This window comes from Benincasa hispida, chromosome 3 (genome assembly GCF_027475165.1).
Source record: "Benincasa hispida cultivar pf3 chromosome 3, pf3_genome.v1.1, whole genome shotgun sequence".
NCBI lineage: Eukaryota > Viridiplantae > Streptophyta > Magnoliopsida > Cucurbitales > Cucurbitaceae > Benincasa > Benincasa hispida.
Window position 1 is genome coordinate 33,122,648 of NC_143480.1, and position 72,089 is coordinate 33,194,736.

The window sequence follows — 72,089 nt, forward strand, 5'->3', positions numbered from 1 at the left end:
GATGGAATATTTGCTCATCAGTCAACTTATACAGGAAAAATTTTGAAAAAATTTTATATGGACAAAACACATCCATTAAATATTCCAATGGAAGTCCGTTCATTAGATATAAAGAAAAATATGTTTAAACATCGAGAAGATAATGAAGTACTTATTGATCCTAAAGTATCATATCTTAGTGAAATTGGTGTATTTATGTATTTTGCTAATAATACAATACCATATATTATTCCAATAGTTTCCTTGGCTCTGTAACTTTTTCCAGTAAAAGTTCGTTTGGTCATCTTGCTTTCGAGACATGATTCACACCCTCGGAAGGAGTTTGCTTATAAACTTCTTACAAATCCACATTTCACCAACTACTCAATCTTATTGAAGTTAATGTGACCTAACCTTAGATGCCAAAGATTGGCGTTTTCCTTAGGAGAAACCTTTGGTCTTTTAGCTGTTGTTGTCATACTTAACATTTCAGTATTAAACAAGGCTTTTATGACTGACGGCCTTAGTACATACAAGTTATTTTCCATTGAACCAAAATCAATATCCATTCAATTCTTGAAAATAAACATTTTACTCTCAGAAAAGAAGACAATATAGCTTTGTTCAATGAGACAAAACCGAGATTAAGTTCCTCTTGATATGAAGAACTATAAAAACATTATCTAGTAACAGATGACGTTTCTTATCCAAAAATAACTTCAGCCTACCTATAGGAACAGTTGAAACAACCTCACCAGTACTGACTGGAAGAGTCAACTCTTTCTATGGCAACGTTTGCCAGGAACTAAATCCTTGGTAAGAGGAACTGACGCGGTTAGTAACACCCAAATCAAGAATCTAGATAGAATCATTATTCTCTACCAAACACGTTTTCAAGACCAATAAATCATATTTACTGTCTTTAGACTTCCTCCTATTTTGGAGAGTAATGGAATTAGTATTAGAACCTAAATAAGCTCCAAGTTCCATTTTAGAGAACATTTCTCGTCTATAAATTTTAACAGAGTCAACAACACTTGCTTTCTCTTCATGGAGTTTAACTTGGGAACTAACACTACTGGTGTCTTTGTCATCCATCTCTCTGTGCTTGAAAAGTAAGAATTGACGTTCAAACAAATCTTGCAACGAGTCCATGATCTTGTGTGCAATGACCATGTTCTTAACCCTTTTGGTCAAAGCATCAGGTATGCTAACCAATATGTGAAATCGGGTCAATGAATTAGCCTTCATCCACATCTCATATGCATTATGAACACTTCGTGGTGCATCAAGGATCGAGACTCGAGGACATTCCTCAACCATGACAAACTCAAAGTCGTTTACCATGAAATACGTTTTACAAGACTTTTTCCACTATATGAAATCGGTCAAACTATAGGCATTTAACGAAAAATCAAACATGTTGCTGAAAACAAAAATACATTGACCTACGTGAAGTTTTAAGCAAATACTCGTTGAAAAAAACATACAACATCCAACATGGTTTAGTAAAACTAACATGAACCCCGTGTAACATCTAGTTTTGCAATGACGCTCCAAAGGTTTAGGACAAAAGTCGTCGAAAGGTGGTCAATTTATCCCTCCTCTAAATTGAGACATTCTCAACCAGCCATTAATACTAGAACAACTCTTGCTCTTATAACGATTAGTCATCATTGATTTGGTCAAGAAATCATTAACTTACTTAACAATTTATTGTAAGTGTGACCCGTCATTTTATACCTTATAGTTCCACCCAAGCAGCCAAATGGGGCAAAAACTAAAGTGACCATATCTATTTCTGGAGTTCATCTTGATATATACTGACTGCACAAAACCCATCCGAAGGGGAATGTTTCCAGAGCGCCACGAGGGAGTGCAAAAATGATCTCACGGTGCAAATCAATGAAGGAGACCGTAAGACGGTTGACACACACTCTTCACTCACTTACTATCAATACTCTCTTCGTCCACCTTGATATTGACTAATGGAAACACCATTCGAAGGGGGATGCTTACAGGGCACCACGAGGCCAAGCATGAATCTCACGGCGTGAACATTCAGGGAGAAACGTGAGTGAAATCATTGACATATCATATACATCTCTTCCTCCCACTGAGTATTTTATAACCTAGGGTTTAGTTTACTTAGAAAAAACACGGCTAAGAATTTTAACTAAGTGACTTTTTAGGTTTGTCCAGGAGTAACTTTTACCTTGGATAGTTGAACAACTTGTGATCATCATCCATTAAACTCTTTAACGGAGTCTTTCACCAACTGTCGCATGCTTGCAGAAAATCTATCTAATTCACCTTTCCAAGTAGGTTCCCAGGTAGGGGTATTCCGTTTCCGTCAGCTTAAGTACCCCAACCTAGATGAACCCGCCTTAGACAAAAGGTCCCTTATAGATAGATTTAATACAATTTTAATCTTTTATGCCAATCAATTTAATCATATTAAACCGATTTAAAAATATTAAACTAGGTTGCCAATCCCATTAGAACCTTGAACTTAGGTCTATCTCAATCCAATTTTAAAACCTTTTAAAACATGAGTTCACCCTAAGTTCGCATGCAACTTTTTTTTTTTTTTTTTTTTTTTTTTTTTTTCGATTTTAGTTCTAATTTCTATTATAACGCTTATAACATAAACAACCAAAACCATCCACAAAGAAAGGCAAACACATACAAGACATTCATAACGCTTACAAACAGCCTAAGTATCATGTTCTATGCATTGTTCATTCATTGCTACTTTTATATAACACTTATACAATCAAGCAACGAACGAAGCAAACATGTTTCCATTCACCCTTATACTATAACGCTTATAATATAAAGATGATGCATGAATATGCTTATTGCATGTATAAATATAACTCTTATATTTCATGATGCATGTATTGGGGTTGATACCCTAAAGTCTCGTGTCCTGTAGTTTGTAAACAGTTTGTACGAACACTTATGTTGTTAAAATATGATATTTACTTCACATATTGTATTTTTGCTTAGTTGCTTGTTTTATCAGCTTTCACATACCAATAAACATAAAATCCTTGGTTATCTGTATGTGACTCAAGTATATATGTGGTGACATACAATGGATCATGTCTTGAGTGATAACTAAAATGGTTTGTAGTATATGGATATAGGAAGGAAACTTTATCCTGGTAATGCTACAGATGTGGCCCGCTTTGTGGAATGGTCATAAGTGTCGTGACTTGTCACAGATGGTCTGATCCTGATCATTCGTGTTGGGGACATGCGAGCGGGGGCGTCCTATACAAAGAGTTTGTATAAGACTTGACCACGAAGTGTTAACGTCTCGTTATATAATACCGTTCATGACAAACTTCACTTCACTAAGATGACTATAGGTAACATGACCTCAATCCTGAGTGAGTTGGGAACTCCTACCATTGAGGACAGTCCTTTGATTTGTATGGGTGCGAGTGGCCAGGTCGCCGATTCAAACCTACCATTTTGGGATTTATCTGATTTGGGAGCTGGGAACTTAGCTACACAAGATGGAATTCACTCATTCCCCGAGGCAGGGGTAAGTAGATAAATAGCTCTTTTAAGGGCTGATTCCGGGGCTTGAACGATATGGCGCCACACATCTTCTCTTGGCCCGAGAGATGTTCACACATAGTTGGACTATGTTGTATTGTTCATTAGAGGAATCAGTGGTACTTAAGAAGCGAGATGTAACTATAGGGCAAAATGGTAATTTGGTCCAGTTGTACTTTGTACTTATGAGCATTTGTGAAGGGTCATCGTACTCATTATTAGTTATATCCGATGGACACAGAAATATATTTGTGGTAAGAAGAGTTCAGCTGTTGGTCTTTAGTGGAATGCCTGACAGTTAACGGATGGTGGATCTCGTGGCTAAAGAGTTTAGTCAGTTATTCACGGACCATTAGAGCTTCGAGCCACAGGTCCATCAGGTCTCTTGGGTAGCTTGGATAAAGTTTTAATGATGGACAAAAGATGACAGATAGAAGTCAAACCTTATATGTCAACTCTTTCTTCAACCTACAACCAGAAATTTTCCAGATTTCGACCAACTTTTCTGGCGATCCTCCGACGACCAAATTTTCTTAATTCAGTCATACCCACTCTAATTAATCAATACAATTCCCTTACCCATCATCTAAACTATCTTACCTTAAAGTTTGAACGTCTAATTTTCCCCAAAACGCCTGAAATCGACCAAACTTCCCACAGGTACTTATTTTTCAGTGAGAAATTTTCGAATTTAATTTCTTCAATTATAGCTTAAAATAATCGAACTAAAAGCCACAGAATTCTCAAGGAACCCTATAAGTATCTTACCTTTGAGTTTGAAACCTCAAATCACTCTTTAAGTCCACAAATTTACTCAAAAGTTGCACAACACCTTGAACTTCGCGTGACCTTTGACCAGTAGCATTTTCCTCCATTTTCTTGCTCGTTCTGCCACAATTTCTTAACAAAACTCTCCCAATTTATTTCCTACTAACTCCTCAGAGGTTTAACTTACTTTTCCCTCAAGGAATTGCTCCAATTGAGCCTGTTTAAACTAATTTCCCCTTTTCCCCTTTTATAGGCTGAGAACCTCAACTCTTACCATTCCACCTTCAATTTCTAGCTGACAACTCCTAATTTTGATCAGTCCCAACACCTTGCCGATGCATCTCCCACATTTTCCCCCTCAAATCACAATTAACTACCCAATTTCTTGGATTTCTCAAGTTTTATAAAAAACTTAATTTTATTTTATCCTTCTTGAATTTCCGCATTTCCCCCTAATTTCATTTAAATCCCTCAATTTCTCAAAATTTTAAAAAAATAACCGAGTGCTTCCTCGCTCGTGCCTAGCCCTTACTCTATGCACGATGGCCTTTACTCGATGCACGATGGCTTTTACTCAATGTACGATGGCTTTTACTCTTTACTCGATGAATGATGGTAAACTCAACATCTGATCCCTTCCTTGCTCAAGCATACTCAATGCACGATCCTTTCCTCGATCAAGCATACTCGATGCACGATCCTTTCATCAATCATGCATGGCTTTTACTCGATGCTTACCTAGTGTTTACTCGATGTATGCCTAGTGTTTTCTCGATGTTTAGCCACCCTTTTTATGGCCAATACTTAGCCAAAATTTCTTCTTGCTAGGCTAACTTATAAACATTCGAGAGTCATGTTTCCAATACTTAAGCCTTTTCCTTCTTCATTTCGTTATCCTTTACCCATTTCCATACAATTGTGCTTTACTTAAATATTAAATCCCTCGTTTTAGTAATCTCAACAATTAAATAGGGCAAGTAGGGTTCGGGTTTCACACCCCTGGTGTGTGTAAGATCTTATGGGCTGACTCTTGACTGGAGCATAATTTCGAACAGTAAGAGTTCGAGAATGGTGATTGATGGGTAGATGCTTCCTTAGGTCTGAATTGTTCACCCACCTGTTATTCCTTCCCAATATCAGCTTTTCCAATGTCTTTGGTCTAGGAACTGCAGATTCACCTACCCCTTCAATAGCAGAACCTTTAACCTTGGTCGGGTCTCGGACAATTGAAGTGGTGCTCTGATTCAATGGAATGTGCTTAGGCTTTCCATCACGCTTATTTTCCTCAGGTGGATCCACCACATTTTATCTGATGGCCTTAATAATTGGGTTTGGGCGTCTGAGCATCTCCATGATCTGGTTCAAGTTTTGATCTAAGTCATCAACTTTGGCAGCTAAAGCCACATACACATCAACGGGCTCATTCACAAATTGATGGTTCTTACTCACTTGAGTTTCTAGAACATGAGTGGGTTATCGCCTTGGGTGACGTTCACGGTCCAAAACATCCCTATCAGTTGGGTGATTCTTTCTATTCACGTTGTTGCTCGTGGTTCAAATACAAGATATAGTGATAGGGTTAAAAGAGTTTGTTTTTTCTCTCCCCACAGACGGCGCCAACTGTTGGTGCCGAAAATCACATCAACGGTGAATTTGTATTTCTTAAGGAAGAGTAACCCGATATCCTGCAAATGAGCAAAGTTAAACACCGGTATGGTGTTGAGCTAATTTCACTCCAATGCTCGAGTTAGAATCAAGTTTGAATATGACTCAGTTGGTAGAAAATTAGTATGAGTTTGAAAGCATACCTCTTTTTGGCTGCAACTTAAAGATTATATAGGTTGACCCTTTGACAATCGAAGTTGGCATGACCTTTCCGCTTCCAAGCCATTACTGATTTTAGTTCATCCATTACCCATCCGAGGCATCTTATGAGCCGTTACACACCCCGACCTTCAATATGCTCGGCTCTTGGGTAGGACTTTGACGCTTGGTTAACTAATTACTCTTTGCAACACAATTATTGTTGTTATAATTTTGGAGAAGATGAAGAGTTTAAATAGATAAGAAAATTTGTTGAAAACCACATTTAATTTAGACCACTGGATGTTGGTAAAAGAAAAATGAATGGTGGTGATTTAAACTCAACTAGTCGTTAGACACAAATAAAAAATAATATGATAATTTATATCTTTTTAAATCATTTTTTAAATCACAATAAAAAGTAATTTCCACCGTGTGTCCAAAAATAGCCGTAGACACAAATATAAAATAATATATATATATATATATTTTTGTTTAACAAAATCATTTTTTTACAAAATCAATTTATTTTAATTCTCTTTTCTTTCAATAAAAACTAAAATCCACCAATCGCAAATTTAAAGCCCCATGTGTCACTCACCCTATACCTCTAAGTAGCAATCTATAATTGGTCTAATTTGATGAGAAAACTTATGCCACGTCATCAGCTCGGGATTTTTTCGTTAAGCTTGTTTCGGTCATATCTTTTTCAATTAAACTCCGATTTGAGTAATTCAATTTTCATTGGAATTATTGTTTCGAGCTCTACGCAATAGACACTTCAAAATACTAAAAAATGTTAATAAATAAAAGTAGGTTTGTTATCATCAAAATATTAATTAATTAATTAATTTTAGATTAAAGACCAAAAAGACAACAATATATATATTCTAGTATGTTATCTAATTAGAGGTTGTTACATTTTGGTATTAAATCATGTATCTTTCTTTCCTCAAAATGTTTATTTTTCTAGATATTTGATTTAATATGCTAGAAACTATAAAATAAAGGTAGTCACGAACGTTTTTGCCTGCATTTAATTATAGAAATGTATTAAAAGGAAAAAAGAAAAAAAAAAAAAAAAGATTTAGCTGTTTCAACGAAAAAAACTAATAGATTTAATTATTTTTTTTATCCATCAATATCTAGTATTTTTATTGTTGCGTTTTCTTTTTTCTCACTCTTACCTTTGTTCGCAACTCGCTTTCAACTTATGAAAAATACATTCAATAAGTTAGAAACTCGAAACATGTCTTCATTTACCTATCATACAAATATAAATGCAGCACCCATCTTAGTGCAGACCAATACGCTAACAAAACTCTCCCATGTGATAAACTTAAAAAAATTGATTTGATTTGATTTGATTTGTTTTACCTTGCATTTGAATGAGCTGTGTTATAGCTTAACCTAGGTTACACCTAATCATTTTTTTATATAATATATACAGATATCATTTTTCCTTGGTTATATATTTGAACACTTACCACAATAATGCTGTACTAAAAGGTTAGAGGTTCGAAGGTTCCACCTGCATGTTATGGACTAAAAAACATGATTAAATTAAACTAAAAACATGTCTACCTACTTTCAACCTTTTATCACAAAGGTGATTGGACTTTAGAAACGTATGTCATTTTAACTTACAATTTTGTGCATAATATACCTCAACTTTTAGAAATGTCCAATATCTTCTTCTACTTTCAATTTATGTTGATAGCTAGCTCGACATATTCGAAACATTTAAAGACTCATTGATATATTAGATTTAAAATTGAACTTCATTATCATGTCTAATAGACTTAGAACCATACGTTTCAAATTTTAGGTATATAGTTTTATGAAATTTTTAAAAAAATATAGAATTAGATCAATATCCATATAAGATTCAAAATTCAATAACATAACAAGACAAACTTGAAAATTAAAAATTAAAAATCTATTAGTCATTTTTTAAATTTAGAGAAAAAATAAACATAAATACAAAATTTTAAGTATTTAAATTTGAAATTCAACAGCTGAATATTTTTTCTTAGTTCAAGAATTACATGGATTTCAAAGATAATAATTAATGCTTTATTGTTACGCTTGGCTATCCTTGTTAAAAAGAATGATGTTGAATAGAATTTGATAAAATTACCTCGTATGAGTATTTAAGTGAAAATAACCAAAGAAATTCTTGCATAGGAGTTGCACGGGTCCGGACAACGACGGGAAGAATATGAATGTAAATTGACCAAAAAGCCCATACTATCTGCAATTTTGGTCGGTAAGACAAAGACTGTAACGATTCCCTTGTGAAATCCTGTTGTCTTCTCCGTTGCCATCGATTGCATAATTCCGATAACTCAGCTCAACAGATTGAGAGGCAGAGAATCATGATTGTGAAAATGGCTTCCTCCGTCGATTAGGTTACCCCTTCGAGCTCCAGGTTTCACTTCTGGACAGCTTTTTTTCGATTTTCTTTAATCCTGATTTTGCTGGTTATTGATTGTCTCCCTTCTCTAATCCTTTTGGAATACAATTGTTATGGCTATAGTTTTATTTAATCTACCATGTTGTATAATGATGCCGTTTGATAGGACTTGATTGGTAGCTATTAGAGTGGTGAGTGCTTGCGTTTTTTCTTTTGTTTGGCATGTTTTTATTCAACTTCGTTATGCTAATTTGAAAATAAGGTTTTCTTTAGCTCGAATTTGTGTTAATTCTGTTATGAAACTCGTGTATTCCTTCTAGGAACCGAATGATTCAATTATTTGGTTTGAGCTGGACTTTCTAACCATTGTTTCTGAATATATGAGATTTAACTTTTTGAAAGTATCCTAATCACGATGTCAATTATTTGTGATAGTGAAAATTTCGTGAAATGGAGTTGTTCTAAAACTATAATTGTTCATGCAAATTATGTTTGGAGATTCCACTATTGATGTGAGTTTGTGTGTCGGCCTTTAATTATCAATTATTGTTTACCAAGCGTTTGTTGTATAGGGAGAGGTTCAATCTCGTCCGACGGTCTTATAATCATTATACTGTTGCTCTCTTCCTGTTACTCTCACCATCACCGTGCTGTTTTTCTCTGTCCTCTCTTTATCTCATAGTCAGCATTTGGTTTGTTCACTTTCTAACATTTGGCTGTGCCCTGTTCTCTGTATTGGGAAACAGGATGGACTCGGTTTCAGGTTGTGAAGGTCCTGTCATTCTGCAGCTGCAGAAGTGGAGTCCTTCACAGTCTCAACTTAACCTCTCAGAGTATCGCGAAGCTTTTATTTCTCCTACAAGGCAAAATTTGTTATTACATTCATACAAATATGAAGCTTTGCTTCTTCCTCTAAATACAGGTAAGTCACCTATCCCTTTCTCCTAGGATTTCCTCACTCGTTTTGATGTTTAATTCTACACGCACAATTAAAAAGGCATCTTAAAAGTATCATTGAAAGCGTCAATTTTTGTGTTTACTTATGGTATTATCTTATGTGTCTTGACCCCAAATATAACTGTGTTAAACAACCATCTGGTAGGATTGGGGAATGTACAATGGCCTAGACACCTGATATTACTAAATTTCAAACATTATGTCACTGTACAAAGAATCAGGAGGCTTAGTATCCTTCAATGTAATTCTTTCACAGATGCTAGAATTTTAATTCTTCACATATTTAGCTTTCCAACCACATTGTTCTTGTCTTGCTTCTCCACAAGTTTAATATTAAGTTGTTTTCGTTTTGTTTATGCAGGGGACATTCGGTGTAGTAATAACTTCCCAAATGAATATGATATCAACTTAAAAGATTTGGGATCATTAGCTTTCTCAGAAGAAGTGTCAACTGCATCTAGGTCGGAAGATGCAGAAGGTGATGTACAATGCTCTAACAGATCAGTTATTGATATTGATAAGGAGTCTCCTACTGGAAACAAATCTTCTAGGGCTAATTGTAACAACTTCCTTGGTGATGTAAGTTCACTTGCTTGGGGGCTTTGTGGAGATAACTATAAGAAGCACGAAGATTCTTATTTTATGGAAATTTTATTTGTATCGGGAAATCATGGTGTCACTGCTCATGCTTTTTGCCAACCAAAAAACATTGTTGCTGAGGCTAAAAATATCGTCCAGTCTGAGTTCTGGAAAGGAAGGTGGGTGGAATGGGGAGCTGATCCAACATTGCCTCAAATTTTGGAGGTCCAAGAACGTTCTGGTTCTTGTGAAACCTTTGGACATGTCGATGAAAATGGGAGGAATCAGAATGGGGAAATGTTGCGTAGTTCATACTCTGAGTGTGAGAATGATGCATTGTTGTCAGGAAATAGTGCATCTAAGAGATATTTACAATCATTTCTTGCTAAAGTTAAGACTATTGAATATGAAGATGACATTTGGACTATGTACCCGGAAAAAACCTCAGTGCCTTGCTTTACAAAGGTGGTTTCATTTAATATATTTAATTATAACCTGCCGCCACCAATTTCTGTTGATGATTCTTCTGTTAATGAACAGAGCTGGCATGAAATAATCCTTGGAACACCCAGTATTATAAGGTCTACTTCATCCGACACACGTTTTCTATCTGACATTTTATCCAATGTATTTGACATTGGCACGAATAAATCATACAAATGTTCCAGAATATTTGCTAGCAACTCACATATTTTAATTGGATTTGTCTTAAAGATAGTGGAATCAGTGTCTGCTGATAAAGGCGATGAAATTGCAAGCAGAAATGATACTTTAATTCTTGTTGCTAGAGTTGGAAATTTGGGAATTAAGTGGGTTTCTTCTGTAGAATTTGAGAAAAGCCAATATGTTTCACCGACGATGGAGTGGGCAGATTTCTGCTTTTCAAATGACTTTATCGTTTGTTTAAGCGACTCCGGTTTTATTTTCATACACTCTGCCTTGTCTGGCAAGCATGTTACATGTATAGATGTTTTACAGGCTTGTGGACTCAATCCTAAGTACTTACAAGAGAAACAGGATTTGCAAATGAAACAAGTAGATCAAGTCCAGGAAGTTGTATCGTGTAGACGTGGTAGTCTCTACCACACAAGAAAGTTTAGAAAGTTGTTATTGGATTCTCTTTCCTCACGTTTTGCTGTGATCGATACATTTGGTGTAATGTATGTTGTTTCTTCTGTTGACCGTATGTTAGAGCACTGTCATGGATCTGAAAATCTGCTTCCACCTTATCACAATTTTGAACTTGGGAAGGCTCCAGTTAGTTGGGAGGGTGGTGGTTATGACATAGGTTGCCAGAGAAACTATTCAGAATCATTGGGGTCTCATTCATGTGGGAATTGTTCTATGAAAAATGAAGGTGCTTCACTTTGGGGTAATACTAAATCAATTGTACTTCAGAATATCCAGGACTCAAAGGTTTATACGGGGAAAAGATATAAGTGCTCTTGTTTAACTGCTTCTGCTCCGATTTTACAAGATCAGAAGTCCCAGGGTGGTGAATTACAGTCTTGCATGATGCGGAAGATATTTCTTTCTGGTTGGAAAACTAATGAAAATGATTGCTTCTGCTTCTCTCCTATGGGACTTACTCAATACATTAGAAGATGTAATATAAATGGCCCAAATTGCTATCAAGTTGTCCATTTTGATTTGCATCTGAAGTCTGAAGTCCATGATGATAGCTGCTTGAAATCCCAAATGATTTTTATTGATGGAAGGAAAAAAGATCTTGTTGGAGAGGCAATTGGTTGCACTTCACAGGGATCTCTTTATTTGGTGACCAACAATGGTCTTTCTGTGGTTTTGCCTTCTGTCACTGTTTCATCAAATTCTCTGCCTTATGAGTCTGTTGCCAGGTTGCAACCTGACAGTCTTCTTGGCACTGCTAACCAAGTAAAAGATTTGGACCTCAAAGAATCTGTGTGTCCATGGTCACCCTGGCAAGTTGAAGTTTTGGATAGGATTCTTCTATATGAAAGCATAGATGAGGCAGACCGCCTATGTTCCGAGAATGGTGAGATTAATGAACTATTATGTAGCTTATAGCAATATTTCAGTTCGTTTAATGAGAACCTTGTAGTTGTGAATCTTATGATATTTGAGGAAACAATTTTAAGATATTCTCAAGTTATTTGGGTTTTGTGTCAAATTGCCCTTATGAAAAGTGAGAGTTTATTTTTTCATTTTTTAGGAATCCAAATAAAAAGACTATGAAACAACGCTCATTGAATGAGTTGACGCTAATCCTACATTTGCTAGTTCTTCATTCTCTTCGTGGTTTAGCAGCCAGCTGGAAACACGGGCAAGGCCTTGTAATTAAATACCATAGCTTAGAATTTAAGTCAAACTGATATCCTGTTATCGATGGAGTGTCCGTCTGAAATATACCACCAATACTGAAGTTAATTATCTTAGTTTTAGCATTTTGATGCATGATTGTGAATAGGATGAATGAGATGTAGATGTGGTTGAGTAGGTGTGTTATTCTATGAAAAAATTTTCTTTTTCCCTCCCCACTTTATCGTTATGTGGTGATGGTCAGAAAGGGGAAGCAAGGTGCAAACACATATATTTTGATTATGACTAGTGATCTTGTCATCTAAGTTTTACAGATACTTACATAGTATGTATAAGGAAATAAATTTTTTCATTGAAATTATAAAACCTCACAAAGAAACTTGCACAACTTCCTTGATGAGCGGGTTCTTGGTGTGCTTTCTCCGAAGACTTCTGCAATTGTTATTCTTGTGATATTTTGTTAATGTCAAGAGTTATTTTTATTTTAGATCGTCAGTTGGTTTGGTCCTTCTACTTAGTGTAGCCTCCATATTGGGCTTTTGTTCTTCATTACCCTTAAGAGAGTCCTTTAAAGTCTTCTGTGTAACTTAAATATCAACGAAGAATTATATTTTTCTTTCTTTTTTTTAGAAATATATATATATATATATATATAGGAGGCTGACGCCCTATTACTTCAGAGTGTGTTGTAGGTCCCTCCCGGTTATATTCCAAGGTTTAGGAAGTTAAATTAGATTTAGAGAAGTATAACTTAGCGATACTATTCAAGTGAGAACTTAAATCTTTGTAGTACTCAGTTTCTTTAGTCGCTTTTGCTGCTGTTATGAAGTTTTAGTCCTTCCGTACAAACCAAAATGGTAGAACCTTCCGGTTTTTTTGGTCTTTCCATTTTCAAACTGTACTCAGAATTTAACTCCCTGTCTATGGATTCCGTTGTCAGGACCATGTATTACAAACAGTTATATAGAGAATACAATTACAATTTAGAAATATAACAACAGTCGTCTTTTGTACTTTCTTTTATAAATTTAAGGCATAATGAATTCCTTATGTAGTTATTAGTGGCAGTGTTAAGACATGGCAAATATTTGTATCAATGTTTATATATTTTTATTTCAGGGTGGGACTTGAAAGTTGTGCGGATGCGTCGGTTTCAAATGACGTTGCATTATTTGAGATTTGATGAACTAGAGCGGTAAGATCCAAAATTTCATGTTTCAATGCCTTTGTTGAATTAGGAAGTGTTTTGAGACAAGAAGTTCGAGTTTTTTAGTTGTGGGATCTATAGCGTAAAGAGCCCATAAGTCATGAAATTGATGTTAGTAAGTTGTAGACCCAATATTGGGTTCAAGAACTCCTTGGGCCAAAGAAGGAGTGAAGTTAGTAGCTCCACTCCAACCTACCTAACTCCTTCCCCAAACACCCATTTAATGATTGTTAAGAATGCTTGTGCAATATCATTTCGTCTGGTAGATTCAGGGGTACTTGATTGGATTATAAAATTAATTTTGAAAATCCCCAATTTATATTGTCAGAGAAGGAAATGTAATCAGGAGTCAGGACCAGGGTCTGTGATGTAATTGAAAAGCATTGAAGATCAAAGATACAAGATATTGCAATCTGTACTACCTTCATTGTTTTACATGTTGATTTAACTTTGTCTAGCTGCGTATAATTACTTATGGGTTGGGTTTTGAAGTTTGAACCCCAACCAGGAGAGATATTCTGTATAGATATCTGACACATTTATATGATTTGCTTAAGTTTTGTCGTACAAGTTTGATATAATTTTACTTTAATTTTGTGATGAACAGATCTCTAGAAATGCTTGTGGATGTTGATTTGGAAGAAGAAGGAATTCTGAGATTACTCTTTGCTGCCGTACATCTCATGTTCCAAAAAGCTCGTAATGATAATGATATTTCAGCCGCATCAAGGTAGAAATCTGTATACATTTTGTTCCTCTACCTTCCTCCTAAGCACTGTGGCTAATCTATTATTTTCCATGCAATTTTTACGTTAAATAAGAACATTTAAAGAGAAAGTCCTAATCTGAAATCGGCATATCTTCTGCTTGAAATGTGAAACTTATATATTCTGCAGAAGGGAAAGATGGGGTGGGGGTTCGGTTGAAAGTTGGAACAAAAAATGATCAACTGTCTTGAATGCAGCCTCTTTTTTCAAAAAGAACCAGAAATGTGCTGAAGCTTGTTGGGATGGAAGATATTACATAAATGGCCAAACAGGGCGGCGATTAAAAGTTGAAACCAAAATAAGATGCTGAAGCTTGTCCAGATGGAAGACATTATGGAAGTGGCCTAACTTATAGATAAAGGAAATTAGGTGGTGCAAGCAGTGTTTCTTAAAGGGGAAGGGTATTAAAGCGCTAAAAAAGGCCAGACAACTTTTCTATATATGAAAGAATATAGTATCATAAATAGTAATACCACGAAAGAGAATTAATGATGATTCTTTTTAGTCTTGAAATGGAGGAGGCTCCACCCCTTGAGGTATTATTTTCTAGTTTGTATCAACTTGAAAAGCCTAAACTTTCTCTTTGGACAAAAGTTGGTTAGCCTGGAGCATGAGAGGGGACTGACTAAGTTGTTTGGATATGACGTTGGTAGTCTTCCCTCTTCTTGCCTTAGTCTCCCTCTTGGATTGAGTACTCCAAGTTTGTTTCTTAGTGGGATCCCGTGGTGGATAGGTTCGAAGTAGGTTAACTAACTGGAAAAAAGGCGTTTCTAAAGCTAGATGGCTTACATTGATCAAATTGGTCTTGAGTGGCATTCATGTTTATTTTTTTTTCCCTTTTCAGAGGCCCGTGCGAGGTGTCTAAGAGTTTGGAGGGGTTGATGCGCGATTTTCTCGGGAAAGGTTTGAAGAAGGGAAAGGCAAGGGGTTGTTTTGGATTAGATGGGAGGTTATCGAGAGACTGGTTTCTTAGGGCGCAAAACAAAGCTCGGTTAGCCAAATGGCTGTGCATTTTTCCTCTGAGCCCAATCTTCTTTGGTGTAGGATCATTGCTAGTAAACATTGCACCCATCCTTTTGAGTGGTTGTCTAAGGGGGTTAAAGGTACACATCGGAATTTATGAAGAAAACATTGATTAGGAATCTTCCTTCGCAAAATTTCAGCTGAATTTAGGTTGCAATTGAGCATAAATTACGAGGTCCTTATTTAGCGGGATGGTTAGAAAGTTGGGAGTTATTTGGTCGGATAAATTGACAGTTCCCTATGTTCCAATTGAAGGCACGATGAAAGTTTGGGTTGGAGCTAGTGATAGAAATGCTCAGCCTCTAATATGTTTCACTTATAATCTTTCAGTTTGAGTTACAGTTGTGTACATGGGCAGTGTATTGAGTGGAGGGTATGGAGGTCAGTTGTATTAAAGTCAAGAATATAGTCTGTCCGGAAGACAGAAGTAATTAGGAAAATTGTAGGAGGGGGATTAGATTGTTAGTTGGAAATGAATTCTTGCATGGTCTCTTGGTGGAGAGGGAGAGCACCAAACCTCTTTATATTCCAGGAACATGAAACTATTCTCTTTTTCTTGCAACAGGACTCCAAGTATGCATTTGAAGTTATTTTTGCTTTGTTGCTTGCAAATTAGCTTCTAAATTGGAAGATTCATGTCTATTTTATGCCTGTACATACTTGACATATTCTCATGGAATTTCTACTTTTTGAGTTGCATATTTATTGTGTATTATTTTCTTTGTTTTTATATGGTGTAAACCATAGTTTCTATTTTGTACAAGCTAATAATAGATGGTCTACTCTACTCAATGAAATGTTTGATTTGATTTGATTTTTTAAAATAAGAAACTAGAGACTATAGTTTGAAAAAGCTAGAGAAAATAACATCCTGATGGCCACAGACTACAAAAGCCTTCTAATCGTTAATAATCGTTCAAAGACTATAATTTTGAAAGAAATTCCTGTGGTAAATGATTGATAATTTATGGCGGTTTTGTTTTCCTATCAAATAGGGATGCTAAAGATTGATTGCCTGCATGGTTGTGAGTTGTAGCTTAGTTTAGTAACCCAATTTGGGTGTAAAATAGCATATTCTCAAATATTTCCTTTATGCTTTCTACGACCATTTAATTTAGAAGGATTCTTGTCTGCTCAAAATTTTATTTTGTTTAAAGAGAAATGTCTTACTTCTGAACTGAACTTGAAATGAATTTCATTTGTAGGCTTCTTGCACTTGGCACACACTTTGCGACAAGAATGATCCATCAATATGGGTTGGCTGAGTTCAAGAGAAATGCTACTACATTCAATGACTTCAGTAGCAGCCAAGAAATTTCCATTCTCCCGCATTTTCCTTTTCGAATGCAAAATGAATTGGAGTATTCAAGAAAACTTCATGAGATGTCTCACTTTTTGGAGATAATAAGAAATCTGCATTGCCATCTTAGTTCAAAATTTAAGAGGCCATGTCAGGAATTGGTATGTTTATATTGGCATTATGTAAATTGATTCATTGAAGTAGTAACAATTTATTTGAACATTGAATTTTATAGGTAGCTGGGGAGGCATCAATATCGGACCAAACCAGTCAGGTGCTGGATGAACCTCAGTTTGTTTCTACAGATATAATTCCATCAGGGAGTACAAGTCAATATGAACTTTCACTTCCTTCAAATGATTTGAACTCTAATGTCATGGATGGTCTTGTCATGATGCCGATGATTTCTGAATCCCAAATGGATTCAGAAGATGTAGATGGAGACTCAGCTGTTGTACCACAAGGAGTCTTTGAAAAGAAAGTCGTCCCGTTGGAGAATCCTAACCAGATGATTGCACGTTGGAAGTCAGATAAGTTACCACTTAAAACTGTTGTTAAAGACGCTCTTCTCTCTGGCCGTCTTCCTTTGGCTGTTCTTCAACTACACATTAATCATGTGAGAGAATTAATTGGAGACGATGAACCTCATGATACGTTTTCTGAAATTCGTGACATTGGAAGAGCTATTGCTTATGATCTCTTCCTAAAGGTAACAGGTCAGTAATTTTTTCTGCTGATCATGTATCCATGTCTTCTGAACAGCATGTCTGTGTGTTGTACAGGGTGAGACTGGGGTTGCCATTGCTACACTGCAGAGACTTGGAGATGACATTGAAGTTAGCCTCAAACAGTTATTGTATGGTACAATTAACAGAACTTTTCGAGTGGAAATTGCTACGGAGATGAAAAAATATGGTTATCTGGGGCCATTTGACCAAAGGATGATGGATATAATATTACATATTGAGGTATTAGTCACTTTAGTTGCATTCATTTTGAGTCTACTGAAGTTAAAATCTTATTCTTTTTATCCATTTGGAACTAAAATATGTTCTTTTCTGCACTTCTTTAAAAATGGGGGAATGGATTAGAGGCTCTACCCAAGCAGTAATTTCTGGAAAACATTTCTGAGCAGGCAGAAAGCAAATATGGGATTCCCATCACGTTCTAACAGCCCAGGAGAAAATGATTTGAAGACATTACGTTTCCATTTAATCAACAATACTATCATTGATTGTGGTGAGGTTGATGGTGTTATTTTAGGTTCGTGGCCCAATGCAAATGAGAGCTCTCCTGTCCTGGAGATCAATGAAGATAATGTTCATATGGGATATTGGGCTGCAGCTGCGATTTGGACAAACACGTGGGATCAACGAACAACCGATCGTGTAAGTCACCTTTAACTTCTCTGTTCTAAGCACCTGTTTAATGTGAACCTGTTCCTTTGAAACTATGAATCTGCAATAATATTTCCTTTCTTGAAAGCTGGTTGCTAGAATGAATGGAGACACTGATCGGGTACATTGGTGCCTGTCTTTTCTGCGGCTACTGCCCTAATATAAAATTGTTTCCACATGATTCAGCTCTCAGTTATCGGTCTGGTGTATTAGAGGATATGCTGATCATCGGGTACATTGATGCCTATCGTTTTGCTACTTGTACTACCTCTGTCCAGAGGAACCTAGTCCTTCCTGTTTAGTTACAATTCTGAATAACTAGCTTCTGCAAGTTAAATGAGTTGCATTCCGCTTTTTAGCCTCCTAGATTTTGATTTTTTTTTTTTAAAATAATAATAATAATAATGAACCAACATCTTTCATTGAGAACTAATGAAAGGATAAAAGGGCATAGAAAAGAAATCAAGCCCATGAAAGAAGGGAACCCCACCAAAGAAAGGTGCTCAAGCTATTCAAAATTGTTCCTATAGAATAATTACAAAAAATTCTTCGAAATCGAAGCCTAGAGGGAAACATAGAATGTGACAAAGGACCAAACGTCACTAGAATAAACTTTGGCAAGAAACAAGCCTAAATTTACCATTTTCTCCAACCAGTTATTCCAAAGTAAAGCTTAGGTAGTGTTAATTCATGAGATCTAATTTTGGCATGAGAAGGCTGTGCAATATAGTTTAAACTGTTATCCTGCACGCCATTTGCTCCCCCCCCCCCAAAAAAAAAAAAAAAAAAAAATTGATCCACTTTGATAATATTTGGTCAATCTGCTTCTTTGTGCAGATATTACTGGATCAATCTTTGGATATTGGTACCCACGTGACATGGGAATCCCAACTTGATTACCATATATGCCATGATAACTGGGATGGAGTATCGAGACTTCTCGACATGATTCCTGTTGCTAATTTGTTGGATGGGAGTCTCCAAGTAAGCTTAGATGGTCTACAGACAGCTACAGCAGTTGGGTGCAACAGAGAGTCTTCTTTTTACAGCAATTACTTGTACCCTCTTGAAGAGTTGGATGCTATTTGCTTGTATATTCCCAACGCCAAAATTTTCAGATTCTCAACCAATATTATGTGCTCCAAATGGTTGGGTATGCTCTTGGAGGAGAAGCTTGCAACGCATTTTATATTTCTGAAGGAATATTGGGAAGGCACAATGGAGCTGGTACCTCTTCTTGCTCGTTCTGGCTTCATTACACACAGACTTGATGAGATTGCTTCTGTGGATGATCACATCAGCAGTTCAGTTGACCAAAGTTTCTCAAACAAGGGTGGAGCATTTTCTGTTGATTCTGTGCAAGCATTGTATAAAGTTTTCATACATCACTGTTCACAGTATAACTTGCCCTTTCTTCTGGACCTTTATCTGGACCATCATAAACTGGTTATTGATAATAATTCAGTTCGTTCGCTACTGGAAGCTGCAGTAAGTACCCACACATTCAGTCAGTGTGGCTTATTACTTATATATATATCCTGATTTTATTTAATAATTATCATTGATCTTTCTTCTGTTGTTTCTTACATATTTTAAGTAGCTTATTCGAGCATGTGAGTTTGTGAGATAAAGGGATGAGTTAGTAGTAACTTAGCTATGGGTTTTAAGGGAGCTTGGGTTTGATATTATAATTGGAGGAGAGTCAACGAGGCAAAGGAGGGAAATTTAAGTGGGATTTACATCGATCTTGGCTCAAGCTAACTGGCCCAATATATTTTATTTTTCATTTGCTTCATTTTATATTTTCCCAACAAGTTACTCTTTTTGCTTTAGATGCTTCTGTTTTGAGTTCTTTTTTTACAATAGAACATGGAGTATGGGGAATTGACAAAAGTAGCTGAAAATATAATACGGAATTGACTTACAACCTTTTCTTTAGAAAAAAAGAAACAAGAAGAATAACCTTCCGTTGGTATCACAAATGGGTAATTATTTTAAAATCCTGTATTTTTAATTATTTTTGTTAAAGGACACATTTGAAAGTATTTTAGATAACTATTCTATTCACTCAAATGTCCCTTTTCAATTTCTGCTTTATCTTGGAATGCTGGCATTTGAACCATTTTTGGGAGTCATGCAATGTTCGGTTGCTTCTGAGACAATGTGCCTCATGAACAGAGGCAAACTTATAATTTTTTACAGTTTTCCTTACGACCTTGATTTAACAAACACTCCTTTGGGTATCCCTTTGATATTGCATATTCATACTCGTTAAAAATTAGTTTATATGGTCATTTTTGCCCTCTATTCTTGTATTGTGCTAGGGAGATTGTCAATGGGCAAGATGGCTACTTTGAGTATACCTTTGATATTGCCTACTCATACTGGTTAAAGAATAGTTTATATGCTCATCTTTGCTTCCTATTCTTGTGTTATGCTGATGTAGGGAGATTGTCAATGGGCAAGATGGCTACTTCTGTCGAGGGTCAGGGGCTGTGAATATGATGCATCATTTTCTAATGCTCGCTCAATAATGTCACTGAATTTAGTTCATGATCCTAACCTCAGTGTACGGAATATTGATGAGATTATTTCTACTGTTGCTGACATTGCTGAAGGAGCGGGAGAAATGGCAGCCCTAGCAACTCTAATGTATGCTCCTTCTCCAATCCAAGATTGTTTGAATAGCAGTGGTGTAAACAGACATAGTAGCTCGTCAGCCCAATGTACTCTTGAAAACCTTAGGCCAGTCCTGCAACGATTCCCTACATTGTGCCGTGCCCTAGTTACATCGGCTTTCCAGCAAGATACAACTTGCAATTTCTTGGGTCCAAAATCGAAGAATGGTTAACTCCTCCTCCCCTTGGAACTTCTTATGCAGAAACTTTATTACACTTCCAGCTTTATTATAATATTTGGACTCTCCCTCTGTCTATCATATTGTTCCTGCATTTTAGCTTTTAATCAGTTTGCAATTCATTTTTTCTTCATTTCAGCTTTATCCGAATATCTACATTGGCGTAACATCATCTTTTTTTCTGCTGGACGTGACACTTCACTTTTACATATGCTACCATGCTGGTTTCCAAAGGCAGTTAGGAGATTGCTTCAGCTCTATGTTCAGGTGTCATTTTCTATCCTTTTATCAAAACAACCGATGCATTTTGTCATCAGAATTAACAGACAGTATACTAGAAATGCCTTTTTTTTTTCCTTTCCTTTTCTTTTTTTGAATTTTTAAATAAATAATTATTGGAGAGTTGGAATGGATGGACATTGCTATCTGACACCATCCACAAAAGGGTCGGACAAGCTTTGAACCATATAGAACAGATCCTGTTCAAGTAAGATCGTCGGACAAGCTTTGAACCATAGAATCTTCATATGTTGATTGACTTTTCTTTTCTATCCATAGAAATTTCTTTCTTTTAGCAGTTAGCACTGAAGCATAGAATCTTCTTTTATTTGAAATCACACATAGGATTAGCCATTTGCTTGAGTTATGTAAGGATTCTTCCTTCCTTACTAATATTCAAGCACGAAAATATACTCAAAACATGGGAAACGAGGTTGATTACTAACAAAATGGGAATACAAGAACACTACAGCCAACTAAGAGGGCTGCTCTCTCCACAGTGAACTATTGTTCATACACAAAACACAAGATACTAACCCTAGCCAAAACAAAGGTATAAATACCAACATTCCCCCTGACACCAGTACAACGCGGGACCACAGCCAACTACCCTTCTGTCTTGGGTGTAAATCCCTTTTTACCCCTTCTATAAATGTTCTTAATGGGTGGTCTGGCAAGTTAACAAACAGCTTTTCGACGCAGCTATTTAACTGAACTAACAACTAACGATGTGGTTTTAACAGTTGAAATGTTACAATTCTTCCAGCATCCCACATCAGAATTATCCCAAGCATAAGTGATGTTACTTTTAAAAGTCAAAGTGCTTGTATTTTTGTGTATGCTTGATGTTTGAGCCAATTCTGTCACAGGGTCCTCTTGGATGGCAATCACTCTCAGCTTTGCCAACGGGGCAGACATTATGGGAGAGGGAGGTTTATTTTTTTATGAATGATGATGAGCATTCTGAAATCAGTCCAATCTCTTGGGAAGCAACCATTCAGAAGCACATTGAAGATGAGCTATATGATTCATCTCTCAAGGTATGTGTAACCTCGGGATATATGTATATTTTTATGAATTCTCTCAGCGGCTACACATTGTTCTTCGTTATCATGCAAAATAGAAAGTTCTTCATTGATGGAAGCATTTATATACCATATAAAAGTGTCCCTTATCCCCGCTATATGATAACTTTTGAAAATATTTATCAAAGCAAGTAGATTCCTAATTGAGAACTGCACTGCATCTTATAGTCAGGCAGTTGTGAATTAGGAATCAATATATTTCAAAATTTAACATATGCCAGGAGAGATAAAGGAACACATGCATAAGTTATTGTTTCCTTTCCTACTTATTAGTTGAAAGATGATTATCATTGGTGGTTTATATAAAGATTATTTGTTATGTTATCTGGCAGTTTTTTTTTTTTTTTTTTTTTTTTGTTTGTTGTTGTTGTTGTTGTTGTGTGTGTGAAATCTTCAAACACCTATAGGCGAATTTCAACAAAAATCTCTAATTTTCTAGTATACAAGAGGATGCAAGAATTCGAGGGCTCTCTCTCGACCCATCCCCAACCCTAGCTTTTTGGACTAACCCTAACCGCCATTGTCGTCTGTCATTCTTTGCCGTCGTCCATCCGCTAGTCCTTTTCGCCAGTCTTTGTATGCCGGCTCCAATCTCACGTTTTCAGCTTCTTTTCTTCCCTCTTGTCAATTTCCTAGCCCATCCCTACTCGTCGGATCCCAACCCTCTTTTGTCGTCCTTTCTTGTCATTGTTATCTTCCGCCGCTCCTGTTGCCTCAACTGGTGCCATGTAGCTCACCATTCTTTGCCATTTTTTTTACTTCTATTTTCATCTATTTTCGTTGATTATTAGTTTCTCTACAATCTTGTAGTTGTTTCATGAGTCATTTTTCAAATCTCAGCTTTTTCACCAAGAATTTGAAAAGTTGTTGCATTCGAAACATCTCCTATAGTATTTAGGGTGATAAATGTTTTTTTTGTTTGTCTTCTTTCTTTCTTTCTTTCTTTCTTTCTTTTTTTTTTTTTCTTTTTTTTTTTTTTTTAATGGAAGAGATGGGACATAACAAAGAACTTATTTTAGCTTCTCTTCTTCATTGGTTCATAGGTGGTACTATGGTTGAATTACTTCAACTTTTGATTCATTTTTTCTTTTAGAAGAAATTCAAGGATGATTTTGGTTTCATTCGCTTACATAAATTTAGATTATCTTCTCGCTAGCACGGTTTTTTTGGGAAATGGTTAGAGGATTTCCTCCCATCTCTTGAGAACAAGTTGCATTCGGAGTTTGATTCTCTTCATCAGTTGAAAGTAGAAGAAAATTCTCAAGACAAGATTTCTTCTTTAATGATGTTGATTTGAATTGTCAGTCACTTTTTGTGGTTTCAAGAATGTTAGCTCGGGATTCCTGGAGGATATTTAAATCTCATTGATGGATATTCAAATCTCCTTAGAAGCTTATTTTCAATCCAAGATCTTACTCAATCCATTCATGGATGATAAAGAATTATTTAAATTGAATGATGACATTTTAGGCTTGGAGTTTGATGGTAACTGGAGACTAGTAGGGAATTTTCATCTTAAAATTGAAATGTGGTCTCAAGAAGAACATTCTCATCTGAAGCTAATTGGGCTTTTACTTATAAATAGAGGGAGGGGCTGGGAGAAATTTATGAAGAATTTTGTGGGGTTTCCTTTGGAGAATTTGAGAGAGATTAGCCCTCTCGAAAGGTTAGGTTATCTTGTTACCTTTTTATGATGTTATGACATATTTCCATATATTTCCATATTGGAGTGTTCTTTGTTGTTCTTGAGTGTTTTGATGACGAGGTACCCTAACAAATTGGTATAAGAGCTTGTTCTTTCTCTGAGAGAGTTGGAAAAAAATGGTTCAAAAGACAATAGAAGAGAGGTTGGATGGTATGAATAGAGCCGAGGTTGAGATTGAAGCTGTGATGCAGTATCACATCTTCATACTTCAACGTATCAAACAAGTGATGGTTGAAACCCAGGGGATCATACTTTCAAGCAAATAAAAATAGGAAATGCTTGTAGTGGAAGTTGATTCTGAAACTTCCAGTGAGCTTACAATTGAGATCTCATATGTGGAAGGTCCTTCACAGATCTTGACAAGCATCAAGGAAGAAGGGGAAAGGAGTGTTCCAAAAAGCTCCCATGAAGGTAGGCTGCCAAAAAAGAAGGATAAAATGGGAGGCAGCAGTAAGGGAATCGAATGGAACACAAAATTAATTGTTCACACAAATAGCAAGGGGGATCAATCTGGACCGACAAGGAGAAGCAACCATGTCCAAAAGTTTCAAGCATTCATACAAGAGGAAACAAAATACATCGGCTGTCCCATGGTTGGAAAGGTGAAGAGGACGACATCAACGAAGGAAAAGTGGTAAAAATGTGGGACAAGGATGGAATGACAGGAGATCAAAGAGTATAAGGTTGGAGAAGCAAGAAGTGGTGGGCTGAAGAAGGACAGAGGAAAAGGGACACTAGTGAGAAGGTGAGGTGGCAGACGAAGGAAGAAGCGATGGAGGGAAGACTTAATGCTTACCGGCAACCATCGGTGGTGAAAGAATTTTTGCGATTACTTGGGGAATTTGGGAGAGAATAGCCTTCTTGAAAGGCTATGTATATTGTAGTCTCTTAATTGATATTGCTATTTTAGTGTTCTTTGTGTCTGTGCTGTTCTTGAGTTTTCTTGCCTAACAAATTTGTATGAGAGCATACCTTGAGGACAAATTGGTATGAGAGCATACCTTTGAAGCATCTTCCTTTGCCTTGTTGGAAAAGATCGTGCTTTGAAGCTATTGGCTAACATTTTGGAGGCTTGGTTCACATTTTTTCCACTACCCTTAATTTCATTGATTGTAATACTGCTAGAATTGAATTTACGAAGAATCTTTGTGGGTTTATTCCAGCTGAAGTTGAGATTTTTAATGCAAAATTTGAAATTTTTTTCCTTCGCTTGGTAATATATCTTCATTAGATCCTCCAGATATTATTCAAGGTGAGTTATGTGCTTTTCTTTTTTCAAATCCTATTGATTTAAAACGGATAAATTAAACCTTGATAGATGAAGGATTCAATTTTCTATCTGAGAAGCTTTATAAGGATGATGTTTGTTAATCTCCTATTTCAACGATTCAGCACAATGATCAGCTGATTAGCCTTGAAGTTTCGAATTTTTTACAGCTTGCTGATTTGATTTCCAGTGATCCAATTATACTATTAATGGGTTTGTTGCTTCAAATGAGGTCGTTGTTAATTTACCAAGCAATCGTTGTCAAATAAGCAGTCTCATTCTGTAATTTCATTTGTCCCTCGGCTCCTGAGTTTTTTCGCCTCTTTTTTTATTCACAGAAGACAATTTCCTCTCTAGTTCATAAAAATGCAGAATTTAACGCAGATATTGTGGAAGAATCTTGTGTAAGATTGATGACGCCTTCAAATCAGGAGATATTGCCTCGAGACAATGAGTTGTATCAACAGACACATTGTTCCTCTCGGTCCTTCAGTCAGCCAGTTATCTCTCCGTCAGGTTCTAATGTCAACTTAATTAAAGGGGTTATTAGCTCTTCTCCTCCTACAGAACCTATCCTTTCTACACATATTCATGCTTTTGATTCTGATGGAGATTCTGAAATTAGTTTGAGTAGTGTGGAGCTTGAAGTATTTTTGGAGGAAAAAGTGTTTGAAGATCCTTATCTTGTGGACTCATTTGATGATGCTTTTGAGACGCTATTTAATGATAATGTCCAAGATAACTTTTCTGTTCCTTCTCAACCTTTTCCACTAGTTATAATTCCTTCCTTAGTTCCTTCAAGGTTTTCATCTTTAATTAAGGCTTGTGGTATACAATACAACTCAAAGAAATTCACCCTTTTTCCCCTCTTGTAAAGTTCTAAGGAGTTGAGGGAGCTTGTTTGTCCTTTAGAGTTGGATTTTCGCTTCGAGCATTAAAGATGGTGGGAGTACTTTCTCTGGGTTGCTCTATAAAGGGTGGTTCATTTCTTGTTCGCTGTTTTTGGAAATTTTATTTCCTAAATATCTTACATTATTGTGTTGTTTCTCTCAAAAAATGTCACTAGTGATTGTAAAAAGCTCAAGAGAGTCCCGAGGATGAAATTTCTAGCATTTTACTCTTATCATTAAAGGGTGAAACAGATTCTGACGCTTGATTTTCTATTTTTTTCCTGTTTACATGAAGCATTTGTCTCTCAAATAAACTCCAAATCTTAAATTTGTGCATGATTACTAGTTAGTAAAAAGCAATTTATGATGTTTATAGGTGCAAATCTCTTGATAAAACCACTATGTATTGCAGGTGTCACATTCTCCAAAGAAATAAACTGCCTAGCTTATCCATCAAAATCACGTTTTGTTTATCTTGACAGAACCTCAATGTCCCCAATCTTTTTTATTTTTATTTTTATATTTCATTCTATGGGTTACTATTTTGATCAACATTTGTTGCCACATTATCTCATGAGGAATTTGTCACTATATTATTACTCTGTCATTATGTGTGGAAACATGTGTGCTTCTGTTAAGCTGTACACTCAGCTCAGCATATCTATCGCCTTTAGGAAACTGGACTTGGGCTTGAGCACAATTTGCATCGTGGACGTGCATTATCAGCTTTTAACCATCTTCTTGCTGCTAGAGTTCAGAAACTAAAATCAGAGATTCAGTCAAGTTCAGCTACTGGACAGTCAAATATACAGTTGGACCTACAGACACTTTTTGCTCCTTTGACACCAAGGGAACAGTCTCTTCTTTCTTCTGTAAGATTTATTTATTATTATCATTTCATTTATAGGAACACAGTAACAAAACACTAAGAGGATACGGTAAATGTCAAAACAACAAAAAAAAACATCATGGAGGACGAGCCATAAAAAAATCTAAATATGAAGGTACAAAATTATTGGATCAACAAATAAGTGAAATATTCAGTTTTTTCTGACTTTGAGATCGTCAACTTTTTCTGCAAATATTCTCATATTCCTTTTCAATTAATAAGTAACCTAACAATCATGAAAGTTCCACAATTCCAGAATATTTTCTCTTCTTCAGCGTCCTTCCGTATTAAAGTATTCCAACTTAATGATTGGTAGATTTTACATGTTGAAATGATAATTCAAACTACAATTTGTGGAAGTTGGGAAAATGAAACAAAATGGTTCACTGATTTCTACACATGCACAAATAGTATTTTCTTAAAAGCATTTAATTAGTTTCAAATCATTATTATTGATTGGTCTTCCCATCAAAAAAATTATTACTGATTCGTCCATACATTGTGCAATCTTCGAGCAATATGAGCTATCCTGCTTAACTCAATTTATTATTTGAAGTTTAACTGTTTTACTTGAGCGTGTAAAAATTTCTCCCTACTTGATTTTCAGATTATTCCACTTGCCATTACACATTTTGAGAACTCTGTGTTAGTTGCTTCGTGTGCCTTTCTCCTGGAGCTAGGTGGTTTATCTGCCAGTATGCTCCGTGTAGATGTTGCAACTTTAAGAAGAATATCTACATTTTACAAGTCTGGGCAATCCTTTGAGAATTTCAGGCAACTTTCACCAAAGGGTTCTGCTTTTCATCCAGTACCCCTAGAATCTGATAAAATAGAGACTCTTGCTCGAGCTCTAGCTGATGAGTATCTGCACCAGGAAAGTTCAAGTATTAAAAAACCAAAGGGAACTTCTGATTCAGAACCTCCAAAACGTTGTCCACAGGTGCTTTTGGTCGTTCTACAGCATCTGGAAGAGGTTAGTCTTCCCCAAGTGGTCGATGGAAATTCATGTGGATCGTGGCTATTAAGTGGCAAAGGTGATGGGACTGAGCTCAGAAATCAGCAAAAAGCTGCAAGCCATTACTGGAATTTAGTTATAGTCTTTTGTCGGATGCATAGCCTTCCTCTAAGTTCAAAGTATCTTGCTTTGTTAGCAAGGGACAATGACTGGGTATTCTCCTTCAGTCTATCATCTGTGATAATAATGTACCAATTTTCTATTTGTGATGATTCACATCTGATTTTATGTCTCTTGTATTTGGAAGGTTGGATTTTTAACTGAGGCTCATGTTGGCGGGTACCCTTTTGACACAGTTATCCAAGTTGTGAGTCCTATACATTGATTAGTTTGGTCACTTACCTATATCTCTTATCCTTATGTAGTTATTTTACATATTTTCTTCCATTTTAGGCGTCAAAGGAGTTTAGTGATCCACGTCTCAAAATCCATATATTAACCGTATTGAAGGCTGTTCAGTTAAGAAAAAGCCCTGGCCCTTCATCACACTCTGACACTGAAGAGAAAAAAGGCCGAACCACCTTTTTAGATGGAAATATGTATATTCCTGTTGAGCTTTTTACAATTTTAGCTGAATGTGAGAAGAAGAAAAACCCTGGAAAAGCTCTCTTGATAAAGGCAGAGGAATTATCCTGGTCTATTCTGGCAATGATTGCTTCTTGCTTCTCGGATGTGTCTCCATTATCCTGTCTTACTGTTTGGCTAGAAATTACTGCAGCAAGGTGATGTCCAATTATTCTTTTTGGAAATGAAATATGTAGATAGTTATTTTCATACTTGGAAGTAGACATTTAATTTTAAGTTCTTAAGTCATTGATTTTATTCAAGTTTTATATTTATATATATTCAGTTTTTATTATCCCTCGCTTTTTATTAACTATATCATACAAAGTAGGATATTTATAAATATTAAACCGAAGATGTTTTCTGATTCTGTGTTATGTACAGGGAAACTACATCCATTAAGGTAAATGATATTGCATCCCAGATTGCAGAAAATGTTGGGGCAGCAGTAGAAGCTACCAATACTTTGCCAGTTGGGTGTAGATCGCCTGCATTTCATTACTGCCGGAAAAATCCCAAACGAAGGCGAACCATGGATTTTATTTCTGAGGAACAATCTGTTGGAGTGATGTCTGATAATATCGGTGCTTCAACAGGTGCATCGACTAATGTTTCAGGTGACTGTATTGTCAAGGAAGAAGGAAAGATGGTTCAGGAATGCAAACGTATTTCTGTTTCATATGATTCAGATGAAGCTGCATCATCTCTGTCCAAGATGGTTTCTGTGCTTTGTGAACAGCAACTATACTTGCCTCTGTTGAGGGCTTTTGAGATGTTCCTTCCTTCATGTTCCCTGCTATCATTCATCCGTGCACTTCAGGTTTTTGAGCTTATCCATAATCCAAATCCAACCTTTTCATCTCATATGATCCCCACTGCTTTCCTTACTTGGTAAAAATTTCTTTTAATTTACTTTAACCAAATCATCTACTGATGTAAAGCTAACTGTTCATTAGGCATTTTCGCAAATGCGTTTAGCTGAAGCTTCAGCCCATTTAGGTTCTTTTTCGGTACGAGTTAAGGATGAAGCAAGCTATTCTCATTCAAATGTTGAGGGAGAAGAAAATATTGGGACATCATGGACTGGGTCCACTGCCATCAAGGCTGCCGATGCTGTACTGTCTGTTTGTCCATCTCCATATGAAAGAAGATGCCTACTGAAACTTCTAGCTGCAACTGATTTTGGAGATGGTGGATTTGCTGCCACATACTATCGACGACTATATTGGAAAATCAATTTAGCAGAGCCTTCATTACGTATTGATGATGGCCTGCACCTTGGAAATGAGGCTCTAGATGATGCATCACTTTTAACAGCGCTAGAAAATAATGGACATTGGGAGCAAGCACGCAATTGGGCAAAGCAACTGGAAGCTAGTGGGGGTTCTTGGAAATCAGCTAGTCATCATGTCACAGAAACTCAGGTATTTTAGCTAAAATTCCTGGTTGACATTTTGACTACCCAGTTGCAAATTATTCTTCTTATTGGTAGTTTAAATAAATAGAATATTTCTAATTTCTAAATACATTATGATCTACAGTAGATATTCATACTCAGCCAATAGTTTTTGGTTTGAATTATTTGGGGAATCATTTTCTTAAGTGCTAAGACTTGTAATAGATCGGATATATTTTTGCTAGCCGAACTATTTTTTATGTTTTCATGGAACTAACCTGTTAAAGTTTGAAAGACTTACAATAATTGTTGCCTTCATGTTACCCTACAAAGGGGGTTAAAAAAGACAAAAGAAAAGAAAGATTTTATTTTTGACGTATCCAGTTTGGACTGATGGTTCTCTCCTTATTTAGGCCGAATCGATGGTAGCAGAATGGAAGGAATTCTTGTGGGATGTTCAAGAAGAGAGGGTTGCATTGTGGGGTCACTGCCAGGCACTCTTCATCAGATATTCCTTTCCTGCTCTACAGGTAAATTACAGTGATTTTTTATGTGGAACTGGAAAATGTATTTTCTGTTTAATCTTATGATGACAAATGTTTACTTGTGAATAATCTACTCGTAGTTGATGTCTTATGTTTGTAGGCTGGATTGTTTTTCCTCAAACATGCAGAAGCTGTGGAGAAAGATCTTCCAGCCAAGGAGCTTCATGAACTATTATTACTTTCCTTGCAATGGTTAAGCGGGATGTTTACCATGTCCTATCCGTAAGAAATTTTTCTTAAATTTCAACTTATGCTTCTTATTTTTCATTTAAAACCATTGTCACCGACTTGTATGATTCAATCTATTAGGGTTTATCCATTGCATCTCCTACGAGAAATTGAGACCAAGGTCTGGCTGTTGGCTGTAGAATCAGAAGCTGAACTGAAAAGTGAACGGGAGCTGAACATCAGTGGCTCCAGCCGGGAATGTACAACTAGGAATAGCTCAAGTATTATCGACTCAACTGCTAGTATGATATCAAAAATGGATAAACATATAAGCACAATGAAGAATAAAAATATGGATAAACATGAGGTGAGAGAAAACAGCCAGACTCATCATAAAATTCAAGTTCTAGATGCTGGTCTTTCAACTGCAGGAGGGGGGAATACAAAGGCAAAAAGGAGGACCAAAGGTTCCATGCTACTACGGCGGTCATTAGTGGACTCTACAGACTTGAACACCAACCCTGAAGATGGATATATTTCTTCCAATTTTAAAAATGACTTGCAGTCACAAGATGAGAACTCAAAAATGGACACATCATTTTCAGGCTGGGAAGAAAGGGTTGGACCTGCAGAGGCAGATAGAGCCGTTCTTTCATTGCTAGAGTTTGGACAAATTACGGCTGCCAAGCAGCTTCAACAAAAGCTGTCTCCTGGGCAAGTACCTTCAGAATTCCTTCTTGTGGATGCTTCCTTTAAGCTCGCAGCTCTATCAACCCCCAATCGTGAAGTTTCAATGTCCATGCTTGATGGTGATTTAAGTTCAGTTATTCTTTCATATGATATTCCAGTTGATCGGTATCTCAACCCACTGCAGGTTTTTTTCAATCCTCTCTCTCTCCCCCTCTTTTTTATGTTAAGCTTAGTAGCAATTGTTGAAATGAAAATATCCTCCCCTTTTTACTAGATTCTTTCAGTTCTCTGAATTTGTTGCCATCAAATGACTTCTGTATCTCATGGTTTTACATCTATGTAGGTTTTGGAAACTTTAGCAACAATTTTTGCTGAAGGTAGTGGACGTGGGCTTTGTAGAAGAGTAATTGCAGTTGCAAAAGCTGCAAATGTCTTGGGACTTTCATTTTCAGAGGCATATAACAAACAACCGATTGAACTATTACAGCTGCTTTCTCTCAAGGCACAAGAGTCATTTGAGGAGGCAAATTCCCTCGTGCAGACTCACTCTATGCCTGCTGCTAGTATTGCTCAAATTCTTGCAGAATCCTTTCTCAAGGTTTTATTATTTTTTTCTTTTTTTCTTTTTATTCTATCAAGCGCTCATTAGGTCTCCAGAATTATGAATTTTGATTCAGTTAAACTATCTTCAAAGCTTCGGCCTCTCTTCTTTGATCGCTTGGATCTAAAGATATTTTGTATGAATCTGGGTAATTTTCCCTCGGATGAGTGAATCCAGGGTAATTATCAGTACTTAATCTTAACTGACCCCTTAGTACTTTGGAAAAATCAGGGCTTATTGGCTGCACATCGTGGAGGTTATATGGATTCCCAGAAAGATGAAGGACCTGCTCCTTTACTGTGGAGATTCTCTGACTTCTTGAAGTGGTCAGAACTTTGTCCTTCTGAACCAGAGGTTGGGCACGCGTTAATGCGTTTAGTAATTACTGGACAAGAGATACCACATGCCTGTGAGGTACTGCTATGACTACAATATATATCTTGCTATTATGTCACCAAGGTTGTTCATTATGGAAGAATATGTATAGAGTGCAAATAGAAGAGGTTAAGAAGAAAATATCAAAATTTCTTTTTGGAGATTTTGTATTGTTAGTTATTAGTAATATGTGGATCGACTGTGAATTATATTATGTTTATATTATACTTTTATAGACATTGCTGTTGGGGATAAAAGATTTGGTCTTCTTAGTGTGAATTGATTGTGGTAATATTTTGGAAGAAATAAACCTCTGGAAGTGATGGAAGCTGAAAGATTATTTACTTTTAATTTCACTCTTAAACACAGTAGGAGTGCAAATTTTAGTCAGTTTAGTGTGTGATATGGAAATGTTGTTATTTCTCCTTCCATCTCTAGCAAAATGTCTAGATGTTTTTATGTTTATCAAGATATTTTAGAATTGATATTGTTCCATTAGTGAGTTAACTTTTCACTCTTGAAAAAAAATTGACTCAACTTTTTTAACTTTTTAAAAAATGTTCTGTTTTAGGTTGAGCTATTAATTTTGTCTCATCACTTCTACAAATCATCGGCTTGCCTTGATGGGGTGGATGTTCTCGTTGCTCTTGCTGCCACTAGAGTTGAGGCTTACGTAGCTGAGGGTGATTTTGCATGTTTAGCTCGACTGATAACTGGAGTTGGAAACTTCTATGCCCTTAGTTTTATTCTTGGCATTCTTATCGAGAATGGTCAACTAGAGCTTCTTCTTCAAAAGTTTTCAGCTGCTGTGAATACAAGTGCCGGCAGTGCTGAGGCTGTCAGGGGCTTTCGCATTGCAGTTCTTACATCCCTCAAGCATTTTAACCCCAATGATCTTGATGCATTTGCTAAGGTTTGTAGACAGTTTCACAATGTCCAAGGTGTCATATTTTAAACAAACTTTTGTTGGCCTGGTAGGAATTCAGTTATATTGCATAGGTAGCACACGCTTTGCAAATTATCAAGGACATCAACATTTAGGTTGATGAATAGTTGGCTGTTTTATCATTTATTTCATCGACATGCCAACGCAACCTTTGTTATGTTCTCTTCGTGTTTTATATTATGAATATTTAAATTGATATTCTAATCACAAATTTTCTGAAATTATTTTTGTTAACTCCATATGCTATATTTTTGTTTTCCCTTCTGGATCCAAGTCATTTTTGTTATTGCTTTGGATCGTTATCAGAAATATTGGCATTTTTAGGATTTGAGATCGAATGACCAAAGAGACTTGTCATAATGTTTAACTCAAGATTTACTATACACATTCCTCTGAGCTATGTATTCTCCCGTTTCTCTTTTTTAGCTCCATTCTCTTCTAAGATATGCATGATCTGATTAAACTGTTATACTATTTTTCTGCAAAGTCAATGTTAGGTTGCGGAAAGTTTCTGAAGTACTTGGTCTAATATATACTTGGATGCAGCTTAGCCACTGTGAGATGTCGATGGTGTTTAATTTGGGTATTTACATTCTGTGTACAGGTCTACAGCCATTTTGACATGAAACATGAAACGGCTGCTCTTTTGGAGTCGCAGGCAGAGCAATCTTGTGAGATGTGGTTCCGCCGCTACGACAAGGACCAGAACGAAGACCTTTTAGATGCCATGCATTACTACATTAAAGCTGCTGAAGTTTATTCCTCCATTGATGCTGGCAACAAAACTCGCCGATCCTGTGCGCAGGCTTCTCTAGTGTCTCTTCAGATTAGGATGCCCGACTTTAAGTGGCTCTTCCAGACGGAAACCAATGCCAGAAGAGCTCTCGTCGAGCAATCAAGATTCCAAGAGGCACTAATTGTTGCTGAAGCTTATGATCTCGACCAGCCGAGCGAGTGGGCTTTAGTTATTTGGAATCAGATGCTTAAACCAGAGATTCTAGAAGAATTTGTGGCTGAATTTGTGACTGTGCTTCCACTCCATCCTTCAATGTTAGCTGACATTGCAAGATTTTATAGGTCAGAAATTGCCGCCCGTGGGGACCAGTCGCAATTCTCCGTCTGGCTAACTGGGGGAGGGTTGCCTGCAGAGTGGGCAAAATATTTGGGAAGATCATTTAGATGCTTGTTGAAAAGGACTCGGGATTTGCGGCTCCGTTTGCAACTAGCTCAACTTGCTACTGGTTTTTTGGATGTTATTAATGCTTGCACAAAAGCGCTTGATAGGGTACCTGAGAATGCCGGCCCTCTTGTGCTTAAGAAAGGGCACGGGGGTACGTATCTTCCGCTAATGTGAGTTGAAAAATCATGGATGTTTACGACAATGACGATAATGGTGACAACGACATCATGTTCACTTTTGTTGATGCTTGGAAAGAACAACAATGGTGACAATGAGAATGGCGATAACTCCTTGTGAATAATTGGTCATGGAACTTTACTACCTCTGTCCTGATTTATTTGTTGATGGGAGGGGAGGATGAGATGGCCCAAGGAGGATGTATAGAGTAGCAAAATCTGCAAATCAGTTTATTTATTTCGAGATTCCTGATTCCTTTTTGTAGCTTTACTTCACAAGTCAGGTCTTTTGAAGCAACAATCATATTAGGTCCAATCCTAGAGAAGCCTTTTGTATATCAGTTTTGTGGGATCTCTTTTCCATTATGCTTATTGATTGATTTTTTTTCACTGTTATTATTTTCATATCACCTTGATTTGTATAATATTCATATGCAGTTGCAAATTGTTTATTTTAATGGGAATGTATTTGTCTTTGTTTGTTTCGCATGCAGTTCCAAATTGTTTATTTTAGTGGGAATGTATTTGTCTTCATATAAATACATTAAAAAAATAACAATTTTCAAACAAAACCTGAAGTTATTTGATTTAATAAGATGATGTTAAAACTAATCCAAAAAATCACGTGAAAAAACAAAAACCCTAACTTGATAATTGTTTTCATAAACATGACCTAATAAAAATAACAAATAAAAGTAAGGGGTTTTTACGTAAAAACGTTTATTACGTTAATGTCTTGAACATTTCATTTTTTTTTAAAAAAATTTTATTGGCCATTTCTTCCTCCTCCCCCTTTTTTCTCCTCCTTCCCTCTCTTTTCTCCTTTTGGCAGTTTGAGTTACAAGCGGGAGATGGATGATGTAGAGCGATCAAGTGACGGGGCGAGCATGGGATGGCAAGAACGATGATGGCAGACTCATAGCGGAAGAATGACAATGTCGGATTCAGAGCAAATGAACGGCAACGGCAGACTCAGAGCAGACGATGGACTCGATTCAACTTTTAGTTTTATTTTTTCGTATTTTTTTTATATATACTGTGATATATATGTACTTTTTATAGCTTTTGTAAGAAATTTGATATATACCATGGTATATATATTCTTTTATTTGATATAAACGAGAATATATATTTTTTTATTTAGACTTCATCTATTATGATATATATATTGTGGTGTACATGAAATTTTTTAAGATTTATATACTACGGTAAATTTCATATGTTGGTTTATACTGTGATTTATGTCAAACATTGAGTCAATCTCTAATTTATAAATTGTAATATATTTCATATATTAGTTAGACTATTTTCATATACCTAATAAAACGTTCTAAGGTATATTTAAAATAACCATGTTCTTAGGTATATTTAAAATAACTATTAATCTGTAGAAAAAGCCAATAAGTTGATACCAACGTAAATAGTAAATAAAATTTCATTAAATGCATTCTTTTTCCAATTTGGAAATTGGAAAAAAATTTACAATAAATGTATTTTCTCTCACCAATTGATAAATGAGAAAAATTATATTAAATACATTTTTTCTCTTTATAATAAATATATTTTCTTCCCCGTCATTAAAGTAACTTCGAAAATAAGAAAAAATATATAAAATCAGATATAAATAAATGAAAAAGATATAATCATCCAAAATTAACCCTAAAAGTCATCTTTGAAAAAAATTCAAGTTTTAAGAAAATATAGGGTATTTTAGGCCTTTTGAAATCCCTAAAAGTAAATAATAATAATAATAATAATAATAATAATAATAATAATAATAATAATAATAATAATAATAATAAATGCCAATTTTTTAATTATGGATATTGATAAAGATTTTTTTAACAAATTTTTGTTATTGAATATTGATATAGATTATTGATGTTGATTACACGTATCAATTATTGATATTGATACTAACTATTGATATAGATTACGATTGTTGATACTGATTATAGATATAGTTACGGTTGATTATTTTTTTTTTGTTCATATTTTATTGTCCTAGTTAAAAGATATGTGCATCGCACGTGTTAAAATTTGTTACAATTTAAATTTCTATTGTAAAATTTGGATATTGAATGGATATATATTTCATTTAATTTGAATAATAAGTATTTGACATAAATTTAGTAATGAAAAAAAATAGTGGCTAAAACTCTTGTATTTGCTTAAGGTTAATTTACTATAAAAACAAAATAAATTAGACATAAGTTGAAATTTTTTGGAATATGAGTTTTTCTTTTGGTGAATGTATATACTTTTCATTAAGATAAAATATCAATATATTTGACTTTAAAGTTCAAAAGAGTGAAAGAGAGAGAAATGAAAAAAAAAATAATGAATAAAATTAAAATAAATATGATATAATTGAAATAAAAGTTATAAACCAAAATTTATAAAGAAATATTACCAATGTTGTTTTCTTATTTTTCTTGTGGTTTTTTTTTGGATTAATTGATCTTTGGAAGGGGAAAAATGATGATATGTTGAATTAGAGAATTTTAAAATAAAAAGTAGCTTAATTAGACATTAACTTTTTAAATTATTTAAGTATGTATTAGACATGTTCTTTGTATCTTTAATACTAACGGTACAAAATTGTACAAATTTTGGCTGGTTTAAAAAAACTATATTTATTATTATTTTATTTTTATGCAAATATAGTCTTACTTTCTTAAAATGATATTAAGTGTTATTCACAAGTAATAGTAAATAATGATCTATTCTTAAAATTAAAAAAAAAATAAAAAATAAAAAAAATAAAAAGAATGATTTAGATGTGGAATTTTGTTTCCACAAGAAAAAATTGAGCATTCATAAAATCTAACATATATCTACTAACCTCTATTTCTAAAAAAAATCCAAATAGTTTTTGAATTATTGTTACATGCATTTCCAAATAAGTTATCCATAAATTGTTTATATTTGGATTCAATACTACAAATAAGAACATTCAATATCAACAAAAAGTTTTGTTTAAATACACAATCTTATTTCTAAGGTAAGAAAAAAGAAAAATTCAAGGTTCATTTAACTAAATCTCTCAAAATTTGTATTCAAGAGTAAAAATGAAACCCTTCAATTTTACGTTGTTCAATCAAATCTTCAAAAATATATTAAAGAAAAGACACACAAAATAATATATAAAAAAACACAAAACATGTATATCAAAATAAAACAATAAACTGACTCTGTAAAAATTATTGATTGTATTTCAAATCCAAACACATCATAATAGATGAAAAAAGATACTAAAAATGAAAAAACAAGGAGAGAAGAAATGGATGATACCTATTTCATAATACAATTTTCAAATCTTGAAAAAGATTTGGTGATTAAAAACAAATGCTTAATCTCAACTACCTTGTTCCTTTTCAATAATTTCCGCCCTCCTTTTGAACAAAATCTCAATTATCTGTTTTCAACCAAAAAAAAAAAAAAAAAAAAAAGAAGAAGAAAAAGGAAAAGAAAAAGAAAAGAAAAAAAAGAATTTATCTAACTTGAGCTATATAACCTTCCAATTCTAACTAAAAAATTAAAATTTTAAGCAGATCATATATTTGTTGTCCATTGGAAGTATTGAACAACGAGCTCCTGATATGCAAGTTGGACATGTTTATTTCATTTTCAACCTGAATCGTAATGGAAATTTTGTGTTAGAAAATAATCACAATTTAAATAGAAAAAAGATCAATTTTCCTTCATCATATCTATATTTTTTTCATGTAACACAAAAAAAATCAATAGAAAAAATATATATTTTGCGTATTAATCCCTCAATTTTTTTTGGTCTAAAACAAAAGAACAAAGGCATATGGAAAAATAAACAATACGTTTCAAATATTGAAAAAAGGAAAAGAAACAATACTAAAAAAATATACATTTAAATAGAACAATAGATGAGAAACAATGCTAAAAAAGAAAAAGAAAGAAAAAATGGATGACACCTTATTTGATAATACATTTCAAATTTTGAAAAAAAAATAGTGATTAAATATATATATATATATATTAAAATAAAATAAAATTCTCTAATAAATAGAATTGTTTAGATATAAGATCTTGCTTTCAAGATTTGAATATTCATAAAATATAAAAATAATAAACAATTACACACGAAAAAAATCACAAATGAGGTGTTCCAACTTCCCACACAAACAAACGAGAAAATTAAAAGGATATTGTTCTTTTAGAAACTATTTAAGAAAATATTGTTGTTTTCAAACTATTTGTAAAAATATATATATATATATATATATATTTAAAATAAGTTGAGAGTTGAAAATTCGACCTAGATAGGTTGAATTTTGAACTCTCGACCTTCCTTTCATTTGTACGTTGAACTTTGAACCCTCGACCTTACTCTTCCTAACATTATTATTGAGTCTGTTTAATTATCATTCCGGAGACCTTCTTCTATCAAAAGATCGTATTTCTAAATTTTCATAAGGTCCCCCTAGAATTCTTTCCAAAGCTTGTTGAATAATTTTTACGGATTCTGTCATCTCAGCAAGTCTGACATAATAACGAGCTAATGAATCTCTTCTTTTTGCCACTGAACTTCCCAATCAAATTCGAGAGCGAGAGCAAGAATACTGTACATTTTTTTTTTTTAATTATTACACATTCCACCTTTTTCTTTCTTTCTTCTTTTTTTTTTAAAATTTTTTTTTCATTTTATAAAAACAATTTCTAAAAATATTTTATTATTCTATTTAAACTCTAAAATAATAAATTAAAAAAATAATAACTCATAAAAATAAAAAAAATGTAAATTAAATATCTCATTTATATAAAAATAATTACAAAAATCAATGTTTCCCACAAGGTGGACGTCGTCGATTTCGAGCTGGTTGTCGTCGTCGACTTCGAACTTGAGGTTGCTCTGGTTCTTCTTGATGTTGCTTTGGTACCTCTGCAGGCGCTTCATAATATAAATATTCATTATGCTCTCCACGACCCCGACCATGTCCATGCACGTATGAAGACGAAGGACCAGCCTCTGAGTCATAATATCCTGAACCAAATGCTGGCATCATCATCATCGGACTAACATAATCAGTTTGACTATGCGTCTGCATCATAGGGGGCAACTCTTCCACATTATGTGCAACCTCATCAAACTCATCCTATTCCCGAACAGGTCCTCTACGTCTAGGAGCTGGTGGAGGAACAATAGGTATATCGTACATATAATGAATTTCCTCCATATAGCTTTAGTTGTCACTACATATAACAAGAACCTGGTTCGGATCATTTGCAACCTCACGAAGTCTACTGTTGTTCGATCTCTGTGAATTATAAAATAATTAGACAATATTTAAAATAAATTTAAATTAAAAATAATTAGATAATATTCAGATAATATTCATTCATTTACTAGATGACCCACAACTGCTCCCGGACGAGTGACGTAGCGCCTTGTGATATTATTATACCAATGAATATATTCTGGAGTGACATCTGTGTCAAACTGTTCAAGAGAAATCCCCATTGCAATAAATCTTGCACGATAGTGCCATCGCACTACCAAATATGCAACTTTTTCGGACCAATCTCTAATCCTTAGGTAAATATCATGCAGTACGGGTTCAGTATTACAAGGCGATGAGACATCGTGCTGAAAACCGAATTATCTCATCATCTTATTAAGAAGATGCCACTCACCAATATGAAAACATATGAGAGGACTCATCGTCCGCCATATATTTTGACCATTTGTACAAAAATTAGGCAAAGTATGCGTAATAATTTTGTACGGCTCCCAAATAACCTGAAACAAAAAATATTATATTAGAGAATATTAAAGACAAATACAATAAAAATGTGAATAAAATAATCAATCAAGTTTAGTGTAATGTACCTGTTCAGTTTGAAGCAGATCAAACATGTATCTATACTGGTTGACTACATGTGTGGTTGTCCTAGTCACACAAAATTTTTCTCTCCACCTAAATTTTTAAATTGATAATTTAAAATTTAAATTAACTAGATCAGTGATATAAAAATTAAATTGAATTAAAACAACGTACCGAGAACCGTAGGCTCCTCCAACTAACTGAGCGTCATTAACATGATGTAGCTGTGGAGCCATTGTTGGAAATCACTCCCAAGCCCATATTGCAAACGTATGAAAGACCCAACTATCTCTTGAACCTCAGGACTTGTTGCTTTGCATAGTTGTCTATACAACTATGCCAAGCATGCTCCACCCCATGAATATCGCCCCGCATCATGGAGGTTAGCTAATAGTGGCAGGAACATCAAGTGAACAAAATGACTTGATTTGTCTGGAAATAGACTTCTACCCATCATTTATAGTATATATGCTCGCGCATATCTTATGACGGTTTCCTCGTCTACATCATCTGTGAGCTCACGAAATTGTGTTCCTAACCATATTAAACTTAACCTCGATCCTTTAATCTTGTCGGCAGGTGGGGTCACACCGAGGTACAGTTGACAAACTTCTAACCAGTCATCGTATATCACTTCGGTGACCGACTCACCATCAACAGGTAACCCCAACAACACTTCTATGTCTTGTAGAGTGATAGTGCACTCTCCAACAGATATATGGAATGTGTGCGTCTCGGGCTTCCATCTCTTGACCAAGGCTGTGATCAGATGCCACTCCAACTGAATAAATCCTAATCTGGTAACCCCATAGAATACAGATGTGCGCAATAGCAGTAGTATTGAGGGTGGAGTGGGATAGTGCGCTGGAGAACTGCCTCTCGACGTCTGCAAGATATTTCTCTAGTAGTACGATCTCACCATACAACATATGATCGATGAATGGATTGGTCGTACAAAACATCGGGATCAACAGATCCTGGGTTTAAAGTCATGATCTGAACAAAAAAAAAAAAATTAAAATTGACTATAATTGAATAGTAGAGAAAAATGTGAGGGTAAAGAATAATGTAAAAAACTCATGCATTTAAAGAATGTTATCTTCTTTTCTCGAAAAACTCACGCTCCAATGCATCCTTTATTTCTTCTCTTCGTTTCTCGAAATAGTTCACGCATTTGAAGAATGTTATCTGAGCAAGAGCATTTATAGGCAACATTCAAGCTCCTTTGGGGACTCCATTTATGCACTCTGATAGATTTTTCATCATCCACCCAGAATCCTCCATCATGTGCTTGAGTCCATTGCTCTAAACTAATGTTGTCAAAAAAAACTCAGACAGCTCCGATTTATTCTTTTGATATCTTCAATTGCTTTATTGAACTTTCAAATTTGAAATTGACACCCAGCACGATAAACATAATTTTTCAATGAATTAAATTTATACTTTTTATTGAAGTTGCTGACGATATGTTGTAAGTAGAAACGATGGTGACATTTCGGTCCCGTCCAACCATTTGTTGGGTTGTTCACTGCTGCAATTATACCAGCATGTCGATCTGAAATTAAACACACCTCTTCGTGTGTTACAATTTCTCTCAGGTGTTTCATACTTAGTGATCTCGAACAAGCCATCATACCGAGCGGTACTGTTCATGTAACGAGTAGCAAGTATTCGGCATTTCATGCTCGCATTTTATGGCTGTTTGCCCACATTTTAACATGAGCTACGAAGATTTTATTGAGGACTACTACAAATTGCCAATGTATGCTGAATGTTACTCTCCTCAATTTCAACCTGTATCGCATGAAGATTACTGGATCACACACCCTAATATACCCGTCTTACATCTTGATCCATCGTTGTTGAGAAGACCTGGTAGACCGAAAAGTTCACGTTATCACAACGAGATGGATTGGACAGAACCAGCCACTCGACAACGATGTAGATTTTGTAACCAATTAGGACATAATCGAAAGAATTGTCCTTCGTTACTAAGACGGGCTCCAGATAGTTAGGGATTGAATAATAAATAATTTTTTTTATTATATATTCATTTTATTGTATGCTCAATTTTTTTATTATAATTTATTGTATATTCAATTTTTTTTATAATAATCTACTGTATATTCATTTTTTTTTGTAATCAATAAAGTTTTACATTATAATAATCTAATATATTCAATTTATAGTATAATAATCTAATATATTCAATTTATTGTCTAATGATTCAATTATAGTATAATAATCTAATATATTCAATTTGTTGTCTAATGATTATTCAATTATAGTATAATAATCTAATATATTCAATTTGTAGTCTAATAATTATTCAATTATAGTATAATAATCTAATATATTCAATTTGTAGTCTAATAATTATTCAATTATAGTATAATAATCTAATATATTCAATTGTAGTATGATTATTAGCTCTTTTTTCTCTTTTTTTTTTTTTTTATATATATTTCTATGCAAAGTTCAAGTAAAGTGAAGACTCTCGCTCTCTCCTAAGATCTCGCTCTGTCCTAAGATCTTGCTCTCTCACTCTCGCTCTGTCCTAAGATCTTGTTCTCTCACTCTCGCTCTCTCCTAAGATCTTGCTCTCTCAGTATCGCTCTCTTTCAATATTTGGCTCTCTCTGTTGTTGTTATTTTTCCATTAATGATTACTAGCTTTCATTTCTTCTGGAACAATCACAAACAATTTTTTGATTATGAATCTACTACCAGAAACTCAATGCGTAATTTTAGCATTCAATGTGTATTCCTTAATAATCTAATTTTTCAATTATTCAACCATTTCATTTTACCAAGTTCAATGTTAGTCAGATTAGTCAATATAAACTAAATCTCGCTCTCTCCAACATCCTCGCTTTGAATCTCGCTCTCTCCTAAAATCTCGCTTTGAATCTCGCTCTCTCCTAAAATCTCACTTTGAATCTCGCTCTCTCCTTAATCTGCTTCAACCCACTTATCTCCTTAATCGCTTTGAAGTTTCGACATGTGTGTAACCTTCGACAACCTAATATACAAAATTTTGTTCGTAGATAAAACTAATTCGGAATTGTCTTTCATTCCAAGGCATAACTTGTATCCATGCGCTTCATATTCGCCTGGAGTTCACTCCCAGAAATATAGCCATCCCCACCCCCTCACGTCAATCCCACAAGCCTCCGTCTAATTCGAAATGATAACAAAATGCATAGGTTGTTAGAAGTAGCTCGAGTACACAGATACATATAGTATACCATCTCATTACTTTATTTCCTCTATGAGGGAAAAATAAAAGTAATAAACCTGCAAAGGGTGGATGTGTGTCGAAACTTCAACCTTTGATAACCTAAGCGAGATTCGCGAGATTTCCCTTGTCGAGGATTGAAGTTTCGGCCTATGTATTGTTTCCAAGTTTTTCTTCGTTCGTCAAGTTCTCAAGGTTCGACCTCTAGCCTCGAACTCCGAAAACAACAATATTTCTCTAATAAGTTTCAAAACAACAATATTTCTCTAATAAGTTTTGAAAACAACAATATTAATATTAAAGGTCCCAAACAAACTTGTATATCAAAATAAAACAATAAAATGAATTTGATTGTATTTCAAATCTAGACACACCATAAAACTTAAAAGGGGTGCATAGGTTTGGAATCTTAAGCCCAAGAGTGTTAACCCTAAAGGTTAGGCTGAGAGGTTTAAGTAGCTTGGGTTTAAGAAAATTGTGTTTGGAGTGTAGGTTTTTTTTTTTTTTTTTTTTAATGCCTGTGTTTGTAAGGTAGGGTTATGAAGTCAGAGAATGAAGTGCAAATTTATAGATTTTGAGTTTGTGAAATATTTTCTTGTATTTAATTAATAGTTAGATTTTAGATTAGTTCAAGTTTGTCATCTTAATTATTTTAATATAGTTAAATTTAAAATAAACTAAAAAAATTAGAAGCATATTTATTTTTTTTTAAAAAAAATTGAAATAGAAACGTGACAAAATTTATAATTTTATTTAATTATTTTTGTTAATTGGATATTTTGATTTTACTAGGATTTCAGATACAACTTCATAGACTTTTATCACTTTAACTAATTTGAAAATGATCGATTTCTAACCATAACATGCTAACTTCAAATTGAAATAAACTAGTATTTAAGTCTTAAATTCAATTATTGAGAAATTATATATATATATATTTATCAAACTACATTTGAAGAAATGGTAATCATAAAGTTTGAGTGCTAAGTTGTTACCAACATTTAAAAAGATAATCCTAAATCTTTGATTTGTTAAATTGATCAATTAAAAAAAATGAAAATATTAAATTAAATTAAGACTTTCTATATGTATAACCTAAATAAATATACCTAATTATACAATTGCAGTCTAATAAGCTATTACTTTACACAAAAATATGACCCAATTTACTTTTTTAGATCTCAACATAGAAGAGAAGTATCTTGTAGTTCATATGAACTTCCCATAACAGTTTTCTTTTCCGAACTTATATAAGGAAAATATTTCTAAAAACACGAAAATTGTTGCCCTCATAAATGAAAACAAAATTCAGGAGAAACTTTGAAGGAGAAAACGAGATATATTTAATATAGATAATACCATATATTTGAATCTTCTATAAACAAATCAATGTATATATGATACGTGCATGAACAATACAATTTATATAATATATCGTGTCTTATATACCGAACAATATATTTGATGTATATTTAAATTTTTTAGTAATACAAAAAAAATCATGGTATATGCAATGTATATTTAAAATTTTCAATATATTACCAATATTTTGACATATACTTAGATCTCAATAAATAGGTGATCGATTTTCAACTAGTAAAAGTGAAAAATAAATTAAATCTCCTAAAATGAAGAAAACACTAGTTTTAAATAAACAAATAAGGGAAGAGAGAGAACTAAAAAGATAATATAATAATGAAACTCCAAAAGAAAAAATAATTAGAAGAAAGAGAAAGTGTATTTTAAAAAATATTATTGTAATTAAACTAAGAATCTCTTTGAAATGACTTAAAAAAATGTTCCTCGGAGGGGTCGCCGGAAGTGACGGATGGAGGCATTCGCTGGAGTTGGAGGCCGACAGTGATCGTTGGAGGTGGTGGTCGGAGATGGCTAGCAGCGGTCACCATGGTGTCTAGAAGTTGGCTGACAAACTTTCTAGATTAAACTAGAAAATAAAATAAAAATGAAAAAGAAAAAAAAGGTAACCCATGGGTTTGAATACTGGGAAAAAGATATAGGAAGCCAAGATTTTTTAGATCCTTGCCCCAAACTGTAAGAGTATACAACACACATGCAGAAGTAATAAGAAACATAAGCACTCTAATTACATAAACTTTAGAAAACACACATGTATGTCATAATAAGAAAAACAGGGTTGAGATCAACCTTTATAGCAACTCAAACTTGATGCAACTCCTTGGTTAATTCTGATCACGAACACTTCGTGAACCACTGCTAGAGTCTTTCAATGTGGAAAATATACCGGATTAGTCGATTCGAATTGAACTGACCTCACTGGGGGAATTTGTTTGCTTCTATTCGGTATTTGGTTAGTAAAGCTTTGCTATTCTTCGGCCTTAGAATGGATTGTGGGATCCCCATATTTCAACCCAGACGTTTTCGGGATGCCCCTAATAACCAACGAATGGCAAGTGCTTTTCCTTGTGTGGATCCTATTTCAATGGGAACTTGACTTTTTTTGGAAGGTTTTTTTATTGAATCATCGTGGTTCTAGTCTGAATCTAAGGTTTTAATTGATTCATAGGGTCTTAACAAGAGAATTCCTATCAATATATTAAATATTAAAGGGTTTGTGATATCTGATCGATATAAATATATTATTGTTATATATATTGCCTCCTTTATTACAGTTCTATTGGGGACATCACATGTCGTACTCTATCAAAATTTTCAATTTTCTATTTAGATGTAATGTTAAGAATGGAGCATGAAATTCATTTTGTTCCCCTTGCCAAATTTTTCGGAAGAAATAATTTGCTCTTTTATTTTGTTTAATAGGGGTTTCCTAATTACTAATCTAATCGATTACGATAAATTGGATCGGATTTTGCAATTTTTTCTTCTGCAGTACCTCGACGTGAATGAGCGTGAAAGGGGTTCAAGAATAAGTTTTCTTTGTATAAGGGTTTGAGAAATTTGAAGGGAATTGAGAGTTCAAGAAAGTTTGGTGTGAAGAACATATAGAGAACAATTCTCTTTTAAAATTCAAATTGCATGACCGTTTCTTCAACCAAAATTTCTTCTATTTATAAAAGAAACCATGCAAATAGGATTGCATCTCAAGATGATACCAAATCAACATGCATTGAGTGGGATTAAGGGTTTTACATTAGTGGGAAATGTGGGATTTCTGTGGGATTTCCCACTAACCCTAATTCATTTAGAAAACTGAATTTCAAAAATTCAATTTTAAAATGAATTTTAATTAAAAAAAATTAATTCAAATTAAATTAAGTTACATAAAGTTAATTTCTTTTAAAAAAATTTTAAATAAAATTAATTCTAATAATTAATTTAAAATAAAATTAATTTTAAAAAATAATTAAACACTTTAATTAAGAATATTAATTTAATATCAAATATTAAATTAATAACCAACACCAATCCCGAACATGTGAATCTCTATTCACGTATATAACATTTAAATCATATTTAAATATTTTCAATTCTAATTTATTTATTTCAACAATCAAACTAGATAATAACGTCAAATATATCGCATATAATTAATGGTAATTCCCTAAACTGAAATTGAACATTTCAAATTCTCTCATCACACCATCTTAAGGTTTAGTCCGATTTGAGCTAATAGGAGGATCTAATGGGCCTAAGATCATGAGCTCCAATGATCTGAGATTAACTGGCTAAACTATTTAACCTAATTAACCAATATTCGTTAACTACTGAGACACTTCACTAAAACCCAGTAGTTACACTCTCCTCAATGTAGATATATTTCTGTCCACTTGATTTAACCATGATTGGTAAGTTGATCATTCACAGGTTGTTCGTAATTACAATTGGGTCAAAATTACCATTTTACCCCCGTAATTATATCTTGCTCCTTAAGTCCACTGATCTTCTAATGAACAATTGGTTTGTGATCCAACCACCAAACTAAGTCTCTCTCAAGCCAATGAGAGAGTGTGGTCACTTGTTTAAGACCCGGAGTCAACATTTAAGAGAAAAACCTATCTACTATCCCTAGAATTGGGTAGAAGAGTGAGTTTCATCTATGAAGCACAAATACTTCATGTGAGACAAAGAATCAGTATCAGACACGTATCAGACTTCCAGATACTTCCCAGATACGTATCTGACATGCGATTTGACGTATCTATTTCCACGCGTACTTTTTTTTTAAAGAAAAAAGACAAACAACTCATCTAATCTTTTCCAATCTAAAACTAGGCAACCTATTTAAAAAGCTCACTACTCGAGTCCAAAACTAAAATAAATAAATAAATAAATAACAGACCAAACCCTAGACTAGAATTATCTAATATCCATTTTCACATTTGAGTCCCCACAAAATCCACCAAAATATAAACCATTTGAATATCTTCAACAATTCAATGAAGAAGTTCTCCGTTTATCTTCATACTTCTCCCTCTAATTTTCTTCTTCTTCTTCTTCTTTGCAATATGAGTCACTTTTCTATTGCATTTTATTAATTATTGTACTTCAATATCTTAGATGTTGCTTTTTCTTGTATTGTATTTCAGTGTTTGTATTCTATTTTGTACTATTGTTATTAACTTGTATGCTAAATTTATCTCTATCCTAGATTTTTTTTAAAGAAAAAGAAAATGTATCTTCAACGTATCAGTTAGGGGTGATCATCGGTCGGTCGGAGTAGGTTTTTCGACCAGACTGACCCCGAACCGACCACAATCGGTTTGGAACATGCCCAAACCGGTCCCGACCGTCGACTGAACAGAAACACGACCGGTCGGTCGGTCGGTTTTGGTCGATTTTGTTTTTCCCTTTTCCCCCCTTTTTTTTCCTCTTTCTTCCTTTAAAATAAATTATATTTATTTATTAAAATTCTCAGAAAAATTGCTATTAGGTAGAAGTTATATTTAGTTATAAATCATTATCGTTATAAATAGCAATTTTTTAATACAAATAAAAAAATCAACTATTTATTAACTTTTTTATCATTCATGTTTAGTTTTATCTCTTAATTTGTGATTGTGATTCAGAATTCAAGATACTATTTCACATTTTATTATTTTAATACTTATAGAATAGAGCTAGCCTAGAGGTATTAAAAATAAGATATTGATATGATTTGATTTGACAACCCTTAGTATTTAACAATTAACATGTCCATTGTTTGAGATTGTGTTACTGTTCGCTTCGCTTAGTTGCATAAAGAACCTCTAATACATATTACATATATATTTGAAAACCACTATATTTGCACTACCGACATTCAAACGTATACAATTCTGAACCACTATAATCTAATAAAAACCATATTCGAAGTGGTGTACAAAGACCCTGAAATTTTCAATGTCACATCATAAAAGACCTTTAAAAACCTAATTAATATCTTAGCATTTGTCCAATCTTCCTTATTTGGTGACAAATCGTGTCTATAAGAAGCATCTTCATCTTCTAATCTATCAAAAGTCTTTTTCAAACTTCACAGCTGCCTCAAGCATCAAATATGTAGAGTTCCATCTAGTGGAAACATCAAGACACACATAACTCTTACAAGAAAATTTTTCAATTTCAATGCACTTTTTAAATTTCAAAAAACGTGCAGGAGAAGATCTTATAAACCGTACAACATATCGAATCCTTTCAATGCAATCTTCATGTTCCTTAAAAAGCATCACATACTATGAGCTTTAATATATGAGCACAACAATGAATATGCAGAAATTCTCCACCAAATAATAATCCCTTATTGAATCTTTTCAGAAGATAAGCAATGGCAGTGTCATTCGAACTTGCATTATCAACAATCAAAGTCATTACCCTTTCAATGCCCCAATTCTTCAAATTCTTTTCAATGGTTTTACCAATAGTATCACCTTTATGGTTCTCAATTGGACAAAAACTAAGTATCCTTTTGTGTAATCTCCACTCAGAATCTATGAAATGGGCAGTTAGTACCATGTAATTTATATTTTGTTCCGATGTCTAACAATCTGTAGTGAAAGAAACTCTATACTTCTTGTTCACAAGCATGTCTTTTAAACGCTTTTTCTCATTAACATACAATTTAAGCACATCTGTAGCCATAGTAAACTGAGACGGAACAACAAATCTAGGTTGACTTGCACATGTTAATCTATCGACAAATTTCTTAAATCTTTTACCCTCCACAAACTTGAATGGTAATTTGTCAACAATTACCATTTCAATCAACGCTTCTCGACAACTCTCTAAACTATATGACTCACATACAAGTTGTGACGTATTATCCCCAACATTGTCTTTGCCTTTAGTTTTAAAAGCTAATGTCATTTGGGTTGAATCTCTGTTTTTCTGGTAAGGGCATTTTTTTACAATTTTTCAAATGATTTTTCATAGTTCCAGTACCATTACATTTGGAATGACATGCATAGACAACTCCATAGTACTTACATAAAGCATGAGGGTCTTTAGGATCACTTTTTAGCCTCTCAAAATGATCCAAAACCATGGTTCTTTTCACTGCCTTCCTTCTTTTTGGTGGATTTGGAACATCTATGTCTCTTTTGCAGAATCAACAGCAATGATATTTGTTGTATTGACATTCATTTCTTCTGCATCTCGTTCATTTTTTGAAGCATCAGTTGCAATTCTATCAAACTCCATATCCGTTGAATCCATGTAGTTGAACCACAATATATCGATGCTAGTATCACACAATTCACAAAAACTCAAAGTATTTCAGCTTTACATAAACTCAACAAAACTAATTTCTATTTTTGTTTTCAAACTAATTTCCATTTTTTTGGCCATTGTGTAGTGTGTACAATCTTGAATCTACAATACAATGAATACATTATAATCAATTAATCACTACCCATACATCCATAAATCAAACTAATTTCCATTGAAACGGCTGGAATCTACAATACATTAAAATAGTTGGAATGGAAGATATCAAGATGAAGATACGAACCTGCGAAAGAAAGAAGAAAGTTGGGCTGGAAGTGCCGGCGGCTGGAACGAAGTCTGCCGGCTGTGACTAGCTAGAGTGTCGACGGCTGGAACGAAACTTGTGGCTGCCGGCTGGAATGAAACTTGCGGCTGAAACGAAGAAAAGAAGATCGGGGACAAGACAACCAACAAAGATTGGCATACGGAGCGGATTGTGCGTCTGCGTGTGGAGCGGGCTGCGGCTGCGGCTGCGGAAGAAAAAAGATGACTAAAGTAAAACTAAACCCTAAAAGTAAAATCTAATAATTTTTTTTAAAAATACATCGGTCGGGTCGGGTCGGGTCTTTACGCAACCGACCACTGATACCTTCGGTTCAAAAAATCGAAAATCGATCCCAATCGGTTTATTTAGAACTCTGACCGACCGACTCCATTTTGGCTGGTTTGGGTCGGTCATGTCAGTTTTTTGGTCTAACATGCTCACCCCTAATATCAGTATCCTAGTTTTTTTAGACATATATATTAAAAAATATATTAAAAAAATGACGTATCCTTAGACGTATCCATATCTTAGTTTTTTAGAAATTGAAGAATCGCTGTATCCGATCTATCCATATCATGTAGTCGTATCTGTATCTGTGCTTCATAGAGTTTCATCTTGTAGAACTATGTCCCTAACTATCTAACCAGTCTTACCTTTAAAATGGAAGACATATTGAGTCGATGATGTTGAACCACTCTCACTCAAGCAGATTAAAGGATAATCCCGAATAAACAGGAGCTTATAGTTAACTCATAATTAAGATTGAGTTATCTAGGTCATCGAATTGAAATAGTCAGTCTTATCAGTAAACGACATTATAAAGTAAAAGTGACTATTTCATAGTCTAATCTTATGCACTCATTGGTAGGATGCCCCACTCACATGTATCCACATGAATGATTCAGGATCACATCGTTTGTATCAAATATAAAGTGAGTCGCATCCATAGTGTCCCCAAGTTAAGGTACCCAATCTTATCCCTATACTATAGACCGTTTTGGCTATATACTCTAACTTGATCCACTTTTATGTCTCCATATAAAGTTTAAGTATTCAAGCTATAGTCAGAGGTTCTTAGTTTATTGGATGTAGGGTTGGTGCAATTCATATTCAACAACATCTTTATTGAATAATCTCAAAAATAACTTTATTCTAAAATAGAATATGTTTAATGTTTATAAACCACGAGTTTTTTGACATAAAATCCAACATAAATAATGGTTGGGCTTTGGATGCCTAACCCATCCAATCCCAACCCTTAAAAAAACACCTCCAAAGAGAAGAGAAATAACATTCATAAAAGAAAAAAAGAAAAAAAAAGAGAAAAATAAATAAATGACATACCTTATTTGTGTCAAATCTTAACAAAGAAATCTCTGGTGATTAAGAGAGTAACAGATTAAAACACACACACACACAAAATAAGAGAATAAAACGGGGCATTCTAGTGCAAGATTTTTCATAATATGCTTAAAAGAGATGAAAATCGAAAATAAAAAAAATATAGATGACATACCTTCTACCATAGAATTTCGTTGGAAGGATTGATATGTTTATGGAGCGTTCCAATGTAAGATTCACCATAATATGCTTGAAGAGATGAAAAATTGAAACTATATATAGAGGTTGTTTTTAAATATAGAAAAATAAACCAAAATATTTACAAAGTATAGTAAAAATTTTAGAACTATCAGTGTCTATCAATGTCTATTAGCATCTATCATTGATAGTTCTAAAATTATGTTATATCTTATAAATATTTTCAAACATTTCACCATTTGAAATAATTTTCCCATATATATATATATATATAAAACATACCCGAAGGAACTCGTATTGAAGGTTATCTTTGAGCGAAATCGGATTGTCCAAATTCTATTTTTTTTTTTTATTGAAAACTAAATTTACAGTAAACATACAAGATATGCATTCAAAATAAATTATAACATGCTAAAACGAGAAATAGAGGGTTCAAGAGATATCACCTTTGAAGAACCTTTCCTCATGTAATTCTCTCGAACAATCATAAGCCTTGAACTCAACAACTTCTTGAAGACCTTCTTCAAGATATTCTCAAACCAAATAGATCGGACACTACCACAGTGAGCCTTTGGTTTTCTCAGGGTGAGAACCCAGGAGTGGTAGGCTTTGACTATTTTGGTTAGGAGGGATTGTTTAAGTTTAGAAGAAGAAGAAGATTGAAGAACACACAGGACACTTTTGCAATTCTCAAATTGTGTTGTCTTAGAGGAAGAAGAAAAAACCATTTTCTTTTATTCCTCTTGCAACAAAAATCAATAACCACCCACTAAGGTGGTTGGAGAGAAAAGAGGGAAGTTATTATTCAAAATAATAATAAAATAATATAAATAAATATGATAACTAAATATATAACTAACTTATCATATTATATTTATATCAAACTATATGTTATATCAAATATAACATATAATCTATAGTTTTAATATTGTATCATATATAATATAAACAATAGTTTCTTTTCTCTATTTTATGACCATTAATATAAATCATATTTATATTAAATTTAACAACTATGAATCACATTCATAGAAAATATATTTGAATCTCATTCAAATATTTATTTTCTCCAATTAAACTATAATGTATCAAATACATTATAACAATTATATCATATATAATTAAATTCTCTCTTATTAATTTGAATAATTCAAATTAACCCAAAAACTGATTCTCAACTAAATCCTTTTGAGCTACCAAGTGGATCGTAGCTTGAAGTTTCAACAATACGTGAATAATTAATTAAATCTTTTAATTACATTATCCACCATCCGTTAACTGTTGAGCACTCTACTAAAGACCGACGGCTGCACTCTTCGCATTATAAATATATTTCTTGGATATAACCAATCAATAGTACCATTGATTGCTCGTAAGTACAACTGGACCAAATTACCATTTTTCTCTTGAAGTTACATCTAACTCCTTAAGTACCATTGATCCCTCTAATGAACTATAGATCATAATCCTACTATGACTAAACCCCTTTCGGGTCAGGAGAGGGTGTGGCGTCACATTGTTCAAGACCCAGAATTAGCCCTTAAGGGAGCAATTTATCTACTTACCCTTGCTTCAGGAAAGGAGTGAATTTCATCTTGTGTAGCTGTGTTCCCAACTCCCTAATTAGACGAATCCTCAAAATGGTGGACTTGTTGAGTCGGTGATCTTGCCACTCTCACCCATACAAATTAAAGAACCGCCCTCATAGACAGGAGTTCAAAACTCACCTAGGATTAAGGTCATATTACCTATGGTCATCCTAGTGAAATAAAAGTCTCCATTATGAACGACAATATATAATGAGACTAAGCATTTCATGGTCCGGTCTTATACAAACTTCTTTGTATAGAATATTCCCACTCGCATGTCTAGTACATAAATGATGAGGATCAGATCATTTGTAGCACCTTACAACAATTATAACACCTACAAAGCGGGCCATACTCATAGTGTCACCAGGATAAGGTACACAACCTTATCCATATACTACAGACCATTTAGGTTATCACTTAAACATGATCTATCTGTATATCTCCACAGATACGTTTAAGTTACAACGATAACCTTGGATGTTAGTTTATTGGTTTGTGGTTAATATAACTAAAATATCACATATTTTATAGACAAAGTGAATAAAAATATCAAATATGATTAATCACATAAGAGTTTGTTCATACAAGGTTCACAAACTATAGGACCTTACAAGATTTAGGGCATCAACCTCAACAACTACATCTAACTCCTCAAGTACCACTGATTCCTCTATGAACAAATAATTTATAGTCCAACTATAAAAATACTTCTTAGGCCAATGAGAAGTTGAAGCCTCATTGTTTAAGACTTGAAATTAGCTGTTAAAGGAGCAATTTATCTATTTTTCCTATGATCGGGAAGGAGTTAATTCCTTCTTGTACAGGTGTGTTTCCAACTCCTTACTCGGACAAATCCCCAAAATGGTAGGCTTGTTGAGTCGGCTAACTTAGCCATTCTCATCCATATAGATCAAAGGATTTCTCTCATAGATAGAAGTTCACAACTCATTCAAGATTAAGGTTAAATCACCTATGGTCATCCTAGTGAAATTTTGGTTTCTTTAATTAACGGAGTTATAAAGAGAAACCAATCATTTCACGGTCTAGTCTTGTATAAACTCTTTATACAGGATACCCCCACTCACATGACTCCACATGAACAATATGACTCCTATTGTCTGTAATATTCGATTACAAAGTGAGTCGTATCCGTAGTGTTACAAGGATAAGGCACCCAACCTTATCTATTTATTGTAGACCTTTTATGTTATAACTGAATCACTTGTATGTCTACCACATATTGTTCAAGTGATATCACATAATCTTGGATTTTAGTTTATTGGATTGAATTAATACAATATGAATATCAAATAAAATAGCTCTTATTTTATTAGATAAATAATTTGTTCTTTCAAAATACAAACTATAAGATATATGAGATTTAAGACACTAAATTCAACAATTACAATTTTTTAATAGCACATATCTAAATTGATAGAATCTGACCATCTCATTGAAGTAAATATGCGACGAACCAATTAATTTTCATTAATCAAAACTAGTAAAACGCAATTTCTACAAACAATAAGTATCTACAAATCATACCAAAATTGACATCGTATCACATATCACAAACCTATATACACTAAATTATTGATGCATCATTATAACAAGCATGCATCATATGTAGCATCCTATAAAATCACAATACTCAACTCTCATAGCATCTAATTCCAATTGATTGTAAGTTGTTTGTCTCGTCAACTGCAAATGAACAAGTAAGTGTAATTTATTAACAAAATCATAATAAGTGTAATTTATTAACAAAATCATAATAAGTGTAAACATTATAGTTAAAAAAAATAGTATAAGAAAATGCATACCACGTCTGTAATTATTTTTCTCTTGTATGTGTTACTATGTCGCATGAACTTCATAATATAGTACCTACACTCCGTATTACCTTACATTCGATAAAGTCACAATATTCAATTCTCATCGCTTCTAATTCCAATTGATCGTAAGGTGTTTGTTTCGTCAACTAAAAAGGGCAAAAGTAAATATAATTGATTAAAAAATTATACTAAATGTAAAAATTATAGTCAAATAAGATGGTGTAAGAAAATGGGTATCACGCCCGTAACTATTGTGCTTCTACAAGTTATTATATCATGTATAAACTTCATAGTATAGTACCCACATTTCGTACTACCCGATTGTTGAGCACACTATACATACAAATATATTTTAACCATATTATAAGATAATAAATATATTAATCAAATGTATAATATCATTAAATCGAAATTAAAATGTTTACCGTAACAAGGATCCAAGTCATAGGTCAAGCCTACGTACTTGTTTGAGTATAAAACATTTCTATGACAAAGACAAACACGCGAGATCTCAGTCTATTTAGATAATAAATACACCTGATGTGAGACAACTATTAAATACTACACATTAACCATAGTTTATGCAATCGTGTTAATTTTAAATACTTTGATATATATTATAGGTCAAAAGCCATGAACCAATATCTTGATAAAATATGAAGAAAGTTATGAGTTCAAAGATTGGTAGTCACCTATGTAGAATATTAGGAGTTTTTTATTGTATGATTAAGTAGATTGTCGCATGAAATTTGTCGAAGTGTACATAAACTAACCTAAACACTCATAAATATATATATATATATAAAATTATTAAATATATTTTGATAACTATAAAATTGCTTAAAAACAATGTTTCAATTGAAAACATCTTTGTTTCTTTTAATTAAAAAAAAAAAATAATAAATACATCAATCCATTCACGAACCTTTTTTCAAAGAGACTAGATAAACACATCTTACTTAGGCTTTGCCATTATTGCTGGTTGAGTAATATTACTACACACAAACCACTATATATAAGCAGTCATTATATAAGCTGGTTGCCTACTTTTGAACCATAATATACTTTTAAAATCACTCAGCTGTCATTTATTGCTGGTTGAGTTTCAAGATTCCTTTTCCCCCTCCCTTCCTGTTTTAAGGTATTCTTGGCATAAGCATATGAATATATCAATTAGACCTTACTTTCTAAGAAACAATCAGATATGATCCAAATGATGGGAGCCTTTGTACTTTTATGCGTACTACTATAATACACTGCCTAGAAAATGAAAAAAGTTCAAGAAAAATATGCAATACTTATGCACAAGATTCTATCCAGTTCGAATTGGTGTCCTAAATCACTTTATTTTCGTAGTTTGTAAACTTGTATAAACAAATTGTTATTAGTAAAATAAATGCTATTTTATATGTACATTAACTTAATCCAATAAACTAAGATCCTAGGTTATTTTATGTAACTTAAACATGTATGTGGTGACATATAGGTGAATCATGTTTAAGTAATAACCTAAATGGTCTGTAGTATATGGATAAGATTAGGTACCTTATCCTGATGATATTACGGATATGATCCGCTTTGTAATTGTTACAGTTGTTGTAAAGTGTTACACATGATTTGATCCTGATCATTCATGTGGAGACATATGAGTGGAGGTATCCTATACAAATAGTTTGTATAAAGCCAGACCACGAAATGATTAGTCTCTCTTTATAACGTCATTTCTTGAAGAGAGCTACATTTCATTAGGATGACCATAGGTGACTTGACATTAATCCTGAGTAAGTTGTGAACTCTTATAAGGATGGTCCTTTGATCTGCATGGGTGAGAGTTGTCAGTTTCATTTGACTCAATATGTTACCATTTTGGGGATTCGTCCAAGTGGGGAGCTGAGAACTCAACTACACAAGATGAAATTCATTTCTTCCCATTGTTAAGGTAAGTAGATGAAGTACTCCCTTAAGGGTTGATTCCGGATCTTGAACAATGAGGGCCCTCACCCTCTCATTGGCTAGCGAGGGGCCTAGTTATAGTGAGGCTATGACTAATTATTCATTAAATGAATTAGTGGGATTTAAGGAGTTAGATACAACTACAGGGATAAAACGATAATTTTGACCCAACTATAATTACGAGCAATTTGTGAAGGGTCAACACACCGTTGATTAGTTATATCCAATGAACATAGAAATATATCTATAGTACGAAGAGTGCAATTGTTGGTCTTTAGTGGAGTGAATGACAATTAATGAATGTTGATTAATTTAATTAAAGAGTTTAATTAATTAATCTCATATCATTAGAGCTTCAATCTGTAGGTCCAAAAGATCCCCTTGTTAGCGATTAATGAGAATCAAATTAATTTTAGATTAATTTAAATTGTTCAAATTAATTATAGAAAATTAATTGTATAAGATACAATTAATATAATATATGTGATACATTATAATATAAAGTTTAATGAGAGAAATAAATATTTGAATATGATTCAAATATTAGTTATATGAACATGATTCATATAAAACTATAGATTAATATTTATATGAATATTATTCATATTAATACTATAAGTTATATTATATGTGATAAATTTAAACTATAAATTATATTATATGTGATATAATATAAACTATAGGTTATATATTATATGGGATATAATATATAGTTTAGATTTAATTATATTAAATTATTTAATATAATTATAATTTAGTTTTTTAAATTTTGAATTTAAAATTACTAACTCCTTTGGAGTTATTGATTAAATGATGGAGGGAGTTATTCCATAACTCCGTCATTCACATTCTCTCATATGGTAATTTTGGCCAGAGGGGGAATGGTCATTCAATTATGTGAAATTGATTTTGGCCAAAACTCTCTCAAGATCTTCATCTCCTTCCTCTGTATTTCTCTCAAGAACACCAATCCTTCCTTTCACCAAAATTGAATAGAAAGCCTACATACTCTCGTTGATTCTCACCTTGAGAATAACAAGGTAATCATTGTAGTGGTATCCTGTTGTTATTGGTGTTCGAGGTTGCTGCATTTGGGAGAAGATCTGTGTTCGAGGGAGTAGATCTCACTATTCGTGATCATACACCGGAAGGAAAATCGAGAAGAACGATTCTTCAAGGGTTAGCGTACCATTTCCTTTTTCTCTATGTAATTTACAATAAAAAAGCATGCTTAGATTTGTATATGTTTATCTTGTTTCCATCTCCTCTGTTTTCTTACGTTCGTAAAATGAAATTCGAGACACCCGACGTTTGTATGCTTCCATTGTGGGAATTCCAATCCCTTTAATAGGTATTAGAGTCAGACCATGTCTTTGAATTTCGTTTTGTAACTTAAATTCAAAGTATTTGGTGGGTTTTAATTCTACATTTCGAATGATTCGTTTGCACTTGGATGTTTCCATAATTGGCATTAGTTTTACTACTTTAAAGAGTTTAAAGTTGTAAGAGCCAGGTATCTTGGGCATTTAATTTTCACTGTCGAGTTTGTAAGTTCGTGTCGCTCATTGTGCAGGTATTGCTGATCAATTTGGTGCCATTTGAAGTAAGAACGAAGCAAGACAACCAAAGGAATTAAAGCAGAGGTTGCATTCTGCTTTGGAGCGCAAGGCGCAACGAAATTACGTTGTGCGTTACGCTGTAAGGAAGAATGACCAACGTAGTTAAATTTAGCCTCAGCTGCGACGTTGAGGCGTATCATAACTATGCTGTGAGAAGCATAGTGTTACACTACGACAAGCTCCATATCAGCGTAACTATGATTCTTCCCAGCATCATTACGTTCCGATGGTGTTTGTGCGTGTGCCCAGTCAGCTGGAGGTCGTGGGTTTGAAGCACTTGTGGCAGTTTAAAGGCAGTTTTTATTTTTTATTTTTTATTTTTTTATTTTGTAATTTAATTGCTTTTTTCATTAATTAAATTAATATATGAGTTACATTAATTTATTTAATTGCTTAGGATGCCAATTTTTTGTCCAAAGTTGCTATTTATTATTTTATACATGTGATGTATGATTTAATTTTACCATATTGCATAATGACATATAGTTTAAAATCCCACTATAGGATAAACATATGATCATGTATCATTCTTTAATATAAGTATTATATTATATGATTGCGTGATAAATTAAGCATGCTCATGCATCATATTAAATATAGATGTTATATTATATGATTGCATACATTAATAACATGTCCATGCATCATACTATATTATAATTGTTATATTATATAGTTTGGATGATAGATATGTGTTTATTTTCATTACTTTATATATAAGAGTTATGTTATGTAATGAAAATGGGAATGCATGAAGCATGGCATTACATAGAAATTATAATTGTATATTTTATGTATGTCATTAGATGCATGTTTATAGGTTTTAATTGTTTCATTATTTTTTATAAGTGTTATAAGTATAATCAAATTAGAATTAAAATCTATAATCCAGAGTTGCATGCAAACATAGGTTAAAATTATAGTTTAAAATCGATTTCACATAGACTTATGTTAAAATATTTCTAATGTGATTAGAAATTAGGTTAATCTTCTATTTTCTTTTTAATAGGATTAAATTGAAAATAATAAAAGACTAAATTTATAAAATAATTGTCTATAAGAGACCTTTGTCTAAGCTGAAGGAAACAGAACATCTCTACCTGAGAACCGACCTGGAAGGTGAATTAAACAAATATTTTATAAGTATGCAATACATGACTAAGTTTATTAAAGTGCTTAATAAACAAGAATTATTTATGATTAAAATATCCAATATAAGTGTTATATTGAGCCAATTTAATAATACATTTAGATAAATTTTTTAGCCGGATATACCTAAGTAATAAACCTTAGTTTTAAAATACTCAGTGAAAGAAAAATGATGCATATGATATGTCGATTTTTTCACTCATGTTCTCCATTTAAGTTCTCATCGTGAGACTCATGCTTAACTTTGAGGCTCCTTAGGGCATCCTCCTTCAGATGGTTTGTGCATTAGGTCAATATCAGGGCGAACTTCATAAATGGATAAAACCGTTTTAGTTTTTGCCCTAATCGGTTGTTTTCTTTATTTGGTTCATTGGGTGGAACTCTAGGGCCTAAAATGGAGGGTCATACTTATAGGAAATTATTATACAAGTTAATAATTTCTTGACCAACTCAATGGTAACTAATTATTATAGGAATAAAAGTTACTATGGTGTAATGATTGGTTGAGAATGTCTCAGTTCAATAAAGGGGTGACTGACCATCCTTTAGTGGCTTTTATCCTAACTCAATAAAGCATCATTGTAAAATTAGATGTAAAATGAGGTTCATTAAAATTTTACTAAACTTGATTGGATTTATAAGAATTGTGCTAAAATCTTATATAATTCATTTTATTTTTTTCAACAATATGTCAAGTACAGTTCTTTCAATGTTGGCCTTTATAAATTTGACCAAAGCTAATTATACAACATGGAAAAATTTACTTGAAACTATTTTCTTGGTCGACGACCTAAATTTCATATTGATTGAGGAGTGTCCTCCAGTCCCATTCCTTGACGCCACAGGAAATTTTCGTGATACATATAAAAGGTGGACAAAGGCCAATACTAAGGCTAGAATTTACATTTTGGCAAGTATGCATGATGTCTTAGCCAAAAGATATGAGAGTTCGGTCACTGCACTTTAGATCATGCAATCATTGCAAGAATTGTTTGAGCGAGATTCATCACAATTCAAGTAGCATGGGGTTGATTTTAGCGAAACCAGTAATGTCAGCTTCCTAAATGAACTTCAGTCCATATTGAATGTCAAGAGACTAGTAGGAGAGACAAATGTTGCCAACTCTAATGAAGTTTATCAAAATGGTTCGACCTCTGGGATAAAACTTAGAGTTTATGATAAAGGGTTTGAAGTTGATCCTACTACTCTCCATAAAAGGAAGAAATCCAATGACAGTAAATCGATTTGCTTGTCTTGGAAACATGTTTAATGAAGAATGATGATTTTGTCTGGATAATTGATTTAGAGGCCTCTAACCATGTTTGTTCTTCCTCTTAGGAAATTAATTCTTGGAGAAAATTGGAAGCTGAAGAGATGACTCTTTGAGTTGGTACTGGAGCGATCGTTTCAGCTGTTGTCGTAGGTAGACTCAAGTTAATTTTGAACAAGAAATAATATATTTTATTAGATAATGTATATATATGTTGTTCCTTATATTAAGAGAAATTTAATTTCCATTTCTTGTTTGATTGAATAAACGTGTTCTCTTTTCTTCTTTGAAAATAAAATGTTTATTTTTAAGAATGGATATAGGCTATGCTTTAATGGAAAGTAACTTGTATGTACTAAGGTTGTTAGTTACAAGGCTGTCCTAAATATTAAAATGTTCAGAATGGCAACAACAAAGAGATAAAGAATTTCTCCTAAAGAAAATGTCCATATTTGGTATCTAAGGTTAGGTTACATTAATCTCAATAGGATTGATAAATTGTTAAAAGTGGATTTCTAAATGATTTAGAAGAAAACTCTTTACATGTATGTGAGTCATACCTTGAAGGCAAAATGTCAGAAAGACCTTTTATTGAAAAAGGTTATAGAGCCAAAGAAACCTTGGAGATTGTACATTCAGACTTTTGCAGTCTGATGAATGTAAAAGCAAGATAAAGGTATGAATATTTCATCTCTTTCATAGATGATTATTCAAGATATGGGTATCTTTACCTAATGCAACACAAGTCTGAAGCTTTTGAAAAGCTCAAAGAGTATAAGACTAAGGTTGAAAATTTGTTAGGTAAAAAGATAAAAACATTTCGATCTGATTGTGGTGTAAAGTATATGGACCTAAGGTTCCAGGACTATATGATAGAACACGGAATAATGTCCCAACCCTCAACAAAATGGTATATCGAAAAGGAGAAATAGAACCTTGTTGGACATGGTTCGGTTTATGATGAGCTATGCTCAACTTCCTGACTTGTTTTGGGGTTATACAGTAGAGACTGCAACTTATATTTTGAACAACGTTCACCAAAAAGTGTTTTTGAAACATCTTTTGAGCTTTAGAGATGTCGTAAATGTAATTTACGCTACTTCAAGATTTGGGGATGTCCGGTACATGTGCTAATGAAAAATCCTAAAAAGTTGGAACCTTGTTCGAGAGTATGCCTATTTGTAGGCTACCCCAAGGAAATGAGATGCAGGTACTTCTTTGATCCTAAAGATAATAAAGTGTTTGTATTGACAATTGCTATTTTTTGGAAAAGACCACATGAGGGACCACAAACCATGAAGTAAAATAGTATTAAGTGAAATTTTCAATGAAACTATTAAGACTTCGACAAGGATTGTTGAAGAGGCTAGTACATCAATAAGAGTTGTTGATGTTGGTTCATCTAGACAAGCACATCCATCTCAAGAGTTGAGATTACCTCGATATAATGGGAGGGTTATGAACCCACCTTTTCATTACATGGGTTTAACAGAAGCCCAAGACATCATATCTAATGATGAGGTTGAGAATCTATTTTCTTACAAGCAAGCAATGGAAGATGTTGAAGAGATGAATGGAATAAAGTCATAAATCAAGAAATGAAGTCTATGTACTTCAATTCTATTTGAGAGCTTGTAGATTAACCCGATGGATAAAATCTATAGGTTGCAAATGAATATACAAGAGAAAAAGGGGTGTAGATGGAAAGGTACAAATCTTTAAAGCTAGACTAAGGCAAAGGGTTATACCTAAGTTGAGGGACTGAACTATGAAGAAACGTTCTCACCTGTTTTCATGCTAAAATCTAATCGAATTCTCTTGTCCATAGCCACATATTATGACTACGAGATATGAAAAATGGACATTAAGACTGTCTTTTTGAATGGTAATCTTGAAGAGACCATCTATATGAAACAACTAGAGGGATTCATTGAGCAAGTCAAGAACAAAAGGTTTGCAAGCTTAATTGGTCCATATATGGATTGAAACATATCTTGGAATACCATATCTTGGAATATAAGATTTGATACTGTGATCAAATCTTATGTACTTGATCAGAATATTGATGAACTTTGTGTATACAAGAAAATCATGAATAGTTCAGTAGCTTTTCTTGTATTGTATATGGATGATATCCTACTTATTCGGAATGATGTAGATTTACTGATAGATGTAAAGAAATGGCTAGCTACACAGTTCCAAATAAAAGATTTTGGTGAGGTGCAACTTATTCTAAGGACCCAGATCATTAAGAATCGTAAGAACAAAACGTTGGTCTTGTCTCAACCATCATATATTGACAAAATGTTTGTCATATATTTGATGCACAATTCTAAGAAGGGTTTAATGCTCTTTAGGCATGAAATTATCTTGTCTAAGGAACAATATCCTAAGACTCATCAAGAGGTTGAGAAAACGAGACGAATTCCCTATGCATCGGCTATTGGCAGCCTTATGTATGCAATGTTATGTACTAGACCTGACATTTGCTATGTAGTAAGGATTGTTAGTAGATATCAATCCAATCTAGGATTAAATCACTGGACAGTGGTCAAAACAATAGTATCTATGGATAACGAGAGACCATATACCTGTGTATGGAGCTAAGAATTTGATCCTTATAGGTTACAGGGACTCTGATTTTCAGGCTAATAGAGATTCTAGGAAATCAACATTAGGATTGGTATTCACTCTTAACGGAAGAGCTATAGCCTGACGAAGCATCAAGCAAGGATGCATCGCGGACTGCACATTGGAAGCTGAATATGTAGCTGGTTGTGAAGCTACTAAGGAAGCTTTTTGGGCTGATGAAGTTCCTTAAGGATTTGGAAGTCATTCCAAATATATCTTTGCCCATTGCACTTTATTGTAATAATAGTGATACTGTGGCAAATTCAAATGAACCTAGGAGTCATAAAAGAAGCAAACACATTGAGAGAAAATATCACTTGATCCAAGAGATTGTACAACTTGTGGTGACGTGATAGTCATGAAGATAGCTTCGAAGCATAATGTTGTTGATCCGTTTACGAAGGCTCTCACAACTAAAGTGTTCAAGGGTCATCTAGAAAGTTTAGATCTACAGGATATACAACACATTTTCTAGGGCAAGTGGTAGATGTTACTGGATATAGTGTATGCCCTAGTTTATTGTATTATGTACTCTATTTGTATTGTAAACTCCACTCCACTAGCTTTAGGACAAGGGAGAGATTGTTGGGATTGGTGTCCTAAATCTCTTTATTCTCGTAGTTTGTAAACTTGTATAAACAAACTGTTATTAGTAAAATAAATGTTATTTATATGTGCATTAACACAATCCAATAAACTAAGATCCTAGATTATTTTATGTACCTTAAACATGTATGTGGTGACATATAGGTGGATCATGTTTAAGTGATAACTTAAATGGTCTGTAGTATACGGATAAGGTTGGGTACCTTATCCTCTATGAAGCACAGACACAGATACGGCTACACGATACAAATACAATTGGATACGCCAATTTGTCAATTTCTAAAAAATTAAGATACGGATATGTCTAAGGATGCATCATTTTTTATATATATTTTTTAATATATATATTTATAAAAAAACGAGGATATTGATACGTTGAAGATACATTTTTTTTCTTTAAAAAAATCTAGGATATAGATAAATTTAGCATACAAGTTAATAACAATAGCACAAAATAGAATACAAACACTGAAACACAATACAAAAAAAGCAACATCTAAGATGTTGAAGTACAATAGTTAATAAAATGTAATAGAAAAGTGACTCATATTGGAAAGAAGAAGAAGAAGAAGTTTAGAGAGAGAAGTATGAAGATAAACAAAGAACTTATTGTTGAAGATATCCAAATGGTTTATATTTTGGTAGACTTTGTGAGGACTCAAATATGAAGATGGAGATTAGATGATTCTAGTCTAGGATTTGACTTATTATTTATTTTTTTTCTTTTAGTTTTGGACTCGAGTAGTGAGCTTTTTAAATAGATTGCCTAATTTTAGATTGGGAAAAATTAAATGAGTTACTTGTCTGTTTTCTTTAAAAAAAAAAAAAAAGGATGCATAGAAATAGATACGTCAAATCGCATGTCAGATATGTATCTGGAAAGTATCTGAAAGTATAGATACATCAAATCGCGTGTCAGATACGTATCTGGAAAGTATTTGGAAGTATCGGCATCCGATACGTGTCTGATACTGATTCTTTGCCTCACATGAAGTATCTATGCTTCATAGGTTATCCTAGTAACACTATGGATATGGCTCACTTTGTAATTGTTACAATTATTGTAAAGTGTTACAAATGATCTGATCCTGATCATTTATGTGGAGACATGTGGTAGGGGTATCCTAGGCAAAGATTTTGTATAAGACCAAACCACGAAATGATAAGTGTCTATTTATAACACCATTACTTGAAGAGACTTACAATTCACTAGGATGACCATAGGTGACTTGACATAATCCTAAGAGTTGTGAACTCCTACTTATGAGGGCAGTCCTTTGATCTGCTTAGGTGAGAGTGGCCAGTTTCGTTGACTTAATAAACCTACCATTTTGGGGATTCGTCTAAGTAAGGAGCTCGAAACTCAACTAGACAAGATGAATTCACTCCTTCCCATTGTTAGGGTAAGAAGATGAATTGTTCTCTTGAGGGCTGATTTTAAGTCTTGAACAATGAGAGCCCTCACCCTCTTATTGGTGAGAGAAGGGTCTAGTTATAGTGTGACTATGACTAATGGTTCATTCGAGGGATTAGTGGAACTTAAGAAGTTAGATGTAATTATAGGGTAAAATGGTAATTTTGATCTAGTTGTATTTACGTACAATTTGTGAAGAGTCAATGCACCATTGATTGGTTTTATATCTAATGGACACAGAAATATATCAACAGTGTGAAGATTGCAACTTTCAGTCTTTAATGGAGCGAACGACAGTTAATGAATGTTGATTAATTTGATTAAAGAGTTTTATTAATTAATCTTGTATCATTAGAGCTTCAATTTGTAGTCTATAAGGTCCTCTTGTTAGCTCAATAAGGATTAATGAGAATTAAATTAATTTTGGATTAATTTGAATTGTTCAAATTAATTATAGGAAGTTAATTGTATGAGATACAATTAATATAATATATAGTGTATGTGATACATTATAATATAAAATTTAGTGAGAGAAATAAATATTTGAATATGATTCAAATATTAATTATATGAATATGATTTATATATAAACCATAGGTTAAATTTAATGTGAATATGATTCATATTAATACTACAGGTTATGTGAGAGAACATAAACTATAGATTATATTATATGTGATATAATATAAACTATATGTTATATATTAAATGAGATATAATATAGTTTAGATTTAATTATATTAAATTAGTTAATATAGTTATATATATATATATATATATATATTTTTTTTTTAAAAATTTTGAATTCAAAATTACTTCCTTTGGAGTTATTGATTAAATGGTGGAGGGAGTTATGTTCACATTCTCTTATATGGTAATTTTGGACAGAGGGAGAATGATCATTCAATTTCGTGAAATTGATTTTGCCCAAAACTCTCTCAATATCTTCATCTCCATCCTATGTGCTTCTCTCAAAAACACCAATCCTTCCCTTCACCAAAATTGAATATGAAGCCCATACACTCTCCTTTGTTCTCACCTTGAGAATAACAAGGTAATTATTATGGTGGTGTCCTGTTGTTACCGATGTTTGAGGTTGCTGCATTTGAGAGAAGATCTATGTTCGAGGGAGTAGATCTCATTGTTCGTGATCATACACCGGAAGAAAAATCAAGAAGAATGGTTCTTCAACGGTTAGTGTACCATTTTCTTTTTCTCTATGTAATTTACAATAGAAAAACATGCTTAGATTTATATATGTTTATCTTGTTTCCGTCTCCTCTATTTTTTTAAGTTCGTAAAATGAAATTCGAGAGACTCACCGTGGGATTTCCAATCTCTTCATATCTAACCTTTGAAGCTATTCCACCAAGAGCAAGATCGCTAGTAAGCCTAGTTGAAGACATGAAGGCCTTATGGATAGCTAAACATCAGTTATATGATATAAAAATGTTTTAATCTCACCATCAATTTTCTTCTCCATCATATAAAAAAAATTTATGAAATCTTATCTAGATTTCAAGAAATCTTGAAAATGGGTACGTGTTATTTATAAAATGAGCTTATGAAATAACGGAAGAAATAAGCAAGTTTAATCATTACCAAATAGATCTTAAATTATCTACTTTAGGTTTCTTATTTGAAAATTGAATCGAATATCTAGAAATAATTTTTAAGAACTTATTTTTTTTTAGAATTTGATAAAGAATATAATTTTTATAGCAAATCATCCTAAGAAATTAGGAGGAAATAGACTTAATTTTCAAAAACCAAAAACGAAATTACCAAATGGGACATAAATGCTTTTCAAACTGCCTAAATAAATGTAAGTATAATTATTTAAGAGAGAAATTCTTATAAATAGAAAAATTCCAAAAATATTTACAATTTATAGCAAAAAATTTTAAAAATGTTGATGCTTGTAGAACTTTTTGTTATAAAGTGTAAATATTTTAAAATATTTTTTTATATTTAAAAACACCCTATTTAAGATGTGTAATCGGAAAAAAAATACATAATATCCAAAAAGAAGAAAGAAAAATTATCCTTGAAATAGCTAGTTACCTCTGAGTTCTTTATAGAGATTCAAACCTAGCCTTTAGCTTCAAGTATTCTCTATAGGTTCTCTGCAAAACTAAACCAAAAATAAATAAATAAATAAGAATTCAAATTTAGATCTAAAATTAAAAATTGAAAATGAAATGAATTAATATATCTAAAATTCACCTTAGTTCTATGGCGGTTTTGTAACCTCCAACTTATATCTAGCTTCTATTCTTAAATAATTAAAGAAATAAATAAATAAACCTTGTGATTGGAATTATGATCTGATACAAGGGGAAGGTCAAATCTATTTAATTACATGCGAGCCCTTACATAAAGCAGTTGATTCTAAAAGAGTTTATGAATCTCACAGAATAAAGTGAACCAATAAGAATTTTACATTCCCGAAGGGCACACCAGAAAAATACTTAACACAAGATTGTATTCTTCTTGCAGATCCAAACCAAATAAAACAAGATAAATACCTGAAAATACAATGCCTAACAAAAAGCTAGGATAATACTTAATCACAACATGGCTAAAGAAATAAATAATTCCACAACTGCAAGGGCAGTGACGGCAAGAGCGCTTTACGGCTGCGGCAAGAGGGGTTAACTAGGGCTTCACGGCAGCGGCAGCAGGAGGGCTTCACGTTGGCAAGGCAGTGGGGCTTCAAGGCAGAGACAACATTCGTTGACAGGGAGGTTAGGGCTCACAATTGCATGAGGAATGGAGGGATTTTCGCGGCAGCAGCAGTCGATATTTGCGGCGGCAACAGTCGATCTTTACGGCGGTAGGTCACTCGCGGCAGCAATTGATCTTCACGCAGCAGTAGTCGATTGACAGTAGGGTGGTAGTTCACGGCAAGATTAGGCTTCATGTGCTTTCTTGAAGATTTAGGGGAGAAGATACCGAAACAAAATTAGTTTTAAGGGAGAGGGACCAAAACGATGCCGTTTTTTGTCTTTTCCTTGATGGGCAAAGGCCATCAATGAATCTTTTTCTTGATGGCAATGCCTGTCATGAGAGCTCCACATCCGCACGCCAAAAAATTCAAATGGCAGCAAATTAAATATTTGTTTTCGCAGGTAGATTTGTTGATGGTTCGTGCCTATTAAGTAATACGTCTTTTTTTATTGCATTATCCATCAAGAAAGAGGTTTTCTTAACTACTTTTGATCATCAACAAATCCAAAAAATCGAGAATTCACCATTTTGATGAAACTTACGTATATTTGTATCAAGAAATATATTTTTCTTGATGGTCTTCTGTCATGACCATCAAGAAAACAAAAATTTTGTGTGTCAAGAAAGACCAAAATTGTGGTTGTGTCTAAGAAGACTAGAAGCACTATAGGAGAAGATTGTTGTATTTACAAATTTCTTACTTGCTTCAATGTTGAGTTTGATGAGATTAGAGGTAGGGATAGCTCAGAAAACTTTAATGATGTTTTTTTCTAAGAAGTTCCCAGGAAAGAAAGTAGTAGTAATGTTACCATTGATTGGCAAAAAAAAAAAAAAAAAAAAAAAAAAATTGATTCAGTTGAAAGTTCTGTGTTAGTAATTGAAAATACTATATTGAAGACTTCTTATCAATCTAACAAGACACATGAGAAGTCTCATGTCTGGTGCAACTATTCCAATAAACCTCGACATATGCGTGAAATTTGTTGGAAACTTCATGGAAAACCTGCGAATTGGAAAAGTTTCTAAGCAAGATAAGATAAATTCTCATTAACATGTCTTTCATGCTACTATTGTTGCTCCAACTCGTTTAATAAAGAGTAAATTGATCAAATTTTGAAGCATCTAAAGACTAATTCTTCATCTGATATTCTTAGTATTTTTTTGGCACAATCAAGTAACTGTCCTCAAGCTCTCTCTTGCCTTACTTCATCTCCATGGATCATAAATTCTAGAACCTCTAATCATATAACTAGTTTCTCTTATTTATTTGAATCATACTCTCTTGTGTATGGTAATGAAAAATTCGCATTATCGATGGTAGTTCACCTCTATTGCAGGAAAAACAACTATTCCTTTGACTACAAAACTTACATTACGTTCTATCCTTCATGTTCCAAAATTAGCTTGCAATTTATTATATATTAGTAAAATCTTTAAGGATGCTAATCGTCGTATTATCTTTTGTGAATCTCATTGTACCTTTTAGGATCAGGACTCAGGGGAGATGATTAGATGTGCTAGGACGATTGACAAACTCTATTACTTTGATGAAATTTCAATTAATCATAAAAAAGTTCAAGACTTGAGTAGTGTCAGTTCTCCTTCTGTTAAAGAAACTATAACTCTTTGGTATTGTAAATTAGAGCATCCAAGTTTCTTCTATTTAAAGTATTTGTTTCTAGAATTATTTAAAGGACTTGATTCTTCAATTTTTCAATGTGAAAGTTGCATTTTTGTCAAACATCATCGATTCACTTATTTGCCCAAACCTTACAAGGCTTCTTAACCTTTTTATTTAATTCATGCTGATGTTTGGGATCGGTCTAAATTTTTTACTCATAGTAGTAACCGTTGGTTTCTTACCTTTATAGACGATGATACTCGTTTAATTTGACTTTATTTGTTAACTAAAAAGTCAGAGATAAAATAGGTTTTTGTTCGATTTTACAATGTGATTGAGACTCAGTTTCAAACTAAAATTCACATTCTTCATTCCGATAATGACAATGACTATTTCAACAAACAATTAATCACTTTTTTGCAAGACAAGGTTATTTTTCATCAAGCTATGAGTCATGACACCCCTCAGCAAAATGACATTGCTAAGCGAAAAATAGATATTTACTTGAAGTTGCTTGTGCCCTTATGTTTTCTATGCATGTTCCAAAATTTTTGTGGGGTGATGCAATCCTTACAGCTGCATACCTGATCAATTGAATGTGATCTAAGGTTTTGAATTTTAAAACTACTCTAAATCACTTTAAAAAAAAAATCCTACTGTTTATTTGCTGATTTACCAATCAAATTATTTGGGTGTATTGCTTATGTTCATACTCCTAACCTTTCTTGAACTAAACTTGATCCTCGAGCTATTAATACATTTTTGTAGGCTATATCTCCCATAAGAAGGCTTACAAATGTCTTGACCCTTTGACTAAAAAGTATTTTGAGAGTATGAATGTGTCTTTTTTGGAAAATCAATTTTTTTTAGTCCAAATTCTCTTCAACCTTAAAGAAAATTTTTGGAATATTTCACCTCTCCTAAATATCATTGATTCTAAAATTATGAATCTAGTTCTTTGATGCCAAGTTTGGAAAGTTCTTCTTTAGCGAGAGAAACACTACAAACTGATTTTACAAGTCAAGAACCTGAACTTTAGATTTATACTAGAAGAAACTTGACTCAAAGGGATCGAGAACCGACAATCGACTTATCACATGATCCCAATTTAATACTCCAATGAAAGATTCTAAAGATCCAGGTAATAGACAATCTACTCCTATTCTTCCACTTCTTCTATAATACTTTACCTGATGTCTCTGATTTTGATATTCCAATTGCTCAAAGGAAAGGTACCAGTAAATGTACTAAATATCCTATTGCAAACTATATATATATATATATATTTTATCATAGATTGCTGATTGTCATAAGGCCTTTACATCTAAAATAATCAACCCATTTGTTTCAAGGAATATACAAGTGATAGAGTGAACTAACATGCAACGGAAAAA

At 33.6% G+C, this 72,089-nt stretch overlaps 1 protein-coding gene across 1 annotated transcript; it reads left to right on the plus strand.

Annotated features, from left to right (window-relative positions):
• The first annotated feature begins 8,367 nt into the window (after nucleotides 1–8,367).
• LOC120072742 (spatacsin carboxy-terminus protein) lies at nucleotides 8,368–35,185 on the plus strand. Its single transcript, XM_039025220.2, has 26 exons — nucleotides 8,368–8,551; nucleotides 9,283–9,458; nucleotides 9,855–12,086; nucleotides 13,490–13,565; nucleotides 14,185–14,307; nucleotides 16,573–16,828; nucleotides 16,903–17,376; nucleotides 17,450–17,635; nucleotides 17,759–18,055; nucleotides 18,902–19,552; nucleotides 20,511–20,910; nucleotides 21,061–21,188; nucleotides 22,070–22,240; nucleotides 26,822–27,019; nucleotides 27,644–28,204; nucleotides 28,299–28,358; nucleotides 28,445–28,773; nucleotides 29,000–29,435; nucleotides 29,572–30,039; nucleotides 30,425–30,541; nucleotides 30,657–30,778; nucleotides 30,866–31,598; nucleotides 31,758–32,012; nucleotides 32,247–32,429; nucleotides 32,962–33,303; nucleotides 33,941–35,185. The coding sequence occupies exons 2-26, from the start codon at nucleotides 9,284–9,286 to the stop codon at nucleotides 34,688–34,690; spliced, it is 9,723 nt and encodes a 3,240-aa protein (XP_038881148.2). The 5' UTR covers nucleotides 8,368–8,551; nucleotide 9,283; the 3' UTR covers nucleotides 34,691–35,185.
• The last annotated feature ends 36,904 nt before the right edge of the window (nucleotides 35,186–72,089 follow it).

What these genes read in the sequence shown, in the direction of transcription:
- LOC120072742 (XM_039025220.2), top strand. Translation starts at nt 9,284, where the DNA reads ATGGACTCGGTTTCAGGTTGTGAAGGTCCTGTCATTCTGCAGCTGCAG. An exon ending in GGGTCCAAAATCGAAGAATG is followed by an intron (nt 20,911 to 21,060) that starts GTTAACTCCTCC and finishes TCTTCATTTCAG; the next exon opens with CTTTATCCGAATATCTACAT. An exon ending in ATCTTGATGCATTTGCTAAG is followed by an intron (nt 33,304 to 33,940) that starts GTTTGTAGACAG and finishes TTCTGTGTACAG; the next exon opens with GTCTACAGCCATTTTGACAT.